The following is a 72,089-nucleotide window of genomic DNA, read 5'->3' as shown; positions in this document are numbered from 1 at the left end:
GAAAGTGTCTGTCTTTCCTTCTGCAGTTCCCCACTGAGATATATCCTCGTGGGTGACGGTTTCTTCCGTTTCCTCCCAACACATATATTGGGATGGATGTTCCTATTGAGTTATATCCTCATTAGGACGTGTCTTGATTCAGTCTGTCTTTTCGGTTTGATCTTGAATTGGCTATTTGTCAGCTGTTTCTTGTGCTTCCCTGTGGAAATAAATGAATGGATTGCCCAGTAACCGACATTAATTCTTTTATCCCCAGTGGAATCTTTTTGGGCCTCTACCCTCATACCGGTAGTTGTAAGTCCTATGTTCCCTCTTCTTGGTGGAATTTGTGGTTATATACCTTTTGTTCCTCAGCAAGGGTTGATTTGGTTTTCTACCCAATATTCGGTAGTTGTAAATCCTAGTTTTCCTGCTCTCCAGCAGTTTGTGGATTGCTATAAACCCTATCTTGTGCCCGTGCGGAATTGTGATTCTTTCATTCCCCACGCGGACGTTGTGGTTTTCTGCCTCGTATTCGGTAGATGTAAACCCTATCTTTTATCCTCATCAGAGTTGTTGGCTACTACCCAGTATTCGGTAGTTGTAAGTCCTATCTCTTTTCCCCTAGCAGAGGTAACCTTTGTGGTTCGTTCTGGTTGATGGTGGATTTTGTGGTCTTCTACCCAGTATTCGGTAGTTGTAAATCCTATGTTGTTGTGGTTTTATTCCCCGTCGGAGTCTGTGCTTTTTGTGGATAGTTGCCGGATGCTAGCAACCCTACCCCCAGCCAGAGTTTTGGTATTCTACCCCGTATTCGGTAGATGTAAACCCTAATTTCTCCCCTTTGCAGAGTTAACCTTGTTGTTCATCCTAACTGATGATGGTTATTCTTTGTGGTTATCTTCATTCAGGATTCGATGTTGATATTCCTCCCTTGCTTCTGGATAATTGCCTTTTGCTAGCAATTGTATCCCTAGCAGTCTTCTGGATCATTGCCGTATGCTTGCAATGTTATCCCTTTGAAGTCGCCAGTAAGTGCCCGGATAATTGTTGTTTATGCAATTCATCCCCGGTGGGTCGTCTTTCATTTACCCGTTTGCTCGGTAATGTTTGTTGCTCCTTTGGATTGGTCATCATTATATACCTAGTTGGTATCCCGATGCCTTTCTTTTCGGTCGATTTATCCTTTATTAACCTAGTAACCGATTGTGGATAATCTTCCATGCGAGTATGTTATCCACGTTCTGACGGTAATGGATAATATATCTCATGCACTCTTCAGTCGAAGCCTGTTGTGTTTCCTCAGTCGAGTAAGATTCGCTATTGGATTGCTACCCATTTGGGCAGATCTTTTCAACTCTTAACTTTTAATTTTGTACATATGATTAGTCTCTTCATCTTCTCCCCATTTATTTAATTTCAAAATCTCTCCCTCCCTTTTCAAAATCTTCTTTGATTGAACCTATTTTATTCCAAACTTTGACCACTTTGTAAAAAGATAGAAACTTTGGCCTTATGGCATTGCATTTTCAAACTCCTTTTCTTAAATCAAACTTGTAAATAAACTTAACTATACTTGACTTAAACTTTCAAAAAAAGCCAAAATAACTAACTCATCCAAACCATTTTCAGGCCTTTGTGCCTTTCAAACTTAATTTTTGTTAAAAGCAATGCATCCATTTTGAAATTTGTATGACAAACTACGAGGTTTTGCTCCCTCATTTTTATGTTGGTACGTAGGCACAAGACCGAAGGTCTTGCCAAACACAAAAAAATACAATTAATGAATTCTTTTCTCATCCCCCCCCCCCCCCATTCTATTTGTTTATAAACATCATTTTGTACCAAATACATATGCACACAAAAAGGGCTCCCTAGGAGTAGCTAAGACACTTTGGGTGCTAACACCTTCCCTCTATGTAACCAACCCCCTTACCTGTAATCTCTGACATTTTATTAGTTTTGATTTGAAAACCTCTTACTCTTTGGGTTTTGTTCGTACTTTTTCTCTTTTCCCTTGGAAACAATAAAAGCGCGGTGACGACTCTTGTTATTTGATGTCTTGCTTATCCATAGCTTGATGATCATGAATTTACCGCTCCAGAATGGTACCTTGCAAGTGGTTGAGAACTTAAGAGATAAGGACGTTCAGTTTTGTTGGGAGCTTAAGGTAGTGGTGAAGTCTAAGGAGAGACTCGAGGACATGACTATCTATTTCAAGTGAAATAGGTATGGACCAAATGGAGGCTAGAAGATAAACCAAGTATATTCTGTCTTAGAAGGGAGATCAGATTCAGGATAGCTTGTCAGAGGTTTAGTGTTAGTGAGAAACTGTTATGGAATGTTGAATTACCAAGGATCAGTTAGAAGAGGTGTGTGTTGAAGAGAGAATAAGCATTATATAACGCCGGAAGCTCTAGTAGGATGGGTTGAAGGAAATTTATGTTGAGGAAAAGAATAAGTAATTGGATTTAAGGAATTCGAGTAGAATGGTTTTGTAATTGGAACTGAGAGAATTACCATATGAAGATAAGTGAACGCAGAGTGTGGAAGTAGTGTGAATGTTGCAGTAGAATTGTTGTAATGGGGTACATTTTAGATAAAGTCACAACAGGATAATTAAGATTCATTAAGGCTAAGTTATGGGCGTGTAGTTGATGATTGTTTGCATCGAAGATTTTTAGAGTATGTAGTGGAGTGGAGGAAGTTATACCTTGGTATTAAGAGAAGTATGTGATAGAGGCATTATGGTCACAAGTATGTGTAATGGATTCCTTGTCTTGAGATGGATGCGAAGTAACACACACTTTATTGAGTAGTGAGTCTTATATTATGAGAAGTTGAGTTGATGATAGACAACGAGAGACAAGTCAAGCTGGAGCATGGGGACTAAGTATAGGATGTAGAATATGTTACGTTGTAAGAGCTTATGGGGAGACAATGAGGATTGTCCGTGGCAAGTCATCTAGACAAGTAACCCCAGTATGATGAAATGTGTAGAAGGTATTGGGTTAGAAGAAAATTCTAGTCATAAGTGTACCGTTGTGGATGTACAAATCGAGGATGGAGTTACAAGTTGCCGCAAGTCAGATTGATATTTTTGAAATTGGATTTTTGAAGGTGTAGTGCGTAGTTGGTCATCTGTAGAGATATCATGGAAGTCAGATGTTTGGGGAACCAACCTGGTGAACCATGCTCAGTTTAAGTAAGTCTTAGAAGTACCACTATTATGACTATGAATAACTATAAGGAACAGAGCTGGAAGAGACCTACTAAGTTGTGATCTGGAAGAGATTAGTTAGTGTAAGACCCTAATTTTGTCCCTAAGATACCTCATCATATCATATCATATCATTGCATTGCCTCAAGGATCATTGTGCACCTTGCTTGCTTTCTTGTGGGTGGGTTATTCTTTTGAGAGTGATTTCTTGATCACCAAGCATGTTTTGCATTTGTATATCATTGATTTTCATTTGTTTACTAACCAAAAGTACAAAAATATGTCATCTAACCTTGTTACTTGCAGATGAAGCAATCTTAGGTCAAAGCAGTCAAAGGCATTCATTGAGCAATAGATGGTGGCCATTCTTGAGAATTTGGGCACCATAATCATTCATAAGAGTTCATATGAGCTATGATGTTATTTTGAATCAAAATCCCAAGTGGTAGAGGCTTGAATCTCATCAAGGCATTCTTCAGTCAACTGAAACCCTAGCCAGTCAACTGCAAGTCAACTGTGATTTTTGGAGGGGGGAAGTGATGGGAAGTACTTCATTCATGTTCAAACAAGTCTCATTTGACATTTCAAACATCAACAATGAAGAATTTGAAGTCAGATGAAAACTTTCCAAAAATAGAAAGTGACCTATAATTCAAAATTGCCAAAAATGGAAAGGTTTTCTCCTCAAGATTACATCATCAAGAATGCTTCAAATGAAATTTTGTTGAACATGAAAGTTGTAGATCTTTCTCTCCCATTTCCAAAAAGTCCAAGATCATCCATTTCGCATTTGTGGTTGAAGAGATATGATCAAAACATGGCCAGGTGTGGATTAAACTTCAAAAGTGCATAACTTTCAAACCAATGCTCCAAATCATGTGGCTCTTTTTGCTAAATTCTTGTCATGACCTATAATTTCATAATCTTGCATTGCATTGCATCATTCCTATTACATGAACATTTGCAAAATTTTGGATTTTTGGAGGGAATTTCTAAAATTTGAAATTGGTGCATAATTCAAACATTTTGCCATTTCCAATAATTTTTAAATTGCATTTTGAGTGAAATTAAGTCATTTTCGTGCACTGTTCATGCACCATTTTCATGCAAAGGTGAAAATCCCAAATTTGCCAAACACCTCCATTCTCCCTAATTTTTCATTAAGCATTTGTTAATTTTGATTAAGCATGACTAATGGAGAGTATATAAAGGTAAACCCTAACAGAAAATGATAACCACAATTCACAAATTTCAGATCCAAAAATTTTCATCAAAATCTCTCTCAAATTTTTCTCTCATTTCTTCAAATCAATTGCATAATCCTCGCTTCATTCTTCATCTAACATCATCACTGAGCAAATTCAAGCTAGATCCAGGTGAATCCGTGCCATTCGAAGCAGCTTGAGCTTGAAGAACATCAATGGTGAATTGCAAAATCCGCGGATTCAAGCTCAATTGAACATCCAAACCTCATCCAATGCACTCCATAAACTTGCTAGAAGAAGATCTAAGCACTACAAGGCCAGGAACTCGTGGATTTGAAAGCTGCTCTCCAAGAGGTGTTGAAATCGATTCTCTCTAATCTCAATTTTGTTATGCTAAGCTTGTAGATCGTGTTTGTGTGAGCATGTTGAGCTTTAAATCGTTTGATTCCATGCATTATCCACTTAGATTCGAGGAATTGAAGTTTTCATGTTGAAATTTGTTTCACTCGATTCATGCTATTTAGGATGTTAGAAGCTTGATTAATGATTGATTCTTGATGTATGATGTGTGTGCTTCACGATTGTATGCTCATTTGTTAATTCTGGAAAAAATGTTCATCACGTGTTCATGTTCATTGCTGTTTTTCTGGAAAATGCGAAGAAGATGATTGCAGGTGCTATGGCAACGGTTTTCATGTTGTTTTTTACCACGCTTTTCTGTTTCCCATAGCTTCGCTAAAACCGTTGCCTTTGCTTAGGGTTTACGTGCTACTGGATGCATGGGAATCCCATGCTGGATTCTGATTGGCCAGGCCAATCCTTAGTGAAACGCCGCGTTTAGTGGAGGGCGCCAAATCCAAATTCAAATTAATTCCATATTATTTCAATTAATTCATTTTCCTTTTCAATTTTTATTTCATTTTTATTTTGCATCTTCAAAAAATCATAATAAATCAAATAATGATCCAAAAAATATGGGGATTTTTGCTATGGTTTTCTTTTTCTCTCTAGTTTTTTATCAACATGAAAATCAAAGTTGTGCCTGGCTGATTTAACTTTTGCCCTAGGTTTCTTCTATGTGTGTGCATTTTGAACATTGCTTGCCTCTTCCTTTGTGAAATAATGGTTGTTAATCCTATGCTTCTGGAATTTTTCATGATGAAACTAGATTCATTCCTTGACATTTTGGTGTTGAGTTTGCATTTTAATCATTTGTGGTTTCTGGTTTGTGAATTTTCTAAGTAGGTGTGACAATTTGTGTCACACCTTTGCATGTTCATCTTCTGCCATGTGTTTACCCTATCAAATGATGCTCAATTGTTCTGATTTTTTGCATGCTGATCATATGATATGTCTTGAACATGTATGAATTTCTCCAGATTTTTGTGAATCATTTCTGATTTAATTGAGATTTTTCATTCTGTTTGATCACATTTGGACTTTAAAATTGCCTTGAACTTCAATTGATCATGAAATGGATTTGGTAAATGATATTGATGTGAGACTTTCTGCTATGTGTCAATAATTGTTTGAAGTTTCATCATGTCAAATTTGAGTTTCTGTTTTAAATTTTTTCTCCATATTTGACCCTAGGCTTTGACCTAGTGGTTTGCCTCTCATGTTTGAAGCTTTGTTTCAGGTTACACATTCAAGTTACACAATTGATGATGCCTCATCTTGAGAGCATTTGATATTTGCTTTTGATTACTAATGTGTGTTTTGTAGGTTGATGTTGACTCATTTGAGCTTGACTTGTGGCTTATGCCTTAATTGGTTATCTGTTGCATTAACTGTTGGTTGTTTTGTCTGTATAGTTGTACTGATTTGTTTGATGTTTCCACAGGTACATTAGTTGCTTAAGTTCACTTTGAACTTGCTTTTGCTTAGTTGCTTAACCACTTTAGGTATAACCTCTCTTCTTCATGTAGTCTGGAAGACCTGGCCTGTTATGTGGCCAGGCACCTGTCTGAAGTCCTCCTTAAGAGGCAATGCTTGTGATTGTTTATCTTTTGTGCCAAGCAGGAAAAACCCTCTTATGAGGCAATTGGTAGATAAAAGAGATGTGTAGTCCATCTCCTACTATTCAGTGTGTCATCCCTTTGCTCACATTACATGTTGATGCATTGTGGATATTAACCCAAGATCTATAGAGTCATTCACTTGTGGAGAGAGTTCCAACTTTCTGAACTCCCACACCTTCTATTATTCAATGCTCTCCCTGACCAGGGATAAGAGCTATGAGGCACACCCCTCATCTCCATTTCATCTGCTTCACCTTAACTCTCAATGTTAAGGTTAAGAGCACAACTTACCCCATTCCAGTTGACTTTAAAGTCTAACCTTTTGCTTGAGCCCATTTGCTTGTATATAGCGTGTGCTAATTGACTTGTGTGCTTGCTTACTTGATTCATCTGTGCATATTTGCTTGAGTGTGCCTTAGTGCATTTATCATCATCATTTGTATATCATTTCATAAACTTTCCTTTATAGCATTTTTGCTTTGTCCATGGAGGAGACAAGTATAAGTCCATTACTTGGCAGTTGTTCCAATGATATGGTGTGAGACTAGTATAAGTCCATTGATTGGCATCTGGTATCATTGTTTTGTTTTAGGAGATTGGTGTAAATCCATTGATTGGTATCCGGTATCCGTGTTTGTTTTGAGAGACTAGTATAAGTCCATTGATTGGCATCTGGTATCATTGTTTTGTTTTAGGAGATTGGTGTAAATCCATTGATTGGTATCCGGTATCCACCTTTGTTTGTGAGATTGGTATAAGTCCATTGATTGGCATCCGGTATCACCTTGCTTTGTTCATTTGCTTACTTGCTTTGTTGCCTCATTCCAAAGGACACACTTGAATCATCTTCCATATGATTTCAAGAGGTGAACACCTAAGAAGTTTTGCTTCCTCACCCTTCCATTTTTGTGTGTGTTTTCAAAACTCCCTTTTCACATGTTAATTCAAAAACTTTGACAACTATTGTGCAAACATTTTCATTTGTTTTCAAATTAGAAACCTAGGCCTTAGGCCTTTGATTTTTCAAACTCCATTTCATAATACTTCTTTAAAATGAATTCTAATCATACCTTGACCATCTTTTGTGAATAAATCCTAATTGGTTAATTTCACTCATTCAATTGTTTTGTGGCTTTGTCCATTCTTGTTAAGTTTTCATGCATTAGCCATAGGTTTGATTTATCCTAGTTGGGTGATGTTAACCTCACCTTCTTGTCCTTAGTGATTGAATTGTAAGACTTCCTTGCTTATTATAGGGTTAACCCCTCACTAGCAAGTTGAAGCTATTCTCACGTGGTGGACTCGTTGTTTGTATAAGGTTGAGTTTTCTCCCGTGGATAACGAAAGACCTTAGGGTTTTTGTTTTAAAATGAACCCACTCATATTTTGGAAATCTTTTAGCCGAACTACGGCGTTTTGATCCTTACCTTCTATGGAGAGGTACGTAGGCAACGGGTTCATCCGTTCAAACACAAAAATAATAAATCGTATATTCTTTTCTCATCTTCCCAATCATGTTTGCACAATATGTCATAAACAAATAAACTTTTTTATACAACAAGTGTGAAAAGGGCTCCCTAGGAGTACCTAGGACGTTTTGGGTGCCTAACACCTTCCCATTGCGTAATTAACCCCTTACCCAGATTCTCTGATCTTTTTATTAGTTTTCTATGTGTAAAACTTCTTAGGCCTTTGTTCGCTTTTTAGCCAATCCTTTGGGTAAATAAAAGTGCGGTGGCGACTCGATTTCTTTGTATGCTTTGCTTTTGATTTAATCAATAAATCATAAAGTGACGAATACACCGCTACAGTTTGGTATATTGTATATGTTGGTAAGGTGTAAAGTGGTTGGTCATATTATGGCATTGGTTAATTCATTCAGATTCATGGCCTTAGATGTAAACCCTATGAGAGTAGTACTTATTGTATACAATGATACTCTACCCTATTGGAAGGATTCATGAGTTATATTTTTGAGGAGGAACGAGGATTAGATATTCCGGAAGTTAACCATGTAACTCAGGTTGTATATTAGTAAGAGCATGAGCTAAGATTATTGAAGATGGATATGGACGTTAAGAAGAAGGGTTCTAGATAAGAAGTGCAATGTTATTTCTAAAGGTGTGAAGCGTTGTGTGACTTTGAGGCTAGTATGGAAACTCACAGTTATAGTCTAGTTGCTTAAGGTTTCTTGGAAGTGGTGTCTCGTTAATGACTTGAAGTTCCTTAATAGTGTTATTTTATTATTGGTCGAGATCATGTGTCAGCAGAAACCTTGAATGAATCATGACCCTATAAGAGGATTTGATATGGAATATAGTAACAAAAATTGGATACCGTTGAACTAATTTGGATAAGTTCGTTTGAGCACATGATAAATCTGAGTGTCATACACCTTTATGGTTGTAGTCACGTGGCTCCTGTATATATACATCTTATGGAGGATGTTGGCCATATTTTAAACCTTTGTGTGTCATCGAGAAATTTATTCTACTAATGGATATCAGTGAGGTCCTAATACTGTTTTGGGTGGTGGGCACTCTTGAGGATATGCGTGATCTTCTATGTAGACTGTTAGCTAACCAAAGGTGCTTAGGAATCCCAGGTGTTCCACTGTTGGAATCAAAGTATCACAATCGAAGATGATGGAGGAAAGGACTCAATCAAGATTATGGGAATCAAATAGATAGTTACTCATAAGAGAGGGAGTAAGACAAACTCGTGCTAATGGTGCTATATTATTGGAGTAGTACGAGAGAAGTGAAACAGTAGGAGTAGAGGCTTGCAGCATATAGTATCAAATCAAATGAAGTTTATGAGATTATCGATAGATAGACTACAAAGTTTGTCACATTTGTTGAAGGAATAATAAGAGAAGTGAAGCCAATATTGTGTGCGGTCAAGGAATCAATAATGTTTCTTATGAAGATTTAATGAGTGTCGATTATCTGAATCGAGATAAGATGTCATAATTATGTTTTGTGTAACTTAGTGCAAGGAAGGGAAGTCGTGATTTCCGGGAGGAAAGTGACCAACTGATGTAGAGTGGTATATCAGATAAATTAAGTGGGAACAAGGTTAGAAGTTAATCCAATATTAGAATAAGATTATGATGGAAATCAAAAGTTTCAAGAGTTCTTGAAAGAAGGAAGTTTCTCAACAAGGACAAGTAAGAAGAATGAGTATGTCAGAGGTTTAAAATCAAAGAGAAGTCAAGTGTTGGTCTAAGACGTTGATGCAAGAATTGTTTGTTTGTTAAGTGGAGGAAAATCGGGGGCAAAATTCAATTTAAGGGGGGGGGGCGGGAGAATGTAATATCCCATATTCCCTTAAATGCTCAATTAGTTGTCAGTTGAGACCTATTCAGTTCCTATGTACTCTATCTTTTGTCAATTGAAACAATTAGGGCTCCTATGTGCTCGAACTATTATTAGTTGGGACCAATAGAGTAACCAGTGAACTCTAAAGAGATTAATTATTAATAAAAGAGACAGGCCAATATTAATAAGTACAAGAGAGGACATTTTTGATAACATTAATAATTGGTCAATTGGTACTAGAAGATAAAATATCAATTGAGATATTTTATATTACTACTTAATATTATATATTATTTATATATATTATATAGTATATGTGTGGTGGATAAGAAGAAAGAAAAAGAAAGGATAAGAATAAGAAGAGAAATGAGAAGGAAGAGTTATCAGTAAAGAAAGAAAGAGGAGAAGAGAAGGGAGAAAAGGAAAAGGGATGGAAGAAGAAGAAGATATCAATGGAAGTTACCATCATATCATCATCATCATCATCATCAATACCATGATTGCATCTCATCTTCTTCACCAAACTTCATCTTCTTCACCAAACTTCATCTTCTTCTTGTACAAGGTGAGTTCTAGATAGAAATTAGATTCTGGGGGAAAATAATCTATGTTTTGGGAGTTAGGATTTGTGTGAATTTGTGATGAAATTATTGTGTTCATACTTCTCATTTATGATATGTGTTGGTACCATGTTGTTGTTGTTGAAGTTGTTGTCTTTAGGTGCTTGATGTTTATGTGTTTTGTTGTTGAAGTTATGGAGGTTAACCACATGATTCATGATAATATATGTTTTAGAATGGTTGGGTATGATTAAATTTTGAAGGAAGAATTTTTAGAAGAGGTATTTTTAGGGATTATACAGGTGTCAATCGATTGGTTGCAGAAAAGTTGCAGAACCAATCGATTGGTTCATGTTTCTGTGAAGAAAAAACAGAATTTTTGCTGATGTCAATTGATTCACATGGCAGATCAATCGATTGGTCATGTCAATTTTGTGAAAAATATGTTACAGAAACTTCATGAAATCAATTGACTCCTAGTTAAATCGATTGGTCCAACCTTGTTTTGCCTAAAACCACTTGTTCCTTATTTCTAATACCTCTTAGGAGTACATCAACTTATACCATGATATATATATATATATATATATATATATATATATAATATATATATATATATATATATATATATATATATATATGTGTGTGTGTGTGTGTGTGTGTGTGTGTGTGTGTGTGTATGTATTAGATTGACAATAATCAGTCGATCTATGAGCAATTGAGTGGGTTTTGACCTAGAATTCTGATTAGGTTAAAACGATTGTAGTTTTAGTTTCGTAAATCCATTTTGAACGCGGTTGAAAGCGTTAGGAAGCTAAAAAAGTAAACTATAGTATGGAGAGAAGTCCCTATAATCTATTCCATTATAACTTTCCCTTGAGTCCGATTAACCCCACTATATGATGATTGGACGGATACTCACTTGTGGTGTGAAGGTGGAATAAGTTAGAATGAGATGAGAATCGTGCCTCCTATTTTATGGGGTTGAATACATTGGAAGGTGAATTCAATACCTCATCAAGTGATAAGAATAGACCATGGGATGCCATGATCTATAGGTTTTTATCCTTAGTTCACTCCTTTGGGATGGTTCTTACCCAGACTCCATGCTCGTGACTTGCAACAAACCCTTGATTCTTGGTTGATCCAATCAAGTCTTGTCAATATCAATGGAACTTGGGTGTTGATAAGGTGTAAACCATACTCCACCAAAATGGATGATTGATCTTGACAATGACTTGATTTATCCCTTGACCTTTGTTTGCCTTGTGTGTGATCCCTTATTTGTGATTGTTACATTCATGCATTCATGCGCATCATAACATTTGTCACACGAAAATTTCAAGGAACTGAGGTATTATTTGAAAATATTTTCAGACCATGGATTATGGACGAAGGAACACTAAGAAGTACAATTTCAGATGTCCCGACTTGAAAGAGTTAAGGAAGCTAGCATCTTTTGTATTAGATCCCTTGGACTTCAAACAAAGCCATAGGAAGCTATTGTCTATCTTGTCTGCTGATGCGGTTGAAGGACTCTTGAGTGTGTTGGTGCAGTTCTATGATCCTCTCTACCGTTGTTTCACTTTCCCAGATTTTCAGCTTGTGCCTACTTTGGAGGAGTATTCTCATATTTTGGGGATACCTATTTCTAGTAGAGTACCTTTAAGTGGATTGGAGGAGATTCCCCAATCTAGTATTATTAATGAAGCTCTTCACTTGAAGAAGTCTGAGATAGAGGCTCATTGGGTGAAGAAAGGAGGATTGTTTGGGTTACCATCCGATTTCCTCATCAAGGAAGCTACTACTTTTGCTCAAGTTGGTAGTGTGGATGCTTTTGAAGCTATCTTTGTGTTGCTCATTTATGGATTAGCTTTGTTCCCTAACATTGACGGTTTTGTTGATGTTAACGCCATTAGACTTTTCTTGATTGGGAATCCTGTGCCTACTTTGTTGGGTGATATGTATTTCTCTTTGCATTTAAGGAATTCTAAGGGTGGTGGAACTATTGTCTGTTGCATTCCTCTTCTGTACAAGTGGTTTATTTCGCACTTGCCTCAGACATCTGCTTTTATGGAGAACAAGCAATGTCTAAGGTGGTCTCAGAGACTTATGTCTCTCACTAATGATGATATAGTTTGGTATGATCCGTCTTTGAGCAGTTTGGAGATTATTGATAGCTGTGGAGAATTCTCTAATGTTCCTCTCATTGGTGCACAAGGATGAATTAACTACAACCTTGCTTTGGCTCGTCGTCAACTTGGGTTCCCCCTGAGAGACAAACCTAATAACACTTTGTTAGAAGATCTTTTCTATCAAGAGGGTAAAGATCCCCAACATTTGAAGCAGAAGATTATGCATGCTTGGCATAATGTGCATAGGAAAGGAAGATCCGAGCTTGGTCCGTGCAATTGTGTAGCTTTGGAAGCTTACACTCTTTGGGTGAAGAAGAGAGCTTTGGAGTTGAGGATGCCTTATCCTTGTGAAAGACCTGTGTCTATGGTTGTGGTTGAGCCATTAACTCTCCCTAACCAAGATGTAGAGGAGTTGGAATACGCGTTTGCCAAGATGAAGCAAGAGAAGGACATGTGGGAAGAGCGTTTCCGTGCTTTGAGCAAGAAGCATGAAGAGTTGCAGTTGGAGTCTAAGGACAAAGGTGCACTTATTGAGCTACTTGAAGACCGAGTGACGAAGAGATAGAGAGATCCAGAGGTTTCACCTTCTAGCATGCCTCATCCTTCCGTTGCTTGGAAGAAGATTGTTGATCAGCTTGTCCTCGAGAAGACTCAGATGAAGGCTTCTTTTGAGACCGAGATTCGACGCATTTGAAGGAAGTACGCGCCTTTAGCTAGGGCTTCTGACATTGTTGTTAGGGATCCTTAGGATGACTAGTCTCCTTTTCTCTTGTATTTTTTCATTTGGTTTCTGGAATTATACTCAGTGTAATCCTTCCAATTACATAAATGAAAAGAGATTTTTGGTCATATAAAAATTGCAATTGTTGATATATATATATATATATATATATATATATATATATATATATATATATATATATATATATATATATATATATATATATATATATATATATGTGTGTGTGTGTGTGTGTGTGTGTGTGTGTGTGTGTTTGCAAATGATATAGTAAGTTCCTTAAAAACAAAAATAAATAAACATTGCACTTCATGCATCATTTGCATAAGCAGGTTTCTCTTTTGCCAGATGTCTCATTGGTGTTTCTTCTGTACTTTAGCCAAGCTGACTCATCGGTACAACACCCGCTCTAATCATCTCAGAATTATGGAGCATCTAGAGCAAGAGAACAGAGAGATGAAGGACGAGATCGCCCGCCTGACTACCATGATGGAGTCAGTTCTTGCTGCTTAGAGTCAATCTTCTCCAACACCTATAATCCTCCTGCGAGGACGGTTATTTCAGAGGTGACTACCTCTACCATGCCTGTTGCTGCCGCTCACTTTGCGCCTATTATGTCTACCAGATTCCCGTGGGGAATGCAATCCAATTTTATGCCTGAAGGCTTTGCTCCTACCTTTGCTTCCATGCCGGCGTCTAGCCCGGTCATGTCCGTGCCACCTCCCGTTGTGCACACGTTACCCCGTGTAGAGGACACCATTTATCAATCCGAGCCGTATGAGGGTCCGAATGTCTATGAGAAAATGGATGAAGTTCCTCTGTGAAGTGCTGTTGAGTTGTGTTTAGTGCCCAACGTCAAGATTTCGGTGAAGTTCAAAGTGCCTGACTTTGAAAAGTATAAAGGGAACACTTGTCCGCTCAGTCATCTGGTGATGTATGCTCACAAGATCTCCACTCAGACCAATAATGATCAACTGTTGATTCATTATTTCCAGGATAGTCTAACCGATGTTGCACTCCGTTGGTATATGGGGTTGGATAGCGCAAGCATTTGCACTTTCAATGACCTGGGAGAGGCTTTTGTCAAACAGTATAAGTACAACATGGACATGGCGCCTGATAGAGACCAACTAAGGTCTATGTCTCAGAAAGATAAGGAGACATTTAAGGAGTATGCACGGAGATGGAGGGAATTGGCTGCCTAGATCACTCATCCTTTGGAGGAAAAAGAGATGACAAAGATCTTTCTGAAAACCCTGAGTTCATTTTATTATGAACGAATAATTTTTAGTGCCCCCAGTGACTTTACCGAAATGGTAAACATGGGGATGGGGCTTGAGGAAGGAGTCCGAGAAGGACATTTGTTGAAAGATGAGGCATCGACGAGTAAGAGGTATGGCAGTAGTTTCAGCAAGAAGAAGGACAGTGAAGCGAATGCAATACGTAGTGGGAGGCAGAGGAGGCCTCAGATAAGAAGGAATCCAACATCCCGTCAACATCATCATCATCAAGTATCTTCCATTATCCCGGTATTTTCTAATCAACAATTAACACCAGTTCAGCAGCAACAACAACAACGTCAACAACAACAACCCCAACAACGAACAAACACCTACAACAACAATACCAACAACAATCATCATCAACAAAACTTTGAGAGGAAGAAGGTCTCTTTCAACCCAATTCCCGTGTCTTATGCAGAATTATATCCATCCTTGGTTCTCAAGAACCCAATTTAACCAAGAAACCCGCCACATATTCCAGAGCCACTTCCTTGGTGGTACAAGCCTGAGCTCCATTGTGCTTTTCATCAAGGAGCACCTGGACATGATATCGAGAACTGTTATATACTCAAGTATGAGATTCAGAAGCTCATGAAGAGTGGAATGGTGTCCTTCGAGGACCGTGCGCCGAATGTGAAAGCAAATCCTTTGCCCACTCATGGGAATTCTTCTGTGAATATGGTGGATGGTTGTCTTGGAGAGTTTAAAGTTTTTGATGTGCGTTTTATCAGGAGGTCCTTAGTGCAGATGCATAAGGATGTTTGTTTGGTAAGTGATTCTGAGCACGACCATGATGGTTGTTTTGTTTGTAGTGTTAACTCGAGGGGTTGTGAAGTTGTGAAAAGGGACATCCAGCGACTGATGGATGAAGGCATGATTCAGATTGTTCAATCCCGTCACGTGGATGACGATGTAAATGTCATAGTGCCCGTTTTCAAGCAGCCAGAGACGTTGGTAATTCAGTACAGCAGCAATAGCAGTAGCAGTGTCAGCAATAGATTAGTATCGTCGTTGGTAATACGGTTAGCGGACCCAGTCCCGTATTCATCTGATAAAGCTGTACTGTATCAGTATAATGCTACAATGATAGAAGGTGGTTAAGAGGTCCCGTTGCCTACGACTAGTTCAGTGGTGAGCATTGCTGATGTTACCAAGGTGACCCGCAATGGTCGAGTGTTTGGGTCGGTGTTCCCAAAAGATAAGGTAGAATCATTCGTGAGTAAGAAGGCAGAAGTGCCTGTTGTAGATCCAGTTGGTGTTTCAAAGGGTAAGTCTGGTGAATCCAGCAATTTGAAAGCTAATGATGATGATGAGGTACTTCGGTTAATCAAAAGAAGTGAGTTTAATGTGGTGGAGCAGCTGCTCCAAACCCCCTCAAAGATCTCAGTGTTGTCTCTGCTCATGAATTCAGAAGCGCACAGAGAAGCACTGCAGAGAGTTCTGGAATAAGCTTTTGTAGAACATGATGTTACAGTGGACCAATTCTATCATATCATGGCTAACATCACTTCTTGCAATAATCTTAGCTTTTGCAATGAAGAACTCCCTGAGGAGGGAAGAAATCATAATCTGGCTTTGCATATTTCTATGAATTGCAAAGAAGATGCTTTGTCAAATGTGCTTATTGACACCGGGTCATCACTGAATATGCTTCCGAAGTCAACTTTGTCAAAGCTATCTTACCAAGGAGCGCCTATGAGATATAGCAGTGTAATCGTCAAAGCTTTTGATGGTTCACGCAAGACAGTTATTGGTGAAGTGGACCTTCCAGTTAAGATAGGTCCGAGTGATTTTTAAATTAATTTTCAAGTAATGGATATCCACCCGACCTACAGTTGTTTATTGGGAAGGCCATGGATCCATGAGGCAAGAGTTGTTACCTCCACTTTGCACCAGAAGCTCAAATTTGTGAAGAATGGAAAGCTAGTGATTGTCGGTGGAGAGAAGGCGATATTGGTTATCCATTTGTCATCTTTCTCTTACGTTGAAGCTAAGGATGAGGTTGGGACTCTGTTCCAAGCCTTACCTATTGCTGCTGAAAAAAGAGTTGGGGCACCTATGTCCTCATTAAAAGATGCTAAGAAGATTGTAGAAGAAGGTAATGTTAATCAGTGGGGTCGCATGGTAGAGGTCTCCGACAACAAAGGCAGAACCGGTTTGGGGTTCCAGAAAGGTTCATCAACTGCAAGGTCTGAAGATATGCAACTTAGCTTCCATAGCGGAGGGTTCATTCATGGCAATGAACAACACTTAACTGCTGTACTAGAGGATGACGAAGAGGAAGACTGCACCAATTTTGTGACGCATGGAAAGGCAATTGGACTGCTGTTGATATTCCTGTTATTTTGCATCGATCTAAGTAATTGCCTTTATATGTTTTTAAAATCCATCTCCTATGCCTAAGGGAGAAGTGAATATTGTTTGGGCATTTTCAAATTGATCATCAATAAAATTAATTCTATTCATCCACATCTATGATGTTTATTTTACTTTCTGCTTTATTCTGAAAATGGTAATCACAAAAAACATAAATAAACAATATAATTGTCCATCTGTATAATATTTGGTCACAAATTCACTTCTCTAAAATCAAAATATCAAATCATTATGCAGGTTGGTTCATAACCCCATTGAATACAATTATCCTTCTCCTTCTCCAAATTTTGAATTCCTTGTGTTTGAGGCCGAGGAGGAAAGTGATGTAGAAGTGAGTGATGAATTATATCGTCTTCTTGAGCAAGACGAAAAGACCATTCAGTCGTTCGAAGAGCAGGTCGAGTTAGTCAACTTGGGTTCCGAGGATGATGTGAAGGAAGTCAAGATTGGGTCTCTTCTGTATCCAGATGTTAAGAAGGGGTTGATTGATCTTCTTCGAGAGTATTCAGATGTGTTTGCTTGGTCCTATCAAGACATGCCTGGGTTGGATTCTGAGATTGTGGAGCATAAATTTCCGTTGAAGCCAGAATGCCCGCCAGTCAAGCAGAAGTTGAGAAGAACGCATCCTAATATGGCTATGAAGATCAAAGAGGAAGTGCAGAAGCAGATTGATGTCGGTTTCCTTGTGACCGCTGAGTATCCGCAATGGGTGGCCAATATTGTGCCTGTGCCGAAGAAAGATGGAAAAGTACGCATGTGTGTTGACTATAGAGATTTGAATAAACCCAGTCCGAAAGATGATTTCCCTCTGCCACACATTGATATGTTGGTAGACAATACTGCTAAATTCAAATTCTTTTTGTTTATGGATGGATTTTCCGGATATAATCAGATCAAAATGGCACCCGAAGATATGGAGAAGACCACATTCATTACACCTTGGGGAACATTTTGTTATAGAGTGATGCCTTTCGGTCTAAAGAATGCTGGTGCAACTTACTAGAGAGCAATGACTACTCTTTTTCATGATATGATGCACAAAGAGATTGAAGTATATGTCGATGACATGATTGCTAAATCAATTGATGAAGAGGAACATGTTGAGCATTTGTTGAAGCTATTCCAGCATTTGAGGAAATATAAACTCCGCTTGAATCCCAATAAGTGTACTTTTGGTGTTCGGTCTGGTAAGCTGTTGGGCTTTATTGTCAGTGAAAAGGGTATTGAAGTTGATCCTGCCAAGGTCAAAGCAATACAAGAGATGCCTGCGCCTAAAACTGAGAAGCAAGTCATAGGTTTTCTCGGTCACTTGAATTATATTTCCAGATTCATTTCCCACATGACTGCCACATGTGCGCCTATATTCAAGCTTCTTCAAAAAGATCAGTCTTGTGATTGGACCGAAGACTGCCAGAAAGCTTTTGACAGTATCAAAGAATATTTGCTTGAACCTCCAATTTTGTCTCCACCTGTTGAGGGAAGACCGTTGATCATGTATTTGACTGTGCTCAAGGATAGTATGGGTTGTGTCCTTGGTCAGCAAGATGAGACTGGAAAGAAAGAATTTGTGATTTATTACCTCAGTAAGAAGTTCACCGACTATGAGACTCGATATTCTATGCTTGAGAAGACTTGTTGCAGATTGGCTTGGGCTGCTAAGCGTCTACGTCAGTATATGTTGAATCATACCACTTGGTTGATATCCAAAATGGATCGAATCAAGTATATATTTGAGAAGCCTGCTTTAACTGGGAGGATTGCCCTTTGGCAGATGTTGTTATCAGACTATGATATCGAATACCGATCTCAGAAAGTGATCAAAGGTAGTATCTTGGCTGACCATTTGGCTCACCAACCAATTGAAGATTATCAGTCAGTGCAATATGATTTTCCTGATGAAGAGATTTTGTACTTGAAGATGAAAGACTGTAATGAACCATTGCTTGAAGAAAGGCCATAACCTGGTTCCCGTTGGGACATGGTATTTGATGGAGCTGTTAATCAGTATGGTAATGGCATTGGGGTAGTGATCATTACTCATCAAGGCACGCATCTACCATTTACAGCTAAATTGACTTTCAAGTGTACAAACAACATGGCAGAATATGAAGCTTGCATTATGGGGCTTGAAGAGGCCATGAATCTCAGAATCAAGTATTTGGATGTCTTTGGAGATTCAGCTTTGGTTGTGAATCAAATCAAAGGTGAATGGGAGACAAATCAACCCGGTTTAATACCATATAGATATTATGCAAGGAGGATTTCAACTTTCTTTACAAAAGTTGAGTTTTATCATATCCCTCAAGATGAAAACCGTATGGCAGATGCTTTTGCAACGTTGGCATCAATGATTATAATGAAGTATTGGAATGAAGTTCCCAATTTGTCTGTGATGCGTCTTGATATGCCAGCTCATGTGTTTGCTGTTGAAGAAGTCAAAGATGAGAAGCCGTGGTATTATGACATCAAGTGTTTCCTCCAAAGTCAGATCTACCCGCCTGGGGAATCTTTGAAAGATAAGAAGACTTTGAGAAGATTAGCCGAAAATTTCTACTTGAATGGTGATATACTGTACAAGAGAAACTTCGACATGGTTCTGCTCAGATGCATGGATAGACACGAAGTAGACTTATTGATGACTAAAGTGCATGAAGGTTCCTTTGGTACTCATTCCAATGGACATGCAATGGCAAAGAAGATGTTGCGAGCAGGTTACTATTGGCTGACAACGCAATCTGATTGTTGCAAATTTGTGAAAAAGTGCCACAAGTGTCAAATTTATGCTGATAAGATTCATGTTCCTCCGACACTATTGAATGTTATCTCTTCTCCATGGCCTTTCTCCATGTGGGGAATTGATATGATTGGGATGATGGAGCCCAAAGCTTCGAATGGACATCGTTTCATTTTGGTGGCAATTGAATACTTCACAAAATAGGTTGAAGCGGCATCGTATGCAAATGTAACCAAGCAAGTTGTTGTGAGGTTTATCAAGAATCAGATCATATGTCGTTATGGTGTGCCAAGTAAGATCATTACTGATAATGGATCGAACTTGAATAACAACATGGTGGAAGCTCTTTGTAAAGACTTCAAGATTGCACATCATAATTCTTCTCCCTACAGACCCAAGATGAATGGGGCTGTTGAAGCTGCAAATAAGAACATTAAGAAGATTATTCATAAGATGGTCGTCACATATAAGGATTGGCATGAGATGCTCCCGTTTGCTTTGCATGGGTATCGTACATTCGTCCGCACTTCAACATGGGCAACCCCTTTCTCTCTTGTATATGGTATGGAAGTAATGCTCCCTGTAGAGGTTGAGATTCCTTCATTACGCGTGCTCATGGAAGCCAAGTTGACTGAGGCTGAATGGTGTCAGACTAGGTTTGACCAACTGAATTTGATCGAAGAGAAGATCTTGACTGCCATGTGTCATGGTCAGTTATATCAGCAGAGAATGAAGAAAGATTTTGATAAGAAGGTCAGACCTCGTGTGTTCAGAGAAGGTGACCTTGTGCTCAAAAAGATCATGTCGTTCAAACCAGATTCTAGGGGAAAATGGACTCCTAATTATGAAGGCCCATATGTTGTTAAGAAAGCATTTTCAGGCGGTGCTTTGGTTGTTACAACTATGGATGGTGAAGAGTTCACTCGTCCTGTGAACGCAGATGCAGTCAAGAAATACTTCGCCTAAAAAAAAGAACAGCTCCCTAAGTTGAAAACCCGAAAGGGCAGCTTAAGCAAAAATTAGGGATTATGGCAAGTAACTGCATTCTGCTGATCTCCAAATTTTGGAGAACTTTGAGCACAAGGGTTGACGTTAATTCATCATCCCAGCAGCGGTCAAGAGCACAGTGGATATTAAGAGTTGGCAGGAGAATTAAGGATCATTTGTATTCAATGTAACCCTTTTCCATGTAAATGACCATTTTCAACTTTGTAAAAAAATCTATGGAGTCTTGTCATTTACACACTACTATCCCATTAAAGAAAGTTAAGCTTTTATCCAATTGTTTCTACTCTTATTTACTTCAGCCAATAGTTTAAATTTTATTATGATCATTTTGGAAATTTAAGACTTTTAATGAAAATCTATTTTTCTTAAAACACATATAAAAGCAAGAATTTTTCAAAGAAATTAAAAGGAAGTATCAACAACACTTTAAGAGCAGTAAGTCCTTAAGTGTGAAACATCAGAGGTTCCCCAAGCAGTTAACCCTTCGGGTGTCCCTGGTTGTTTGTGTATTTCCGGTTCCCCTGCGAAGTGTTTACCCCCTAGCAGAACGCCGATTTCCTTTCCCCAGCTGAGTTGGTTGATTCAGTACCTTGCGGCGTGCTATTTTCTCGGCAGTGTTTCTGTATTCCCCAGTAGGGTGGATCTTCAGCAGAGTAAGATCTTTTCCCCAGTAGATCACATTGGTTTCCCCACTAGTCGCCATCCGACTCGCTCCCAGTCAGAGTTCCCTCCTGGTTTCTGAGCATCTATTTGTGTTTATCTCCTGTATGATTGTCTCCCATTTGATATGGTGTTGACCTAAAATTCCTTGCAGACTCGATAACTTTTCCTCTCCTCAACAGATCTCCTTCCTCGGGCTAGGTTTTGAGCCTTTGGTTTGTGATTTCTCTGTTCTCCAGCAGTTGTCTCCCTCCTTTTTGTGGATTGACCAAGGATTATACCGATGATTCAATTTCTTTGCGACACCTTTGTATCCTTTGTGATCATTTTGTCAGCATAATCATATATATATATATATATATATATATATATATATATATATATATATATATATATATATATATATATATGTATATATATATATATATATATATATACATATATACATATACATTCATAATTGCATATTGGCATCATCATATTTGTTTGATTTGTCAATTTGTGATTCTCATTCTCTGTATGGCGGTACTTTATCCCCATACAAATTTAGGTGTCTGTCCTCCCTCAATTGTAGAGCGTCAGCCCCTTAGGAAGAAATATTTTAAGCTTTCTCCTCTTCTCCATTGAGTTGTTTCCTCGTGGATGATTATTACTTCAGTTTCCTCCCTAGTTGTTTATTTGGATGGAACCACTCCCCTTGAGTTATGTCCTCATTGGGTTGAGTCTGGATTGATTGTTTCTTTCTAGATCATGTCTAGATAGATGCTTTGAATCTCCTAAGAGTCTATTGCCCAGTAACCGGTAATATTCTTCTTAGTTTGCAGTTTGTTACTTCTTGCCCAATACCCGACAAAAGTATCCCAGTTTTCCCAGCAGTAGAGTCCCTAGTGGATCTGATTCCCCAGGAAGTATATCCTTGATATGTTCACCCTAACCGGTGACAGATATCTTTCTCTCCTCTACTTGACTTTATCCTTGATATGTTCATCCTAACCGAGGACGGATATTCTCACCTTTGGTATTCTACCCAGTAAAAAGGTAGTTGTAATCCCTATTTTGTTCCCTAGAGAGTTAATCCTTGATATGTTCATCCTAACCGATGACGGGTTTCCTTCTCTTTGCGGTCTTCTACCCAGTAACCGGTAGTTGTAAATCCTTCTTTTGTTCCCTCCGTAGAGTTTATCCTTGATATGTTCACTTTAACCAATGACGGATTCTCTCTCATGGTATTCTATCCAGTAACTGATAGATGTAATTCCTATTTTCTCCCCTCTCAGAGTCTATCCTTGATATGTTCATCTTAACCGATGACGAATTTTCTCTTTGACGGTCTTCTATCCAGCATCCGATTAATGTAATTCCTACTTTTTGTTCAGTTGGTTTATCCTTGATATGTTCATCTTAACCGATGATGGATATCCTCCTTGACATTCCCAGGCAATTTTATCCTTGATATGTTCATCCTAACTGATGACGGCTACTCTTACCCTTGGTCTTCTGCCCAGTAATTGGTAGTTGTAAATCCTATTTTCTGCAGTTCTCCCCAGCAAGGCTATTCTTACCCAATAACCGGTAATAAATACTCCCTCCTGGCTTTTCCCAGCGAGTCATCCTTAATATGTCATCCTAACCGATGAAGGATGTTCTCTCTATCAGATCTTTATTATCTCCTCACCCAGTAACAGGTAGTAGATAATAGATTTCTGCTCCTCCTGTGTTGAAGTTTATTTCTTCCCCAATTGACTTGAGTGCGCATTTCCTTAGTGAAATTGCTTTTCCTGCATGATTCAAATACTTCAGCTTTATCCTGACTTACTCGTATCCTCTGCAGATGTTGTTGTTTCCCCGGTTGAGTCTTTTCCATGTTTGTATGGAAATCCTCGAGTTCCCCAGTAGTTTTAAGCCGTAGCCTGGCCTGCGCATAACTCCTTTATCCCCTAGAGTCTCTGTCTCCCCAGTGAGTTTTCCTTACGGAATGCATTATACTCCTGCGGACCTTCGGTCTCTCTGATTTCTTTTCCTTTGTGGCAATATTTCCCCACAAAGCATTCACTTTTGCATTCATCCCATTTGCATCATGAGGTCTCTTAGGGACCAAAATTTGTTTCTGTGTTGTTATTTAAGCCCATTCTACTGAGTCGACATGAAGATTTTAACCTTCGCCTCCTCAGTTAGAATGTCCTTAAGTAGGAGCAGCTGTAAGACCCCAATTTTGACCCTAAGATCCCTCATGCAATTTCATCATAAGCATTAGCATTGGGATCATACCTTGTCATCCTCCTTACCCCTCCTTTATTGGGTTTGTTTTGGGAGAGATCACCAAGCACTTTGTGATTGTATCATACTTGTATATTATCATTTTACTAACCAAAATACAAAAATATGTCTTTGCATTTGCCTAACTCTTTTGTAGGTAGGGCATGATCTCCATTGATCTATCAAGTTCATATATAGGGTTTGAGACCCTCATGACAAAGATCACAACCATGAATTGATCCAAGAGTGGATATGAGCATCATATATAAGTTCCATTGATTCCTACATGTCATATTGATCAAGTTTTCTTCAAGAGTTTGAGGGTGATTTGCCTTGGAAACCCTAGTTTGACTGGGTATCTTGAGTAACTTCTCCAACAAGCTATATCACCAATTGATCAAATTTCTCAAGAGACACTTCAAAATTCGTCATATTATTCATATATGATCTACCATGAGCCAAGAAAGTCCAAAGAATCGAAGGTTAGCAAGTTGGTTGATGGTGGTTGGCCAGATGAATTCATCTAATCAAAATTGGGCCTCCCTAGACCCTATCTCCTACAATTTTCACCATATGAAAATTATTCCAACATAAACATTACTCTAAATTAATTTACAAACAACTTTCATGTTGAGACCTAGATCTAGTTTTGCTTGTAAAATCATTCTCTATGTTGAAACATTATAGGTCATTTTGTCTAAAACCTAATTTGAAAGTCAACTTCCTAAGGCCATAACTTGATCAATTTTTACGATATGAAAGATTTCCAAGTTGTAAAATCAAATTCAATATGTCTACTTCAACTTTGATGTTCGGAGTGAGAGCTAATTCAACTTTTATGAGCATGTGATATGAGGTTACATTATAGGTCACTTTTGACCTATACCATTGAACAAGTGATTTTTCCAAACTTCAAAAATGTATAACTCTACCATTATAAATCCAAATGATATTAAATTGGTGACCATTTTTAGGGTCTTTGAAAGAGATACAACTTTGATGAAGACACTTTTCTCATTTGAAGCTTACATAAAAAGTTAAGCAAGGTGGAATATTGAGATATATGGCTTGACACTTAGAAAACTTTTCAATATGTTGAAATTTCCAAACTTCCACTTCAAAATTCATCATGATACAAGCTTTAAATGAAAAAGTGTTGAACATGAAAGTTTCTCCTCTTGATCTAACCTTTCCAAAAGTCCAATTTCATCCATTTTGGATAAGAATTGCTAGGGCTGCACATGGCATGAACATTGCTTTATCATTTGGCAAATATCAAACTTCAAGCAGCTGTGTACAATTGCCTTGCATTCCAAGTTGATTTCAGACTCTTTTACACTCAATGATGGATCAAATGGAATAATCTCATGGGCCTATACACACCCATGCACCCATGCATCACTCATTGCCAATTTTGGAAAGTCATTTGGAAGGTGCAAATATCACATGATCCAGCTATAAATAGAGCTCCATATGCTCGGAATTCAACACATATTCGCGCCAACTTTGATCCTAAACTCCTAACCCTTCCATTTGAGAGGATAATCCTGAGAATTTCCATTGGAAATTGAGTTGAATTCTCACTGTTTTGAGATTCAAAACACCAGGGATCCAAGACCTTTTGTGCATTCTAATCCACTTCTGCAAGCATCCTGAGCAAGATCAAGCACAAGCCAAAACAAGAACAGTTGAATCCAGACCTATATTGAAGGTATTTTCCAAAAAATTTCATATTTTCGATTCTCTCTTAATTCCACTCAATTCTCTTGGATCTTTGGTTGTCTGAAGTCCTACCAATGTAGGCAAGAAGATTGAGTTTCTTAGAGGTCAAATCGAAGCAACTCAGTTGACATGCCTCAAAATTCAACTCCTCATATCTTTTTATATGTGGAGTTAGTTAAAATTGAGGTCAGATTCGTGCTTTACGCCATTTTTTCTTTCAGATCATGTCCTCCTTTTTCATTTTTTTGATGGTGATGAGTGAACCGGTCCGACCAGGGTCACCAGAGAAGATGACCGGCCTTTGGACGCCGGTGATGTGTTGGCATGGTTCAGAGCCATTGATCCTTTTCAAATTGTTTTAATCTCGCGCGTTGTTTTTAAATACCAAGCCTATGCCGCGTTGACTCAAGTGCACCATGGAACGCGCGTTGGTGGCCACTTGATCTGCCACCTTAATTAATGTGGGAGATCAAGTGGTCCACGTTTTTTCTGATTATTTGAATTTCATTTTAATTGCTTTATTTTCATTAATTCATATTAATTTTAATATTGATCCAAAAAATATGAGAGTTTCACCAAAAAATTTCAAATAATTTCCTCTTTCATATTTTGAATTAAAATTATTTTTTGGATCATTATTAATATTTTTCATGATTTAATTGATTTTGCATTTGTTTTTAATTGTTTAAAAATACTTTTAAGTCTTCAAAAATTCTGAAATTTTTTCTCCAAGGTCTTTTGACCTTGTTTGACTTATGATAAATCTCATGGCCATTTATTTGGTGTTTTGATGAGGTTTTAGGAATTTGACAAACCATATTTAATTTAAATGTACTATTTTAGTATTTTTAATTTGAATAAATGCCAAATAATTTTGTTGACCAATTGTGATTACTTGTTTGTGTTTGACTCTTGTTGTTGGGCCTTGGTCAAGGTTGATTTGAATTTGTCAAGTTTATATCATTGGATTTAGGGGATTGATGGAATGTGCATTCCATCTCCCAAAACGAATGGATGATATTAATCTGGTAAAAGTCCTCCTTTGATCAATTTGAGTTTTCATCTACCCCCCCCCCCCCTCTTCATCTCATTCCCCTTCTTTATGCATTCATCTCATTTGGCCTATGATATCTCAAAGTCCTAAAGCTAGTTGATTGAAAAATTAACATGAGTATGGATGAGATTAGGCCACACCTTTTGCATATTCTTCTTGTATGTCGTATGTTTCATGAGCATAGTCCATAATACTATGTCTCTAAAATGCATTAACACCAAAATTCTATTGCCCGACCTCAAATAGTTGTGACTTCTACATTACTCCAATTACGATTGCTTAACATAGCGCTAAATTTGTGACATAAAGGCATAGCATTCTAGTTAGTGAGATTGTAAGTCTCCCCTCTTTCATGGTATTGTGTGGAAACTTGGCCTTTTTTCCTTCCTTTGGGAAGATGTCTTGGTTCAAGGATCCATGCTTGTGATAAGTGGGTTGAGTGTTCTCCAAAGAATGTCTTAAAATGAAAAGCAAAAGAAAACAATACTAACTTCTAACCCATTAGCAACTAACTTTTAATTTCAAGCCATTTACTTTAATGCCATTTAATTCTTGTCTTTATTCATTTGCCATTGTTCATATCATTCTAATTTTTTATGTTAATGCAATTTTCACTTTGTCCACTTGGACCATATTGTGTGATATTTCTTGTTTGTATGTACTTTGCTTGTTTGGGAGGTCTTTGACCATTAATGTACATAATAACAACAAAAACCCTAAAAAACTTTTGTGTGGATTGTTGGCTTGATCTTGGACAAATGGACTTAGAACTTAGGCAACATTCCTATGCCAATGGACTTGGCCAATGCCAACTTATTGAGAAACCAAGTGCTTGCAATTCGAGACTTCATCTGATACATCATTCAAGGTCCCTCATTTTTATGTTGGTACGTAGGCACAAGACCTAAGGTCTTGTCAAACAAAAAAAATATAATTAATGAAATCTTTTCTCATCCCCCCATTCTATTTGTTTATAAACATCATTTTGTACCAAATACACATGCACACAAAAAGGGCTCCCTAGGAGTACCTATGACACTTTCGGTGCTAACACCTTCCCTCTGTGTAACCAACCCCCTTACCTGTAATCTCTGACATTTTATTAGTTTTGATTTGAAAACTTCTTACTCTTTGGGTTTTGTTCATACTTTTTCCCTTTTCCCTTGGAAATAATAAAAGCGCGGTGGTGACTCTTGTTATTTGATATGTTGTTTATCCATAGCTTGATGATCATGAATTTATCGCTCCAGAATGGTACCTTGCAAGTGGTTGAGAACTTGAGAGATAAGGACGTTCAGCTTTGTTGGGAGCCTAAGGTAGTGGTGAAGTCTAAGGAGAGACTCGAGGACATGACTATCTATTTCAAGTGAAACAGGTATGGACCAAATGGAGGCTAGAAGATAAACCAAGTATATTCTGTCTTAGAAGGGAGATCAGATTCAGGATAGCTCGTCAGAGGTTTAGTGTTAGTGAGAAACTGTTATGGAATGTTGAATTACCAAGGATCAGTTAGAAGAGGTGTGCGTTGAAGAGAGAATAAGCATTATATAACGTTAGAAGCTCTAGTAGGATGGGTTGAAGGAAATTTGTGTTGAGGAAAAGAATAAGTAATTGGATTTAAGGAACTCTAGTAGAATGGTTTTGTAATTGGAACTGAGAGAATTACCATAGGAAGATAAGTGAACACATAGTGCGGAAGTAGTGTGAATGTTGCAATAGAATTGTTGTAATGGGGTACATTTTAGATAAAGGCATAATGGGATCGTCAAGATTCATTAAGGCTAAGTTATGGGCGTGTAGTTGATGATTGTTTGCATCGAAGATTTCTAGAGTATGTAGTGGAGTGAAGGAAGTTATACCTTGGTATTAAGAGAAGTATGTGATAGAGGCATTAGGGTTATAAGTATGTGTAATGGATTCCTTGTCTTGAGATGGATGCGAAGTAACACACACTTTGTTGAGTAGTGAGTCTTATATTCTAAGAAGTTGAGTTGATGATAGACAACGAGAGACAAGTCAAGCTGGAGCATGGGGACTAGGTGTAGGATGTGGAATATGTTACGTTGTAAGAGCTTATGGGGCGACAATGAGGATTGTCTGTGGCAAGTCATCTAGATAAGTAACCCCAGTATGATGAAATGTGTAGAAAGTATTGGGTTAGAAGAAAATTCTAGTCATAAGTGTACCGTTGTGGATGTACAAATCGAGGATGGAGTTACAAGTTATCGCAAGTCAGATTAATATTTTTGAAATTGGATTTTTGAAGGTGTTGTGCGTAGTTGGTCATCTGTAGAGATATCATGGAAGTCAGATGTTTGGGGAACCAACCTGGTGAACCATGCTCAGTTTAAGTAAGTCTTAGAAATACCACTATTATGACTATGAATATATAAGGAACAGAGCTAGAAGAGGCCTACTAAGTGGTGATCTGGAAGAGATTAGTTAGGTATATTGTATATGTTGGTAAGGTGTAAAGTGGTTGGTCATAGTATGGCATTGGTTAATTCATTCAGATTCATGGCCTTAGATGTAAACCCCATGAGAGTAGTACTTATTGTATACAATGATAATCTACCCTACTAGAAGGATTCATGAGTTATATTTCCGAGGAGGAATGAGGATTAGAAATTCCTGATGTTAACCATGTAACTCAGGTTGTATATTAGTAAGAGCATAAGCTAAGATTATTGAAGATGGATATCGACATTGAGAAGAAGGGTTCTAGATAAGAAGTGCAATGTTATTTCTAAAGGTGTGAAGTGTTGTGTGACTTTGAGGCTAGTATGGAAACTCACAGTTATAGTCTAGTTGCTTAAGGTTTCTTGGAAGTGGTGTCTCGTTAATGACTTGAAGTTCCTTAATAGTGTTATTTTATTATTGGTCGAGATCATGTGTCAGCAGAAACCTTGAATGAATCATGACCCTATAAGAGGATTTGATATGGAATATAGTAACAAAAATTGGATACCGTCGAACTAATTTGGATAAGTTCGTTTGAGCACATGATAAATCTGAGTGTCATACACCTTTATGGTTGTAGTCGCGTGGCTCCTGTATATATGCATCTTATGGAGGATGTTGGTCATGTATTAAAACTTTGTGTGTCAGCGAGAAATTTATTCTACTAATGGATATCAATGAGGTCCTAATACTGTTTTGGGTGGTGGGCACTCTAGAGGATATGTGTGATCTTCTATGTAGACGGTTAGCTAACCAATGGTGCTTAGGAATCCCAAGTGTTCCACTATTGGAATCAGAGTATCACAATCGAAGGTGATGAAGGAAAAGACTCAACCAAGATTATGGGAATCAGAGAGATAGTTACTCATAAGAGAGGGAGTAAGACAATCTCATGCTAATGGTGCTATCTTATTGGAGTAGTACGAGAAAAGTGAAACACTAGGAGTAGAGGCTTGCAGGATATAGTATCAAATCAAATGAAGTTTATGAGATTATTGATAGATGGATTACAAAGTTTGTCACATTTGTTGAAGGAATAATAAGAGAAGTGTAGTCAATATTGTGTGCGATCAAGGAATCAATAAGGTTTCTTATGAAGATTTAATGAGTATCGATTATCCGAATCGAGATAAGATGTCGTAATTATGTTTTGTGTAACTTAGTGCAAGGAAGGGAAGTCGTGATTTCCGGGAGGAAAGTGACCAGCTGATGTAGAGCGGTATATCAGATAAATTAAGTGGGAACAAGGTTAGAAGTTAATCCAATATCAAAATAAGATTATGATGGAAATCAAGAAGTTTCAAGAGTTCATGAAAGAAGGAAATTTCTCAGCAAGGACATGTAAGAAGAATGAGTATGTCAGAGGTTTAAAATCAAAGAGAAGTCAAGTGTTGGCCTAAGACGTTGATGCAAGAATTGTTTGTTTGTTAAGTGGAGGAAATTCGGGGGCAAATTTCAATTTAAGGGGGGGAGAATGTAATATCGCATATTCCCTTAAATGCTCAATTAGTTGTCAGTTGAGACCTATTGAGTTCCTATATACTCTATCTTTTGTCAATTGAAACAATTAGGGCTCCTATGTGCTCGAACTATTATTAGTTGGGACCAATAGAGTAACCAGTGAACTCTAAAGAGATTAATTATTAATAAAAGAGACAAACCAATATTAATAAGTACAAGAGAGGATTTTTTTTATAACATTAATAATTGGTCAATTGGAACTAGAAGATAAAATATCAATTGAGATATTTTATATTACTACTTAATATTATATATTATTTATATATATTATATAGTATATGTGTGGTGGATAAGAAGAAAGAAAAAGAAAGGATAAGAATAAGAAGAGAAATGAGAAGGAAGAGTTATCAGTAAAGAAAGAAAGAGGAGAAGAGAAGGGAGAAAAGGAAAAGGGATGGAAGAAGAAGAAGATAGCAATGGAAGTTACCATCATATCATCATCATCATCATCATCATCAATACCATGATTGCATCTCATCTTCTTCACCAAACTTCATCTTCTTCACCAAACTTCATCTTCTTCTTCTACAAGGTGAGTTCTAGATAGAAATTATGCTATATGTTGGTACCATGTTGTTGTTGTTGAAGTTGTTGTCTTTGGGTGCTTGATGTTTATGTGTTTTGTTGTTGAAGTTATGGAGGTTAACCACATGATTCATGATAATATATATTTTAGAATGGTTGGGTATGATTAACTTTGGAAGGAAGAATTTTTAGAAGAGGTATTTTAGGGATTATGCAGGTGACAATCGATTGGTTGCAGAAAAGTTGCAGACCCATTCGATTGGTTCATGTTTTTGTGAAGAAAAAACAAAATTTTTGTTGATGTCAATTGATTCACATGGCAGATCACTCGATTGGTCATGTCAATTTTGTGAAAAATATGTTACAGAAACTTCATGCAATCAATTGACTCCTAGTTAAATCGATTGGTCCAACCTTATTTTGCCTAAAACCACTTGTTCCTTATTTCTAATACCTCTTAGGAGTCCATCAACTTATACCATGATATATATATATATATATATATATATATATATATATATATATATATATATATATATATATATATATATATATATATATATATATATATATATATATATATATATATATATATATATATATATATATATATATATATATATATATATATATATATATATATATATATGTGTGTGTGTGTGTGTGTGTGTATGTGTGTGTGTGTTGTGTGTATGTATTAGATTGACAATAATCAGTCGATATATGCGCAATGGAGTGGGTTTTGACCTAGAATTGTGATTAGGTTAAAACAATTGTAGTTTTAGTTTCGTAAATCCATTTGTGACGCGGTCGAAAGCGTTAGGAAGTAAAAAAAGTAAACTATAGTATGGAGAGAAGTCCTTATAATCTATTCCACTATAACTTTCCCTTGAGTCCGATTAACCCCACTATATGATGATTGGACGAATACTCACTTGTGGTGTGAAAGTGGAATAAGTTAGAATGAGATGAGAATCGTGCCTCCTATTTTATGGGGTTGAATACATTGGAAGGTGAATACAATACCTCATCAAGTGATAAGAATAAACCATGGGATGCCAGGGGTATTGTGTGTATTGGTTATAAAAGGTTATAAATTGTTGTTTTGTTTCTTATGTGATACATTCTATAACCTTTGCATGAATTGTTATTATGGTGATTATGATATGATTGTATTGGTTGGATAATAATATGACTAAAACTTATGAGTGAGGTGAACCTAGGAGAATAACTTGACTAATAACTTAGAAAGATAATCTAGGTTATGGAATTGAGTATACTGTGATGCTTAGATGCAACGATATCTAGGTGTGTATCGTGGAAAAGTATTCACCTGATAAACGAATCAATGTGCCTTGTATGAAACATGTGTGATTTATGTATGAGAATGGATCATGTTATGATGCCATGAGAATTGATATGATATCATGAGAATTTGTTTAATATTTTTGGTGAGGAACTTTTATTCCAAAAGTCCTATTTTGGTGAGGAACGTTGCTCCAAAAGTCCTATTTGTTTTTGTGAATTAATCACGTATTCGGAATTAGTTTTGGTGGTGCACATACCACTTCAAAGGCTTAGGTAAAGCAGTAAGTAGGGATTTGGCACCAATGATTCGTGCCTCAATTGGGTTTGAGCCCTAACCACGCCGAACGTGGGGGAAAGGAGGACACCTAAATGGGTTAGAGTCTCATACGGTGAAAGATACCCTAAGCGGGTTGAGTCCCATACGGGTGACTGTCGCTTGAAATGAGTTTGAAACTCATAGAGGACCCGATATCTATCGCGAAAGTCGAATCATACGAGTATCCATGAACCAAGCCTGGATTAGACGTAAGTCCGCTCGGGGATTGATGTTTCGTGAATCTAAATAGTGATTTGTTGAGTGGATGCACTCAAGTGACATGTTTCATACATTGCGAATATCCCTTAGATACTTGAGTCTTAGCTATCTTGTGTGCATGATATATAAGTAACGAGATATGAAGACTCGAGTTAGGATTTGATTAGAAAACCATGTAGAACCAAGGATAGGAGAACTCACTGAGATTATTATCTCATCCCATCATTGTTGTTATTTTTCAGGTATTCCTTGCAGGTTGAATCCAAGAGAAGCTGTCTATGGATGTTTCAAGGGATGCAGTTGTTCTGATCATCCGCTGTGGAGTTATGTGCAATAAAGATGTTGCACATAGTTCTTAGATTTTTATTTTTATGCATCACTGTATAACATGTCCCATTGATGTTTTTAGTTTGGACATGTATTTATATTGATTGCATTAGGCACTTATGTTGGATCAATACCAATTAATAATACTTGTATGATATTATTCTAGATATATATTATACAGGTTATTACAAGACATGAAGAGAGTTCATTGGTCAATGATAGATTGGGAAGGAATATGGATGAAGATGAAGAGGGAAGGAGAAATAGAAATCCAAATTGATCATAGGAGGAATTTAATCTGATCAATACTATCCATTAATTTTGGGAGATGAAATGTACATTTCATCAATCCTCTAAATTCAATAGTATTGGTCAAACAAAAGTCAAATCAACCATGATCAAGGCCGAACAGAAAGTCAAACATCACAAGATCAATTAAATAGCTCAACATAATTTTTAAACAATTATTTAATTAAAAATTAAATTTAAAATGAATTAAAATGCACTTTTAAATAGACAAAACCTCAAATCCCTTCAAAACACCAAATAAATAGCCAAGAGATTTATCCTAGGTCAAACAAGGTCAAAGGACCTTAGACAAAAAATTTCACAATTTATGGAAAGTCGTAAGTATTTTAAAATATTTAAAAACAAGTTCAAAATCATTTAATTCACAAAAAATATCAAAATTAATCCAAAAAAATTATTTTAATTGAAAATATGGAATAGGAAAATATTTAAAGATTTTTGGTGAAAGTCCCATATTCTTTGGATTAAAAATGAGATTTCTATGAATTAAATAAAATAAGAGGATTAAACAAAAAAATCAGAAAATAAAACAAAATTCAGAAAAATAAGGGCCATCAGATCTCCCTCATTAATTGAGGTGAAAGATCGGATGGTCACACGCATAGGGAACATGGTACACCAAGGTCAATGCACTGCAAACAGAGTCAAACAAATCAAAGGCCTTGATTAAAACGTTTGAACAAGATCCAAAGGTTGAGAAAGTGCCAACGCACTGCCGAAGCCCTAGCTCCGGTCTTTTTCTCCGGTGGACCTCACCCGACTTATCCACCACCAACCTCCAAAAAAATGAAAAGTGAATACACTAATCAAAAGGAAAAATGCTCAGGAGCTCGAATCTGACCTTAATTTCTCCCAATTCCAAGTATATCAAAAGATACGTGGATTTGAAATTTGAGGTGCATGATTTTTGTTGCTTCAATTTGGCCTCAAAGAAACTCAATCTTGTTGCCTACATTGGTAGGTCTTCAGACAACCTGTAGGTGTTTAATTGGCTGCATTATATGGTAAAACACTAGATGGGTACTAATGTCTTGACTGATGTCATGACATGTATGTGTGACTACATTGTAGTTACTGCAGGACTAGCTAACACAGGATTTATTGAATGTCAAACTGGATGCTGTGACATTCATACCTGTCAACAGATACTAAGGACTAGAACAGCAGGTGCTCTGTTAGAACTTAGTATTTATTTCCAGTCTGGTTATCAAGGAAAGACCAGACCTGGCATAAGGCCTACTGACTGAATGTCAAACTGGATGTTATGACATTCATCATTGACAGCAGCTGCTGAAGATTAGACAGAGTGGTGTTCTGCTATACTTCAGCATGTAACTTAGTTTGTTCTTCAAGAGAATAACAGAACTAACTTAAGGCCAAATGTGTAAATGTTAAGTTGGACACTTTGACATTTATTAATGTAAGCTGTTACTGTAGTATGGTCATTTTGATCATGTACAGGTCAGCAAAATTGTACAGTCTGTTTTCTGGAAAAACAGACTCAGCATATGGACCTTGATGTCAAGCTGAATGTCGTGACATTCATGCCTGGCAGCATATGCTATATTGTAGGTTGTTCAGTTTTCTGTTTCAGCTTTTTCTCAGGCTATTCTTCAGGGATTCAACAACTGAGAGAAAATCCAGGAAATCAACAACCAAGCTACATTCAATGAACCTAACAAATAGCCTATTTGTTAGTAACCTAAATATTGAATTTATGGGAACTCGCGTGACCTTAAATTCAGGAGAATACAGGTGCAAAAGCCCAGGATGCTGCAATATAAAAGGAAGGCGTTCCTTCATTCAGTTTCAGGGATTTTGAGGCGTGAAGATTTTGTGTGTCCATCATACTTCACTGCTGTATTTTTGTGAGTCTTGTATTAGACGTATCTTGTAAGCCAAGTCATTATCAAGTAGATGATAGCTTTGGCATAGGGTGTTCATTGAGTTGTAAGTGTTGTGTCACTCAAAGCTTTTAAGCATGAGTGCTGTGTATCTTGATTAAAGCTGTGAAGCACAATCAAGAGTTGTTTGAAGTGTGACTTCAACTTGTCTTTAATATTGTTTAAAGATAGTAATCACTGAGGTGATTGAGGGGGAGTGAGTAGGAACTCTGATCTTAGGTTAAGATTGAAATTGCATTGGGTAGGGATTAAGTGATAAGTTGTAAACGGGTGAGTTTAGCTTTGAATTGATACTACTAATAGTGGATTTCCTCCCTGGCTTGGTAGCCCTCAGATGTAGGTCATGTTGGACTGAACTGGGTGAACAATTACTTGTGTTATTTACTGCACTTACTGTTAAGTTCTGCATAATCCCTGTCTGGGCAGAATTGGATGTCATAACAACCAGTGTGACATCCAAAGTCTGATAACTAGAATTTCAATTGGCATCAGAGCAGGCACCCTGCCTGTGAATTTCTGGGTGAGATCTAGGGAAGTTACTTTCTAGTACCATGGACAAGGATATAAGACACTCAAACAGACCACCCATGTTGGATGGCTCTAATTATGATGACTGGAAGCCTCGTATGATAGCCTTCTTAAGGTCTCTAGACAGCAAAGTCTGGAGAGCTGTCAACAAAGGATGGGAACATCCAATGAGGACAGGTGAAGATGGAGTCAGTGTGCAGATTCCTGAAGAAGAGTGGGACAAGGAGCAAGAGGCATTAGCTCTTGGAAATTCCAAGGCCTTGAATGCATTGTTCAATGGAATCAGCAAGAACATCTTCAGGCTGGTACACCACTGTGAACTAGCTAAGGAAGTTTGGGATACCCTCAAGGTAACTCATGAAGGTACTTCCAAGGTGAAGATGTCCAAACTTCAGATGCTGACCACCAAGTTTGAAAATCTGAGGATGAAAGAGGATGAGACTATTCATGACTTTCACATGAATATTCTTGAAATTGCAAACACCTCTGGTGGACTAGGTGAGAAAATGGCTGAAGAGAAACTTGTAAGAAAGATTCTCAGGTCCTTGCCTAAGAGATTTGCAATGAAGGTCACAGCCATAGAGGAGGCGCAGGACATCTGCAACATGAAGGTGGATGAGCTCATTGGTTCCCTCCAAACCTTTGAAATGGGCTTGGGTGAGTATGCTGAGAAGAAGAACAAAATCATAGCTTTTGTATCTAATGCTGAAGAGGAGTCAGAAGCAGGATGTACTGGAGGTGATGAAAGTATATCAGAAGCCTTAGCCATGCTTGGGAGACAGTTCAACAAGCTCATAAAGAAATTTGATCAACAGGGTAGACCTAATGTCAAGAACGTCCCGTCTGACATAAAGAAAAGATCAACTTATTAAGAAAAGGCCAACCAAGGCAAGGGAATCCATGCCATGGATGTGAAGGATATGGTCATATTAAAGCTGACTGCCCTACCCTTCTCATGAGGCAAAGGAAAGGGCTATCTGTCACCTGGTCAGAAGAAGACACTGAGAGTGAATCTGAAGGAGAATCGGCCAAACATGTCACTGCTCTGACCAGTGTTTGTGCCTCAGAGGATAACTCAAGTGGAGATGAACTCACCTTGGATGAGCTTGCTGTCTCATATAAAGAATTATGTGTTAAAAGTGTAGAAGTTTGCATCCAAGGAGAAAAGCATAAGAAACTCATCAAAGAGCTAGAAGCTGAGAAACTAGAGCAGCTGAAAGTCATAGAGGGTCTGAAGGGTGAGATTTCTTTGCTGATCTCTAAGCTAGACCAAATGACCAAATCCATCAAAATGTTGAATAAGGTATCTGACACCTTGGAAGAAATCCTGAAGACAGGACAGAAGTCTGGAACCACATCTGGTTTAGGCTTTGGGAAAAGATCCTCAGCTGAACGCAAACGCCCAAAGGCTAAAGTTCAGAAATCCAAAGGGAAGTCACATCCAAAGTCACAACATCGAGGAACCAGAATGAACAATCATCAGAAGAAGAAATTCAAGAGATGGAAATGTCATTACTGTGGTAGATTCGGTCACATAAAACCATTCTGCTATAGGCTGCATGGATACCCAAACCAGACCCCTCAAGGTAGGCCTAAGAAAAAGGTGTCTACGCATAATATCCCCATTAAGAAACAAACATGGGCGGCTAAGCAGACACCTCAGGTCAATCCTAAGCAGCTGGCATCTAAGATTCACTTCTCGCCTGAGAATCAACAGTGTGTTGCTAACCTTGCTCACACTTCTTCAAGGGGACATATCAGACGAGATTGGTACCTTGATAGTGGCTGCTCAAGGCATATGACTGGGATGAACAACCTAGTGGTGAATCTACATCCTTCTAACACCAAGTTTGTGACATTAGGTGATGGAACTAAAAGAGAAGTCATGGGTGTTGGGAAGCTGGACTGTCCAGAAACTCCAAAATTGAGTGATGTATTGTTAGTAAAAGGACTAACTGTGAACCTCATAAGCATAAGCCAGCTGTGTGACCAAGGATACAAGGTGGAATTTACCAAGGGAGGATGTGTGGTGTTGAATGGGTGCAATCAAGAAGTGATGAGAGGAGATAGATCCAAAGATAATTGCTATCTATGGAAATCTAAAGACTCTATCAACCTTCCCAAGTGTCCTTTGGCCAAGGGAGATCAGGAAGGGAAGCTGGGACATGGAAGACTTGATCCCCCTCAGGTAAAAGGAGTGAAGAAGAGCATTTCCAAGGGAGCTATGAGAAGAGTCTCATATCTGTCTTTAGATAAAAGGACAGACTATGGAAAGTGTCTGATCAAAAGTAATGAGCCCTTGGTTCCCATTGGTCATCATACAACTGAAATGACAGCAAGGGATAGACAGAGGTGTGTGTTATTGACGTCTGCAGAAACTCAGTACCTAGCTTGTGGTGGCAAGTGGTCTTCTCTAGTATGGAGGAACCTGATGCAGACAGAGTACAATGTCACCCGGAATGTCATGACATTGTATATTACTAAGTGTGAAACTAGTAAGGGCAAAAAGGGAATGCGTGCGTCTGAAAAGTTATAGCAACTAATGAAGTTAGTTAGCTACTGTTTAATAAGTCAAATTATTAAACAAATAGTGAGCGCTGAGTGGTCAAAATCTAATAGACCTTACTCTTGCATAAAGCGTTTCACATTCAGTCGCTTCATTCTCCACTCGTGCAAACCCTCGTCCAAAGAAACGGTTCATCTTCCCTCTCAGATTTTCAGCATGGCTCGTCAATCTGATACCTCCTCGTACACCACCATGTCTGATTCTCTCAGCACCGAGTCTTACCACCCTACCCGGGAGGATCCAGTTGTTGACGCAGCAACTTCGTCCCATGCAAGAAGACCTAAGGAAACGGTCACCGGGTTTTCATCAGAAATCGCTCTTGATGAACACACAAGGGAAGGGTCAAGGTATGTACATAACTCCATTGCAACTATCGTCACTCAGATACTATCTGGTAATCGAAATGTTCCTGGGATTTCTGTTCCCTTGAACACAATCATTCCTGATATTGCTGCATGTCAAGATAAAGCTGTAGTGTTGAGAAAAAATGTCATTGACAATGTTGAGCAACCAGATGCTCATGAGGGATCAAAGATTGAAAAACCCTCAGGCAAAGTGAGAGGTGAGAAGGCCAATGTTACTCAAGGTGTTGAGGACAACCCTAGGGCTGAAACGATTAACGTGGAAGAGCTCTCGGACAATGAACTTCTGGCTACAGTTGTCCCTAGGATAGCCAAGAGAGTTAGGTCTAGAAGGGAGAAAAAGGCTGTGGAGCAGAAGTCCCCCTCCAAGGAAGTTGGTGAAACAAATCCTCACAAGCAACCAGAGTCAGAGAGTGCACACAAGAGGAAAGGTTATGGACCTACAAAAGCTTGGAGCAAAGAGGTGCCCAAGAAGTTGAAGACCAAGGCTGTGGTGGTTGAGTCTGAATCTGATGTCCCATGTGATGTCACAACATCCATGTCCAGGAAGAAGCCTTCTTCCAGCAGGCTGGCAACCAGTGTCCCAGAAGTGCCCATTGACAATGTGTCCTTCCACTTTGCCTCCAGTGTTAACAGGTGGAAGTATGTATGCCACAAGAGGCTGGCATTGGAGAGAGAACTGGCTCAGAATGCATTGGAGTGCAAGGAAATTGTGGATCTCATCAAAGAAGCAGAACTGATGAGAACTGTGAGTAAACTCCCTAAATGCTATGAGACCTTAGTGAAGGAGTTCATTGTTAATCTGTCTGAGGAGTGTGCTGATGGGAAATCCAGAGAATTTAGAAAGGTCTATGTGCGTGGCAAGTGCGTGACTTTTTCCCCTTCAGTGATAAATCTGTATTTGGGAAGAGCAGATGAAGTGCAACCAGAACTTGAAGTGACTGACAACACTATCTGTCAAGTCATCACAGCAAAGCAAGTCCAGAAATGGCCTCTCAAAGGGAAGCTGGTGGCCAGTCAATTAAGTGTAAAGTATGCAATGTTACACAAAGTTGGAGCAGCCAACTGGGTACCCACTAATCACAAGTCAACTGTGTCTGTGGCGTTAGGGAAGTTCATCTATGCAGTGGGAACCAAGACAAAGGTGGACTATGGTAATTACATCTTTGATCAGACAATGAAACATGCTGGGAGTTTTAGTGTGAAGGGACCCATTGCCTTTCCATCTCTCATATGTGGAATTGTGCTGAATCAATTTCCACATATCCTGACAGATAATGACTTTGTGAGAAGAAGAGAGAGTCCATTGGCCTTCAGCTACAAACTGTTCCTGGGCAAGCATGTCCCTGACATTGTCTTGACATCAGGAGAAACATCCAAAGCTGGCCACCAACCAGACAAAGCTGATGTTATTGCAGTTCTCAAAGAGACTTGCAAAGAACTGGAGGCTAGAAAGCATGCTCTGGAAAAGCTCATCTTGCAATTGGAGACTTCTGCTGAGGACATGGATGGAGCTGATAAGCAAAGCTCTGAGGAGGAGGAGGAGGCCAACTCTGAAGAGGAGGCTGATGATAAGGCTGAGGATTAAATTCTTGTCTTTCTGTGTTTTCTGTCATTACTATTTGTGGATCTGTAACTTAAAGTGTTGCTTTGGCAACATTTTTGACAAAAAGGGGGAGTGACAAGTGATACCCCAAGACAACAAAAGTTTACTTTGTTAAATTTGTTAAAATAGGTTCTCATTCTGACAGATTGAAGTTTTCCTCTACTGCAGCTTATGTGTGATGAAGTGTGTATTTAGCTTCTGTTTGTATGCTGCTATGTGTGTGAAGTTTTTATTTAACTTCTCTCCCCTGCAGTTATTGTGTGTGAAGTTTTTATTTAACTTCTGTATGTGTGTGCTGCTGTGTGCTGCTCTGTGAAGTTTTTATTTAACTTCTGTATGTGTGTGAGTGTGCTGCCACTCTGAGTGTATTAGCTAGTATTAATTCCTGCTAGGTGTGTATTTCCGCTGCTATGAACTCTGTTATGGGGATCAAAGTGTTTTATCCAAAAATTTGCCAAAGGGGGAGTTTGTAGGTGTTTAATTGGCTGCATTATATGGTAAAACACTAGATGGGTACTAATGTCTTGACTGATGTCATGACATGTATGTGTGACTACATTGTAGTTACTGCAGGACTAGCTAACACAGGATTTATTGAATGTCAAACTGGATGCTGTGACATTCATACCTGTCAACAGATACTAAGGACTAGAACAGCAGGTGCTCTGTTAGAACTTAGTATTTATTTCCAGTCTGGTTATCAAGGAAAGACCAGACCTGGCATAAGGCCTACTGACTGAATGTCAAACTGGATGTTATGACATTCATCATTGACAGCAGCTGCTGAAGATTAGACAGAGTGGTGTTCTGCTATACTTCAGCATGTAACTTAGTTTATTCTTCAAGAGAATAACAGAACTAACTTAAGGCCAAATGTGTAAATGTTAAGTTGGACACTTTGACATTTATTAATGTAAGCTGTTACTGTAGTATGGTCATTTTGATCATGTACAGGTCAGCAAAATTGTACAGTCTGTTTTCTGGAAAAACAGACTCAGCATATGGACCTTGATGTCAAGCTGAATGTCGTGACATTCATGCCTGACAGCATATGCTATATTGTAGGTTGTTCAGTTTTCTGTTTCAGCTTTTTCTCAGGCTATTCTTCAGGGATTCAACAACTGAGAGAAAATCCAGGAAATCAACAACCAAGCTACATTCAATGAACCTAACAAATAGCCTATTTGTTAGTAACCTAAATGTTGAATTTATGGGAACTCGTGTGACCTTAAATTCAGGAGAATACAGGTGCAAAAGCCCAGGATGCTGCAATATAAAAGGAAGGCGTTCCTTCATTCAGTTTCAGGGATTTTGAGGCGTGAAGATTTTGTGTGTCCATCATACTTCACTGTTGTATTTTTGTGAGTCTTGTATTAGACGTATCTTGTAAGCTAAGTCATTATCAAGTAGATGATAGCTTTGGCATAGGGTGTTCATTGAGTTGTAAGTGTTGTGTCACTCAAAGCTTTTAAGCGTGAGTGTTGTGTATCTTGATTAAAGCTGTGAAGCACAATCAAGAGTTGTTTGAAGTGTGACTTCAACTTGTCTTTAATATTGTTTAAAGATAGTAATCACTGAGGTGATTGAGGGGGAGTGAGTAGGAACTCTGATCTTAGGTTAAGATTGAAATTGCATTGGGTAGGGATTAAGTGATAAGTTGTAAACGGTGAGTTTAGCTTTGAATTGATACTACTAATAGTGGATTTCCTCCCTGGCTTGGTAGCCCCCAGATGTAGGTCATGTTGGACTGAACTGGGTGAACAATTACTTGTGTTATTTACTGCACTTACTGTTAAGTTCTGCATAATCCCTGTCTGTGCAGAATTGGATGTCATAACAACCAGTGTGACATCCAAAGTCTGATAACTAGAATTTCACAACCAATAGACAAGCAAAATACTTGAGAAATGAGGGAGAATTGAAGAAGAGAAAAATCTAAAAGTTCACCTTTGGTTTGCTTTAATTGAGCTTGATCTTGCTTCCAATTTGCTTTGGCTCAACTCTAACAACTTGCAGGAAGTGGAATGGATGATTGAAAGGCTTGGACTCTTGGAGTTTCAATTCCAAAACAGAATGAGAATTGAAACTCGATTTCAAGTGAAATCTTCAAGTTTATCCTTTAATGGAGGTTAGGGAAGCAATGGTGAAAATCATGGGCAAGAGGGATCCCTTTTCTGATCAACAAGGACATGTATTTATAGCATGAGGATTGCTTTCCACACCTTTTGAAAACTTGGGCAGATTTAGTCACTTGTGTGCATGGATGCATGGGCATGCATTTAGGCCCAAATGATGATTGCATTGAGTCCAAATTCGTGCACAAAACATGCTGAGATCATACCATGTAGCCACGCAAAGGTATTTGAAAATTGAGTTCAAAAGTTGCCGAAACAGGCCATGCAAAGTAACCATGCGCAAGTCACTCAAATATGATCCAAATGTCATGATCTCAGATGTTTTAGAAAGGTGACATGAAGGGGAACAAATTTAATGTTGAATACTTTTCCATTAGTAACTTGTATCATGATGAATTTTGAGGTGGAATTTGGAGAAATCAAACATGATTGAAAATTTTCTAAGTATAAAGCAAATGACCACTTCTTCCACCTTGAATAACTTTTGCTATGAGCTTCAAATCAAAATGGTTCCTTCACCCAAGTTGTAGCTCTTTAATTCCTATTAAATTTGGTCACACATTTGACACAATTTGAATCTTGCATGAGGGAGTTATGGATTTTATAAGTTGCGGAAAATTGCTTGTTCAATGGTAATAGCCCAAAATGACCTATAATGTTCCCTCTTGGAACATGCCCTTTCAAGTAGAATTTTATATTTATCAAAGAATAAAAATTGTAGAAGACACCTTAAAATTATCATGAAACTTAGATGGCCTTCATATCATAAAACTTGAGCAAGTTATGGTTCTTGGAAGTTGACCTTTCACTTAGGGCACAAACAAAATGATCTATAATCCTTCACCATAAAAAATGTCTGTCTAAGAAAAATTAGCTCTTAATGCCAACATGAAAGTTTTTTGTAATGTCATAAAGAGTAACTTTTATCTTGGAATAATTTTCATATGATGAAATTGTAGGAGATAGGATCTAGGGAACCCTAGATTTGACCAGTTGAGTTTCTCTTGTCAACTTCTTTGGACCAACTTGCAAACTTGAAGTTCCTTTGATCTTTGGGGCTCATGGAGCATCATATATGAATAAGTCTAAGTATAATGAAGTATCACTTGATATCATTGATCAATTGGTGAAGAAATTTGCTGAGGAAGTCACACAAGATACCCATATGAATTAGGGCTTCCAAGGCAAATAAGCTTCAAACTCTTGATGAATTCTTGATCAAATTGACAAATAAAGAACATGAGGATCCATATATGATTCTTAGAAAAATTTATGAACCTTTTATTGCTTGATCTCTTGCATTTATGGTCTCAAACCCTAGACGTGAGCTTTATAAGGCACAAATGGACACACACACACACACACACACACACACACACACACACACACACCTACACACCTACAAAAGAAACAAAGCTAAACATAGGCATATTTTTGGTATTTTGGTTAGTAAACAAAAGAAAATAAAGTATAATACAATCAAAAGTGCTTGGTGATCTCTCCCAATGGAAACTCAATGAATGAGGGGTGAAGAGCATATCAAGGTGTGATCCCAAAGCCAATGCAAATGATAAGATAGCATGAGGGATCTTAGGGTAAAAATTGGGGTCTTACTTATTTATTTATAGATTATATTCACCATCTTCATCAATAGAGACATTTGAGATTCTTCTTTGTTCCATTAGAATGCTTGAGCATTCAGCTTGAATATGACCAAAGTCTTTACAATTAAGACATTGGATCCCTTTCCACCTGTAGGAATACTTGAGATTTTACCTTTCACCATTCTTCTATTTATATTGAAAGTTCTTGACATTGGTGGGGATATTCTTCCATATATCTTGTCAAGTTGTCTTATGACTTTGCTAAACATCTTAGCAAGCCCGCATTTAGAATTACATTCAGCTTAAGAATCACAATCTTCATAACTGTCAAAAATATTTAGAGGATTCTTAGAATCATGACAAATCTTTGGTTGATAAACAGCTTCCCCTTCTTTGAAGTTTTGCATTTTGAATAAACAAAATCTCATTAGAGCTCACCCAAATAGAACATGGTGTTTACTCTAATTCCAATTGAAAATTTTGTCCTAAGGGACAAATGTTGGACCAGATTCTTGGGACACCAAGAACTACTGGTTTATAATAGATTACACCTTCTAGGGACAGATGTCATCCACGATGTCTAGAACATTTTAAACCAGAACCAGAAAACCATATTGCAAGCAAGATATGACAAATTAACTTTTACAAGATGATGAACCGGAAAAGCAGTAAAGAACACAAGAGATTGGTAATCCATTTAGGTGAAACCACACCTATGTATGGGGGAACTCTACCCAAGAAAGGAAATTCACTACTTCTAATTAGTACACTTAGTCTTACAAGAACCAACAAACCCTGTGTTTTTCAATGCCTCTTCCTAACAATACTCAATGACTTTCTATTTAGGAATTTTCCAAAATATGAGATCCCCTCTCAATTTCTCTCAATCACACAACTCGTGATTAATGTTTACGAACCTCTAAACAATTATGAATACTACAACTAAACTAAGACAAATATTTTATGCCAAGTTAATGAAACATATAGGTGTATAACAAAGATTCAACCTTAATCCGATTATGGCATTAGCGTAGAATACAATAAACACAATTTTCACAAGCTTATAGACTTAACATCTTGGAACAAGGTTTACAACTCAATAAGACCGAACTCCATGCCTTATGATATGAGAGGAGGCGCTAGAGTGGTGCACATACAAAGACTCAAAAGATAAACTCTAACACTAGGTATCTTCAGAACTTGAATGCCTTGCACACCTCAAAAGTAAGGTATGAGTCTTCTTAAATAGTAATGAAATTATGGGCTTTTCTTCTTTGATTTCTAATTTAATTTCATCCAAAATAATAGCAGAATATTGTTGGACTTGACTTGCTCCATAAAGTTCTCCAACAAAAGATATGATTTATTATTAATTCAAATTTAAATTCAAATTTTAATCTCCATTTAAATTGATTTGATCTTTAACAGTTGTCAAACAAATCACACAAATGCATTACATTTAAATAGCAACAAATTTGATTAAATCTTAACCGGATTCTCTCTGCAATAACGCAACAATATTGGCCTACTTAACCAGGATCAGATGTTTCAATGCATATGTTGGAACATCATGTTCGACATGTTGCAATAGTACATCAAAAAATACCCCTCTCTGTAACCTGTAGATCTTCTAAGATAGAGAGTGAATCTTGAATAGAGAACAAACTGCAATATCATTTGTCTGTTGTAAGAGACCAGATATTGAAAATAATAATAACATATGTCTTGCTGATGGAGACCAGGTGTCATACCATACATGTTGGAACACTGTGTTCAACATGTTACAACAGAACATCCAAAAAGAATTTTCTTCATATAAGTATTATTTGTAGAGTAGTTATTGGACTAAATCTTCCTTCAAGGCACATCCAATCAAATCTTCTCTGACTCAATCAAATCCAAACATCTTTCAACTTGATATCAGATTACAAAACATGCTTCTTCACAAAAGCAAAGCTCTGCATCTTGGAGAAGTCAACACCTTACCACTTCTGACGGACATCAGAACCCAAACCTTAAGCATAAGCATATTGCTTAACTAGTTCTATCAAGCACTTTCGTCTTAACTAGTTATGTCAAGCACTTTAACTAAACAACTCTTCAAAATTTTGCTTAGCAACAAACTCAGATGTTGGAACACATGCTGGAACATCTTGTTCCAAAAGTTTCCTAAAATACATCTTGTATATATGTTGTTTTTCCTAATGCAGCATGTAACATTTCAAAATTTGATTAATCTATTTAATCAAATTATTCATTTTTTTAATTACTTAGTATATGACACGCTTTTAATTAAATATATTATGAGTAGTATGTGTATATGGTATATGGTGGGGTGTAGTAAGATTATTGGTGGGTTGGTAGAATGATTAGAATAATTATAAACAATTAGAATTAATAGTTGTGTTTAATTAATTAAAATAAATAGAAATAGAGGTGTTGTGTGAAAAAATAGAAACTAAGACAAAATAAGGGAAGTGGTGAGAATTATAAGAGGAGTTGGGCCAAAGTGTAATTAGTAAAAGGTTAAATTAGGTTTTTAGAGATAAAAAAGGAATTAGTTGAGTTTTTATGAGAGAGTATGTAGAGTTAGAGTTTTTGGATAAAAGGAGGCTAGGGCTTGAAAAGGGAAGGACTCAAATCACCAACCTTAATCAAATTCAAAATTTGTTGCTAGGAATCTGAGGTAGGGGGTCTTCTTTATATATTGGTGTAATTAATGAAGGATAGTGAGGACTCATTAATCCTCCTTTAGGTTTTCTTCTAATTTTCCATTGTTGATTATGTGTTAATTATTGATTATGAATACATGTATATTATGTTATGATTGATGTTGTTGTGTGAAATTCGTGTACTGATTTCATGTGAAAACTATATGATTAAAACTATATGTTAATTTATCCCTAATTGAGTGTTTTAAAATTGTATTAACATGTATGACTGATTTTCATGCATTTGGGATCCATTGGGGTAGTAATCAGAGTTGTGATAGGGCTTCATTGGTGGAAATCATGTTTTTAGAGTTTTTGGTCTGAGTGATCTCGCCTAGTAAGGACAAACTTCGCCCAGCGAGCAATGTCTCGCCCAACGAGATATGCAGAGTGAGAACTTTTGGGTTCTGAGGTATGCGCTCAGCAAGGGAAGAGCTTGCCTAGAGAGGCCTCGCCCAACGACCTGTAGATTTCCTAGCAAGGGTGACAATGTAGAATGGAATTGTTTCGAGTTAATTTATGTGACAGTGTGATGTTTTGCCGATTAATGGATGTTGTCATGTACTGTTTGGGATTATGTGAAGTGTTATGATTAATTTCATAATTATGAGTGATGAATAATGATTATGTTTATGAGTTGTTGTGTTGTGGATACAACTATGTATTGTGAATGTAATTGTATGTGTTATGTTGTGATGCATAGTTTGGAGTGAGAATTATTATTGATGTGGTTAAATGCATGATTTTTTAAAGTCAAATATGGGGTTGTAATAATTGGTGTGTTATTATTGCATTATTTTATGTCATGCATTATATGTTGTTGTTGTTGTGAAAGAGGTGAGTCACGAGTTCAGATGTTGGGACTAGTGATTTGTTTTGAGCTCAGACGAGGGGGCTCGGGATCCTGATGTTAGGACCCGATTCAATGAAGAACCATCGTTGATTGGTACCACATGCATAATATCGATGTTCTGAGTCACATTGCATGTTTTATATATATATATATATATATATATATATATATATATATATATATATATATATATATATTATGATGATGGAAAAGGTGTGAGATTTCAATGACGTTGTTTGTGTATTCAATGCTTGTTGTGTTGTGTGTTTATATACCATTGCATTCTTTACGCCGTTTTATATTGAAGTTTATTCTCTCCCCTTTTGCTTTATGTTATCCATCATGGACATCTTGAAGATAATCAGAAGTAATGTTTTGTTGCTGTGAGTGGAAGATAGCTTCTTGGAGCTTACATTTTGTTTTTTATCATTCTATTATAGTTTAGTGGTTTAGCTCTATAATCTTGTAACATCAATGACTGGATGTTTTTTTATGTTTTGAGTTGATGTCGAATTGTGATGTTGAAGTTTAATATTTTATTTGAGAAGTTTAATTTGAAGTTGTTATTATGTTGATTTCTGATGCATGTTGTTAAATGTTTTTGGAAGTTTTATATGTTGGTTGTTGAGGTGACGCCTTAAATTATCGATTAATTCTTTTTATATAAGTTTTGGGGTTTATGGTATTACAATAGTGGTATTAGAGCCTGGTTGGTCCCTCTGACTAGGTTTTTGTCATGTTGTTGTTCCCCAGTATGCGACATGTGTATGAACATTGTCGATGCATGTTTCTTCTAATAGTTGTTTAATGGCATGCAAAAGTATGACTGGAGGAAGAAGTGATCAAGCTATTGTTGGTGCTTTGGAAACGATGGCTCTGGCGCTGTAGGGTCAGCAAAATCAGGTTGTAGATGAATTTCGTGGATTGGGGAAGTTTCAGAGAATAATCCTCCTACCTTCAAGGGCATATATGATCCAGAAGGTGCTCAGACATGGCTTAGAAGGATTGAGAAGATTTTTCGACTGATGGCTTTCACTAATGATCAGAAAGTGTTGTTTGATACTCATATGTTGTTGGAGGAGGCCGATCACTGGTGGGATAATGCGCGTCAAAGAATGAAATGTGAAGGTTGTCATACCCCAAACTTTGACCACTCTATTTTATCCATCTCAATCATTTAAAACCACAATCTGCATTAGGGCATGTCTGATGTTTAAGTACCTTGGGTCAAGCTCAATCCACCTGAGCTAGTGTATAAGACATTGTTCTATCAGAGTCCACTATATGCATGTCATATGGCTAACTGCAATGACCTTAAAAGTTAAAAGAATATCATTTTGACTTTTATTCTCTTTTAAGGGTTTATTTTAATTTTTGTGGCTAATGTTACTATTTTTGGTCATTTTAGTCTTAGTATAACTAATTATTATTAAATTATTATTTATTTATTATTAGAGTAAATATTAGTAGCATTATTAGACAATTATTTAATATTATTATAAGATTAAATATTAATAGGTTATTATTTAGACATTTTTATTTATTATTTAGATCATTACTTATTAACATTATTAGATAATTATTAATTATTATTATCATCATATTATTATAATTGATTATTATTAAGTGTTATTATTTAGGGTATTTCTATTAAGTATTATAAGTATTATATTTATCATTATTAAATATTATTAGTATTATTTAGGGTTTTATTTTTTTTAGTTATTTTTTAAGAATGAACCTGATCAAGCCCTATGGCTAGGTCAACCAAAGTCCAAAAGTCCAAAATCAGAAGAAACACCAAAGCACGTGAGCCAAGTTGCAGAAATGGATCAAACGGATTATTAATAAAAAAATCAAATCGTTTTCATTATGTAATTTCATTTACAATTCTAACGTGCTCAAAGTGACGCAAATCAGATCCAATCACATATAAAACTTTCCTAATCTAAAAAATCAAATTAAAATGTAAACCTAATTCTTTCACTATAAAGAGACCATAATTTTATAAAGAAAAGAAAGAAGGAGAGTTAAAGTAGAGACCTTTTACCTTCATTCACCGGAGAAATCCTTCTCTCCATAGATTGGTTTACCCTTCTGCAATCCTTGATTGATCTGTCTTGCTTAATTAGTTTTCTTTGTTAATTGCGTGGTGTTTGCATGTTTGAGGTTTCATTATGTTTGTTTTGGTGTGATTTGGATTTGGTTTAGGTTCGGTTAAAGTTAAACAGGAGATTTTTAGGGAGATTAGGGTTAGAAAATGTTTGACTGGATTTGCTTATTTTGAGGTTTGCTTGTTGTTCAGATTGTGGTGATCCACTACTACAAATAACGCTTTTAACATTACACACGAAAGAGATATAACATCGGCTACCGAAGTGACGTAACGAATGGCAACATAAAAGATGCCACTTAACACCTCGGTTAATGAAAAACTGAGGGATAATGTTATTTCATCACGGGTTTGAACCCCAAAATCTTCATTTTTATTATTTACAAAGTTGGATGGCACACCCAATATAAAATCTCGGTTTTGTTTAAACAATGAGGTAATAGCTCTATATTATTACGTCGGTTTTATTTAAAAACTGATGGGTGATTTTTTTTTATATTTTCGTTTGTACCTGAATTACATAACCATATTTTGCAGATTTTTGAAACAAAAATATTGTACCTGCATTACAGAACCATATCACAGAAGAACAATAGTTTACACCAAATGCAAAGCCAAAATATGACAAACCCTATAATTTTACAATAAAACTAATACAAATGATTAACTAACAAAAGCAATTATCAAAATGGAAATTCTTGTAGGTTGTCCAAAAGTTATATGCTTAGATTTGTCATCGATCGTTAAACACCTATAATTTAAACAACAATTTAAACCAATTAGGATAATCAACAATAACATTAAATCTATAGTAAAAGGAATAATAAAGAGTAAAATGAATATTTTTAAATTACTCAGTGAAATAAAACATTTACTTGCTAGTTATCCCATATTCCATCTAAATGATCACGACGAATAACATGCACATCATCCGAATCATTTTCTTCAGATGATTGATGTACATGTGTTACAAAACGAGGGGTATCGTAGTTAAAATCTTGATTTTCATTAGGAAGATATTTTTCTTGAAGTGCAATTGACCATCTAGTGTTAGAATGTTCAGTGACATAAAATACTTGTTTTGCTTGGGTTGCCATGATGAATGGTTCGTTCTTATAGGTTTCCTTTCAAAGATCAACCTGTGTGAATCCTTATTCATCGATTTCTACACCAGTGTTAATGTCAATCCACTTGAACTTAAATAAAGGAACTTTAAAAAAAAACATAATCTATCTCCATAATCTTCTCAATGAATCCAAAGTACACTCTAGATGCTAGTACAAGATTGTTATCTTTGTCATTAGAGAAGTACATGGATTCGGCTTCAACCATAACACCACTATTTTGCATGGTACTACGATCATCCTTTGATTTTGTATAGAATGAATATCTAGTAAGGTCGTATGCACTCCAAGTAATTACATTAAACTGAGGAATATGTGACAACCATTTAATTATCTTCTATGCACAAGTACTCTCTTTAGAAATACTTTCATTAAACCAAGTTATGAAAGTTTTATTATGCTCTCTGTCAACAACCATTTTTCATTCATCTGGGGATATTTTTTCTTTATAATACTTTTGTGAGGGTCAAGTAAGGTTGAACTTCAGCCAGGTTATTTATATATATATATATATATATATATATATATATATATATATATATATATATATATATATATATATATATATATATATATATATATATATATGCTTGAAGAACTACATCTCAGCTAAAAGTTTTAACATTTAAACCTTTATTACCTCTACCATCATATTTTTCCTCATGATGAGACTCGAGAATTCCTATAGAGTTAGCTTCTGAAAAATACATTGTACAAAACTCAATAGCTTCTTCTATGATGTACCTTTCAACAATCGAAGCTTCTAGACGATGATGATACTTTGTATACCCTTTGAAGATCTTCCTGTATCGCTCTGCGGGATACATCCATCGTAAATAAACTAGACCATAAATTCTAATCTCCCTTACTAGATGAACAACTAAGTGAAACATAATGTCAAATAATGATGGAGGGAAAAACATCTCTAATTGACACAAGATAATTTCAACCTCATATTCCAACTCGTCTGAATTTTTAGGATCAATGACTTTACTACATATAACATTGAAGAATAAGGACAACCTGATTATAGTTACCCTTATATTCTATGGTAAAATGTCACGGATAACCATTGGTAGAAGTTGTTGCATCAAGATATGACAATCATGAAATTTTAAGCCAACTAATTTGTGATTGTTCTCTGACATAAGTTTCTTCACATTTGGTGAGTACCCTTGGGGAGCTTTGATACCCTACAATCAATCAAAAAAACTATATTATATTTCATATTTCTTTTAGGGATAACTCTTGTCGTATACCCATCACCACCAGTTCTTCACGATATTTCTTAGTATCTTTTTTCTCCCCATGCATCACATCAAGACAATGTCTTACATCAAAACCATATCAATATGGAAGATCAAACAACATCGACCTATTTTTCTAACTATTTTTCTTCACGGGCCCTTTTTGTTTACCTTTTAGTTTCTTTCCAAAGACAACCTTAATGTGTTGTTGTCTTTTATAAACTTCCTTCCCGGTTAAGGGCTTTGGAGAAAAATAAACTTCTGCTCTCCATTAAAATCCTTATACAAGATAAACAATATTAGGTCTTAAAATTTTTTTGATGCCCAAAATAAATAATATTTTTTCAATTTTTTAATCTGTGGTGGCATGTATTAAATTCGCATATAGGGAATGCTTTATGTCTCTTGACGTTGTACCCAGACAAATTATCGTATGTAGGAAAGTCATTGATTATGCAAAAAAACATAGCATGCAGCTTAAAGTTATCACCTATATATGCATCATCAACATCAATGCCTTCCTCCCATTAAAGTCTTAAATATTCAATCAATGGAGTTAAATAAACATCTATGTCGCTCCCTGGTTGTTTTGGATCCGAAATCATCATTGATAACATTATATATTTGCGCTTCATGCACAACCATGGAGATAGGTTATAAATTATAAGAAGATAAAGCCATGATGTATGGTTAGTACTCAAATTACCAAAAGGGTTGATTTCGTCGGTGGCAAGTCCAAGCCTAAGGTTCCTCAGTTCTAGTGCAAAATCTGGAAACAAGGAATCAATTTTCTTCCTTTATAATGAATCATCTACATGGAGAATTTTTCCATCAAACACTCTTTCATCTTTACTCTATCTAGTATTTTTTGCATCATTTGCATTAACAAACAATCTCTCAAACCTTTGAATTATCGGTATGTACCATATCACCTTGGAAGGAACACCCTTTTCTAGATACACTATCATCGTCTTCAACACCATTGATCTTCTTCTTGTAGCTCGACTCCCTACATCTCTGGCATTCCTTCAAGTTTTCATATTATTTCCTATATAATATGAAATCATTACGACATGCATGTATTTTGAAATAATCCAAAACCATTGGACATAATATCTTCTTGGTCTCATAAATACGGTTCGGCAACGTGTTACCTTCTGGAAGAATTTCTTGCAACAATTCAAGCAATTCAGTGAAACTTTTATCCGTCCACCCACCCATTGCCTTAAGATCAAATAGTCTTAATTTATTTGACAATCTTGTAAAACTTTTGCATCACGGATACAACGACTCTTCCACGTATTTTTGTAAAGTATCTACCATATTAGTATTCTTGAAAGCATCTACCCCAATATCATGAATCATGTCTTCTAGAGTATCATTCATAAATTCATCATCATCTTCAACTGTATATGACATAGGTCTTTTTTTGTCACTTCACCATGCCATGTCCATTTCATGAAATTTTGAATAATTCCATCACATCCTAAATGGTTGAATATTTCATCCCTTAGATAATTGTGCATATTTCAGCAAATTTTATAAGGCCACCAAACAAATCCCCTTCTCCTTAGGAAGGTTTTTTCCCCGCAAAATCAAGAAATTGAATCACTCTATTCTGATACTCTTTACTTAATCTATTGGCTTTCATCCAACTATGATCCATAATCACATACCGCTTCTGAAAATAAAATAAAAATAGTACATAACCAATAATAACTACCAGAACAATAACAAATACCATAACAACATTATAGTAAACAGTATAAGTCTCAAAAACCATAATAACAACAACAATCACATACGATAACAACATCAATTACAGAACAACAACAACAACAATAACAATGACGACGACCTACGACTACAACATCAATAACATAAATAACAACAATAATAGTGGAGATTTTGTACATACCAGAAATATGATGAGAGACTCAAGGAAGAAGAATTCGAGCTTACTTCCTCCTCGGAGAGGAAGGGTGGTGGTTCTGAGTCTTAGGAAACTCCTTCCTTTGCTGGACAAGAATGGGTTCCTTTTGTTTGCTAAGGCGCAAAAACTGAATGAGACAAAACATTATAATTCTGAAGGAATAAAAATTGTTTTTAGAGTTTTTATCTCAGTTTTATTCAACAATCGAAGGATAATATCCGACGTAAAATGTATAAAAATTAAAGGTTCCTTTTTAGTTGTAAATAAAACATAAAACTGCAGGAGATGGCAATCGAAGCTAAAACACTGAACAACATTTTATGTCGATTTTCCTATAAAATCGAGGTGAAAGATAAATTTTCTTTAAAAAAATAATATATAGCGCGTTCTAGGTCATTTGACCTCAATTTTTCAATAACTGAGGTGAAACTTTCGTTATGAAATGTAGTATTTTAGTACTGATCCATGGTTTGGGGGAGATTAAGTTGAGTTTGGATTAGGTTAGGTGAGGTTCTAGGTAAACCTAGCGTTTTGGACTAAGGTTGAAGATGAATGTTCATCCGGATGATGAACATTCAATGTTGTTTTTGGGTTAGGTGTGTTGAATTAGGGTTAGGATTCTTCACATTTGATTAGGGTTCTTAAGGTTCTTAGGATTCATGGGGGTTACCTCTAGGGTTCATGGTAGATGAATTTTTCTGGGTTTGGGTTGAAGGAAGGTTAGAGTTCTTACTTAGGGTTCCAATTAATTTGGGTTGAAGGTATGAAGGTTTTGATGAATCTTTGTCAAAAGCCTGGGTTTGTAAGGTGGTTTGGGGGTCATGTGTGGTGGTCGGAGGTGAGAAGGTTGGCCAAGGGGAAGAGAGAGAGAGAGAGAGAGAGAGAGAGAGAGAGAGAGATTAGAGAGGGAAAGAAATGAGAGTTTATACTCCCTCATAGAAGCCCCTAATCAATGACATATGGGGCTCCCTTGTCCCTCTAATGGCCATACTTTGATCTATTTCAATTCACGCGTGCCCACCATTGCTAGCTTATACCCTCAATCTAAACCTCTTGATCTATTGACCCTCTGATGGTCAACTGGTCCAACAACCTTGAATGGCTCTTCGTTCCTTTGGGTAAGCACATCCAATGGCTCTAGATTTTTCATGTTTTTCCTTTATTTCAATTTTGTTTACTTAGATTTTATTTTTTCCATTTTCCTTTTTGCTTTGGGCTGATGGACCTTGGGCTTAGCCCTTTACTATTAACACTCCTCTACTTTGGCCATCCAACTGAATTGGTACCCCCACCTTATTATCTTTTAGTTTATTATTTTCTCTTTTTTTATTTGTACTTTTCCATTTGTTTTCAAATTATTTATTTAGTTTTTTTATCAAGTTTAGTCATTGATTAAATTAGTTACTTGATCATTAGTCTCAATTGTCATTTTTCTTTATTAAAATTATCCATCTAATTTTAAATTAATTTAGTTAGTTGGTTAATAATAAATAATAACTCTTTTTGTAAATTAATTTCTTATTTCCATTTAAATCAAATAAAATAAAAAATGTGTACTTCTCCTCATATTCAAAGTAGGATTAGTAAATACAAAAACAATATTTTTTCTCAATTGGTAAATAATTCATATTTGTACATCTCATCAAATTATTTTCATAAATTAACTTAAGCCAACATTTTTGCAAATGGGAGGTGGATACACATCCACCATATCCCTAGGTAGTTAATTAACCAGTGCTCATTGCATCGACGGATAACTTTATGTCAAATCAATTTAAAAATAATACAACTCATCAAATATTTTTTGTACCCTTCTGCACCAGTCAAAATCTTCTTCATAAAATGATAGTTCAATTTACGTTCAACGCGAAACAAAAACAAGCGCTTAGGTCTCTATCGTGCGAGCAATACAAGCCAAGTTTAAACGCAAGAGAAACTTAAACCCTATCCTATAAAAGCAACCAACACACAATTTTTTTAACCCAACTACGATGCTTTGATTTTCTAATTGCACCCGAGAATACGTAGGCACGAAGGTTTGAATCCTTGGCGAGCTCAATAATTAAAAATATTTGTTTTCCTCTTTCCTTTTAAAAATAATTTCTCTTTTTAAAATATTTTAATAAAAATAAATTTATAAATAAGAATAGAATAAAACAAATCTTCCCTTAACAAATAATCAACACTTAGAACTTGTTAAGGGAAAAATTGTGTTGATTAATAGTATAATTTAATAGCTCTTATTAGCTTAATTAATTGGATTTGTATACCGATCCTTCAACTTTTGTATAAATTTAGCTCTTTAGTTTCATCATATAAATATTATGAAGATTAATTATTTTTGCATCTAATTATGTAGTTTTGTTGCATTGGAGGAGCTTTGAATACTAAAAGGCAAGACAAGGGCTTCCACATATACTTTTGGATCAAAGGCATGTCATGAGATGGGGCTTAGCACAGTTATAGCTCCATCCAATTTTTTTGGGCAGGAGCTTTTGTGCTTAGCACGGTCTGGTGTTGCTTAGCGCGACTTATGACGGTTGGATGGGTTTTGTCATCTAGCCACGCTTAGCGTTGTCTGTGGGGATTAGCACGGTCTTCTTTTTCTAGTTTTTATAAACACCCTCTTATTTCATTTGGAGAGGGTTAGACATCAACTTTGGGCACCAAATACACCAAAAACTCAGAGAACTTCAGAAATTGGAAAATCGGGCCTAGATACGCATCAATACTAGGGAAATCACTGTTGATGCTCATTCATCTCTTCTCTTTTATTATAAATCAAGCTATCATGATGATGTGTAGCTAAATACTTTGTGTCCGGATTAGATGTAATTATCTAAAATTGTATGTATTTCTTTTGGTCGTTGTTTTGTGAACATATTATGAATCAATATTGATGTTATCTTTATTTACATATTAAATCTATGAGTTTGAATGAATATTGAGAAATATCTTCCAAGTCTTGTCCTAAGATTTTCATCTATCAAAAATCAAAGTCTAGAGATGGATTTGGGATTTGATATTCACATGTATCAGATCTTAAACATCATTTTATTGTTTAATAGGTAGAGAGATTATCGATTAAACAATACAGTGAGATTTCACGTCATTGTTTAGACATAAACAATGTCGATGAGTGATATGTGATAATAATGATTGATAATGGTGTTCACATACTAGATCAATATAATACATATGAATATTGTTAGTGAAATCTAATCCTGACATGTTTCTTTAAACATTTATTTCCGAATGACTTACCATTGTTACACTTTTTAGTGAAGGTTTCTTAACACAATCAAAAACCATTTTAAACCCTTCCTGAAAACATTATTAACTGTGGAATGGTAGTGATATCGCACTAATCCCTATAGATAAGATAAAACAAATACTTTCCCTAGCAAGAGTATCTCAACAAAATGGCGTCGTTGTCAGGGATTGGCGTTTAGATATTGCAAGCATATCAACAATTTGTATTATTTTAAGTCATTTTGTACTGTTATAAAATATTCTATTTATTATCCCTAATGTTTGTTAATTTGTGTGGTTAGTGTTTCATAATTCTATTTATGCAAGGAAAGTTACTGAAAGATCAACTTCTTTTTTATCCTGAGATTGAAAGAACAACTCGAAAACTCAACAGCAACTAGAAAGAGAAAAAACCTAGCCAAACAAAGAAACCAACGTTAAAGAACTTCAACTTCTACTTGTTCAACAACTCCTTAGTGAAGAATCTATGGTGGAACAAGTAGTCATAATAGGACATTATGTCAACAACCCAAGAAGAAATGCTCATATTGTCAGACCCGCACAAAATGCGAGAAATCTAAAAATGAAGACCGAATTGCTACAAATCTTGTATGCAAATCCTTTTACCGGGCTTGACCATGAAGATCCATATACTCACCTTACCAAGTTCTATGAGATTGATGGTACACTTGGAGCTCCATAAGCAGAAGAAGAACAAGTGTTCATGAGATTGTTTCCTCATTCATTGATTGGGAAAGCAAAAGAGTGGTATCTTGATCAACCAAATCAAACGATGACAAATTGGAATATGCTTGGGGAAAAATTTCTTGACAGGTTCTTTCCACACAACAAATTTATGAAGGCCAAAACCACAATTATTGTATTTTCTCAAGGTTCACGTAAATCCCTTTGTGAAGCATGGGAGCGATACAAGTCAATATTGAGAAGATGTCTTAACCATGGCTTTGATGATCTAACTCAAACTCATATCTTCCACAATGGACTTCAATCGACACCAAAACTTATTTTGGATGCAACTCATGTGGTTCTTTAATGTCAAGGAGTGCAGAAGACGCAGTAGCTATTATTGATCGAATAACACTCAATGATCACCAGGTTCAACACAATAAATGGCCTTTATAAAAGAAAGCTGGAATCATGGAATTGGGAACACATGATGAAATCTTGTCACAAAATAAATTATTGTCTCAACAAGTGGAGGAATTACAAAGAAAATGTTAAAGCTTTCATAATAAATCAAGGAGATGCATGAAATCCTGAACAAACATCAACAGGTATCATACTGTGAACTTTACAATAGAGATCGTCACATGGGCTATTGTCCTCTGGAACATGAAAAGGTGAAATATATGGGAAATAAAAATCAAAGTCAATATCAATATAGGCAAGCACCATATCAAAATAATGTCGGTTATTAACAAGGAGGAAAAAATCCACAGTATGGCCAAGGTTGGAGACAAGAATTTCCAATAGATAAAATCCTTATCATAATTATAATCATAATCCTCAACCACAAGGTAGCAACTCAAAGATGGAGGATATTGTGAACCAATTTATGCAAATGTCCATGGCAAATTAAAAGAGCACTGATGCAGCCATCAAAAATCTTGAAACTCAAGTTGGTCAAAATAGCTAAGCAATTAGCTGATCAACAAAAAGGAACATTTTATGTAAATATTCAAGATAATATGAAAGAGCATTGCAAGTCCATTCTAACTCGTAGTGGTAGAGAAATTAGCAAAGGCATTGGTGATGATACTATGGAAGAGGAAGTTGTGATAGAAAAATATGAGGTTGAAGTAGAAAAAAACAAAGAGGGAGAATTAGCTGAAAATGAAGATTTTTGAAAAAGATGAGTTAGAAAAGAAAAAGAGGGAGGAAAAGAAAAGAAGAGCTCAAAAATCTCAAGAGGGGAAGGGGAAAATGAAGATTTTTCCATTACAACACCTACCTTATCCACATGCTCCTTCCAAGAAAGACAATGCAAGGCATTATGCAAGGTTTATGGATATATTTAGTCGTTTGTATATAAATGTTCCATTTTCAGAAGCTCTTTAACAAATGTCAACTTATGCTAAGTTTATGAAGGATATTCTCACAAAGAAAATGAGGTATAGGGATCAAGAAACCACCAATCTTGATGTTAGTTATAGTGCCATCATCCAAAGAACTCTCTCACGGAAAGAAATCGATCATGGGAGGGTTACGTTACTTGTCACCATAGGAAATGTATAAATTGGCAAAGCATTTGTTGATTTGGGTTCTAGCATAAACTTGATTCCATTGTCCATGGTCCAAAGGTTAGGAAACATTGAAGTGAAACCTACTAAGATAACATTACAATCGGCTGACAAATCTACCACTCGTCCACATGGGGTAGCGGAAAATGTTCTAGTTAAGGTGGACAAGTTGTTGTTTCCAATTGATTTTGATGTAATATACATAGAATAAGATGATGACGCACATTTGATTTTAGGTCGACCTTTCATGAAAACCACAAGAATGATGATAGATAATTATGATGGCTTAATGAAAGTTCGAAGTTAAGATAAAGAACTGTGTGTCAACCTCTTTGAAGCCATGAAACACTTAAAATATAAAGGAGATAGTTTTCGGATGGATACCACTGATAAAGCCATCATGGATGTGAGAAGACAAGTTCACTTATCTACTCCTCTAGAGAGAACTCTAACGGGTGCACTCAAAGTTCTTAATAAAGATGAATAAAAAAAGATTGAAGAATGCTTGAGAGAACTTGATTCATTAGAAGAAATTCCTCATCTTGAAGCTAAAGTTTAAGAATTGAAAGATGAACAAAAGAAAGATGACTCCAAATTTGAACTGAAGATGCTACCCTCATATTTGAAGTATGTGTTTCTTGAAAAGGGTGGTGACAAACTTGTCATTATTAGAAATATATTGTCCATCAAGGAAGCACAAAAAATGATTCAAGTTTCTAAGGAAAGTCAAAAGGCAATGGGTTGGGAACTTTATGATTTGAAAAGAATTAGTCCCACCTATTGTATGCATAAAAATTATGATGGAACAGGATTACAAGTCGGTAGCTCAACCACAACATCGTATGAATCATACTATGAAAGAGGTAGTGAGGAAGGAGGTAGTGATGTTATTGGAGCCCTAAATGATTTATCCTATTTCAGATAGTGGTTCGATGAGTCCAGTGCAAGTGGTACCCAAGAAAGGAGGGATGACAATGATTATGAATGAAAAGAATGAGTTGATTCCAACAAGAAATGTGATGGGATGGAGAATGTGTATCAATTAGTGAAGGCTTAATCAAGCCAGTAGAAAATATAATTTTCCTTTACCCTTTATGAATCAAATAATTGAAAGATTTCCAGGTCAAGAGTTCTATTTTTTCTTAGATGGTTATTCAGGATACAATCAAATTACCGTCAACCCAGAATATCATGAGAAGATGGATTTTACATATCCATTTGGTGTTTTTGCTTATAGAAGGATGCCTTTTGGGTTGTGTAATGCACCAGTAACTTTTCAAAGATACATGCAAGCTATATTTTTGATTTAATTGAGAAATGCATTGAAGTCTTCATGGATGATTTCTCTGTGTTTGGTCCTTCTTTTGAATTATGTTTGAAAATTTTGGACACCGTTCTGAAATGGTGCGTGGAAACTAACTTGGTTCTAAATTTGGAGAAATGAAATGTTATGGTTACGGAAGACACGGTACTGTAGCAGTAAATTCATGACCATCGAGCTATTGGATTAACTCAACGTCAATAAAACCGGAGCCGCCACCGTGCTTTTATTGTTACCAAATGAAAATGGAAAAGTACAAAAAAAAACCAAAGATAAGAATTTTTCAAATCAAAACTAATAAAATGTCAGAGATTACAGGTAAGGGGGTTGGTTACACAGAGGGAAGGTATTAGCACCCAAAGTGTCCTAGGTACTCCTAGGGAGCCCTTTTTGTATGCAAGTGTTTTAGTTGAAAAAGATGTTTGCTAAAAAATAGAATGAGGGAATGAGAAAAGAATTCATTATTTAAAATTTTAGGTTTGACAAGACCTTCGGTCTTATGCCTACGTACCAACATAAAAATGAGGGACTAAAACCTCGTAGTTCGTGGTAAAAATTTCAAAGATGGTTGGATTGATTTTAACATAATCTTAAAGATCTTTTGTTATTAAAAATGGAGAACACTCAACCAAACATCCACCGATAATGAGGGCTTTACAACATTTAAGAGGGAGGGCTCCAACTTGGATTCAATCAACAAGTGTGCCACTAACCCCTAATAAATGGAAAGACTTACAATCAATATAGCATGGAATGGGAGAATTATATCTCAACCAAAGATAACTCAAATCTAAATGCTCTCTTTCGAAAAGTTTAAAAGAAAAGGCACAAAATAGCCAAGAGGACTAAATGAGATTGTTAGTTCTATTTTGTCTTTGGAAATTAAAATCAAGATGATTAAGTTCATTTATAAGTTTGATTTAAGACAATGTTTTGAAAATCAATGGCATAAGGCCAAGGTTTCTACTCAATAAAACAAGTCTAAGTTGAAAACACAAGCAAATAAGTTTTTGAAAGTGAGGGAGATATTTTAAAATTAAAGAAGTAGGAGAAGATGAAGGGACTATCCTAGATAAGATTTAAAAGTTTAGAGTTGAAAAGATCTAACCAATGGGAAGCATCCACAAGACAAGAATGTTAGACAAAAACTCATTTCCTTTGGACTTTCAAGCAAGCAACAAGTATATTCATCCAAGAAATTAATATGAAGACCAATGGTATCAAATAAAGATAACCAAATATCCAAGAAAACACTCCAAAGCAAGCAGTCTTCAATGCCCTTTAGATGTATCAGATGAAATATCCTTTGAAACATACTCAAGAAGAAAGAATCATATAATATCAATAAGATCAAAATAACAATTAGACACAGAGAAAGAGATACAACAGACAAACCAAAGGAGTTTCTCTAGCTTGTATCAGATGAATAACATTGGACAAGATAAGGTATCAGAATAATGGCATTGGACCAGTCTCTAAAGCACAAGGATGTTGCCTACTCTAAGTCCAAAGATCAGATCAAGTCACAGACAGAGGTCCAATAGTCCACCATAACATTTTTTAGGGTTTTTGTTTTTATTAAGTGTTTTAAGGTTCTAAGACCACAAACAAAACAAAATTACAAGCCCAAATATAATACAAGTACATAATATGGATCAAGTGAGCAAAGTGAAAATGAATGAAACATAAACAAATTGCATGAATGTAAATGATAATGAATGTAAATGATAATGAATGATAAAGTGCATAAATTTAAATTGCATTAAGGTAAATGGCATTAAAAATAAAGTCAATACAAAGAAAGGTTAGTCAATGTTAGTGGAAGAGGAAAATTGTTTAAGTCATTCTTTGGAGAGCACTCAACCATCCACTCACAAGCATGAAGATATGAACCTAGACCTCATTCATGATAAGGGCTCCAACTTGGATAAATCAACAAATATGCCACTAGCTCTCACAAATGAAAAAGAGATTAAATCTTCACACAATACCATGAGGAATGGGAGACTTACAATCTCACTTACAAAAATGATATGCCTTTGGGACAAATTTAGCACTATGTTAAGCAATCGTAATTGGACTTATGTAGAAGTCACAACTATCTGAGGTTGGGCAATAATAATATTGGTGTTAATGCATGGTAGAGACAAGGTAAGAAAAACAAGCTTCTAAAGCATACCACACGCAAAAATAAAAGGGGATGAACCTATCTCATCAAGCTCATGTTGATTCATCTGACACAAGGTCATTGATGAATCAACTAGCATTTGATATATTTGAGAAGTCGTTGTCCAATGAAGGATATGAAGATGAAGAGATGAAATGAAAAAAAATCCCAAATTGATCAAAGGATGAAATTCATTTGATCAATACCATCCATTAATTTTGAGGGATAAAGTTCAAACTTCATCAACCCCCTAAATCCAATGATATTGATCAAATTAATGTTCAATTCAACTAAGATCAAGGCCAAACAGGAGTTAAGTCAACACAAAGTCAAAACAAAAAGCTCAACAAAATATTAATGCAATTAAATAATTTAAATTCAATTTTAAAATGAATAAAAATACATTTAAAAAGGGGGAAAACCTCAAATCCCTTCAAATCACCAAAGAAATGGCCAAGGAATTTATCATAGGTCAAACAAGGTCAAAGGACATTTGACTAACTTTTTTGGCATTTTTGAAAAGTTAGAAGTAATTAAAATCAATTAAAAACAAGTAAAAAATCATTAAATTCACTAAAAATATCAAACTCAATCCAAAAAATAATTTTAATTCATAAAGTGGAAGAGGAAATTATTTATGAAATTTTAGTGAAAGTCTCGTATTTTTTGGATTAAAATTAAATTTATAGTGAATTAAATGAGAAAATGGTATTTAAAATAATTAAATCAAAACAACGAGGTGTAAGACCCCAATTTTGACCCTAAGATCCCTCATGGCATCATAACATTGCATTTGCATCTTGCCTCAAGGATCATAGCATTTTAGCTCCTAACCTTTGGGTGGGAACACTTGTGAGTTGGTTTGAGATCACCAAGAATGCTTGAATTGTATATTATTGCTTTTCTTACTTTGTTTACTAACCAAAGGCACAAAAATATGTCACTAACATCTTTTGTTTTGTAGCTTGAGCAATCATAAGATCCAAGGCTTCTAGGAGAACCTATGCTTATTGATATGGCCAGGTGAAGATGAAAGAAAGCATGACAATGATTCCCAAAGCTCTCATTCATCATATATGCCTCCCAAGTATCTCAATTTGTCATTTTGATCAAAGCAAACCAAAGGGCTTGAGGCTTGTTTCCCAAGGAAACCCTAATTCATCTGTTCATCAACTGTGCCTTGCTCATGAAGCAACCCCAACCCATGATCAAATAAAATAATGGGAAGTTCTTCCATTCATCATTTCATGCATATTTGAGCTTATTTGAGTGTCCTCAATCATCAATTCATCAAGATTTGAGGCATGGACTTGAGAAGTTGATCAGTTAATTCATCTAACTATTTTGAAGTACACTGAGACCTGACTTTTAATGTGTTTGTCAAATGGAGGTGACCCCAAGAGAAAAAATGTTCTTAAGAACCATACAAACAACTTTAATGTTCATCAAAAATTTATTTGAAGCTTGGAAGGTCATCATCCATTTCAAAACATTATAGGTCATTTTAACTGAAACCCTAATTTTAGGTCAACTTCCCAAGAACATAACTCATTCATATTTCATGATTTTGAGGTGGGATCAAATTCATTGGGAAGTTTAAGATGTCTACTTAATTTGTTATGTTGAAAATTTTTTCACAATCCTAAAATAAATACATGTGATAATGCAAAACATTATAGGTCACTTTGGACTAAAGGCATTGAAATGTGAAAAAGTCCAACTTCAAGTGCCCATAATGTTCTCGTATAAAATCCAAATGATGCAAAATTTAAGTGCAAATTGATTATCTTGAAAAGATATACAACTTTTATGTTGAAGGTTTTTTCATTTGGAGGTTGAATCAGTGAAATAGAAGGGCTTGAAGTTGGCCCATTTTGGAATTTTTCACATACACATGTTTTGCACCTTGCACTTTATGATCAATTTTCATCAATTTCCCAATTCCAAATGAATTTTTGTTCAAGATAACAATTAATCCTCATGTCAAGAGCTTTCCAACCATTACCCATAAGGCCATGTTTTATTTTTGGAAGTGGCATTTTCGAAGAGGAGAACATTTTGGTGCATTTTTGGAAACTAGTTGAAAACTTATTGCATAGGCGAATTGCATCAATTCTGCACGTCCATTTCAATTCAAGATGATATCAACATTCATTTGCAATAGGATTGGGCCCTCCATACGCCTGTACAGGCCCATGCATGGAGGCCCTCTTCATTCATGCACATGAAACTTTCATGCTTGCCTTGGCTAATTGCTATAAATAAGAGTGCTAGGCTTCATAATTCAGCAACCTGAAGGCGCCTGTTATGCTGTAAAACTCCCTCCATAGCCATACCTAAAGGAATTCACTCTTTCATTTAAAAAATTCAGATCTAAATTTCAACTTCATTGGTTGATTTTCAGACTCATAATTCCTTGACCTTGCTTCATCTTCATCTCTAGATCACACTGCAAGCAATAGCTAAGGAGAGTTGTGCTTTCTAGATCCACTTTTCAGAGGTGGATATTCAAACTTTTCTTCTTCGAAACACCTTGATTATTGTTTGTTTCTTGCATTTGTTGGTTTGGCTGAAGTCCTCTCATCAGAGGCAATTAAACCGTACCTTTAATTTTGAAATTCCATTGAGTTCAAGATGAATATCATTTTCAACCTCTGATTTATCTTCCCATGGAGATCTAGAGTGAAAATAAATGGTACAAGGGTGATGTACATCACCCCAGCTTTCCATTGCTGTATAGATCGCCTCATTTGGTTAGAACTTTTTCTCTGCAACTCTCGCCAGAATCTCTGGTCTCGCCGGAGAAGACGGTGGTGTACACCACCGTTCGTTTACCAGAATGAACCATGACCCTTGGATCTGATCTCCAGATCTAATCTGGTCCTTTCTTTTTTATGACTTTTTTAATGCCACCTGTTTCTCATTAACTTTGGTGTTTTGTGGATGCGCGCTTGTGAATCATTTGATGCGCCAGCTCAATTAATGAGCCTGAATCCAAAGTACCACGTTTTTTCCTATTTTCTATTTCTGATTTAATTTCCATTTTATTTCTTTTATTTTATTTTATTTCAAAAAATCATATCTCTCTCATTTTAATTCCAAAAAATATGGGACCAATTGCATTATTTCTCTTTTTAATTCTAGTTTCTAAAAATTGTTTTTAATATTTTTTATTTTATCATTTGATATTTTTTATGAATTTTCTCTTTTCTGGTTATTTTTATTTCATTTTAAATAGTTTTTGATATTCAAAAAATACAAAAATATTTTCTCAACCTCTTTGAATGATGATGGATCTATGAAAAATACTCTCATCAATTTATTAATTGATTTGAGAGTTATTTGAGATTTTATTTCAATTAGGTTTTTTTTTATGCCTTTTTAATTAATTAAAAATAGTTTCTGGTTTCTAAAAATGCTGAATTTTTTTGTCAATGTATGTTGATTACTTCATTTGAATTTCCATTAATGTTCATTCTTATTCATCTCCTTCTTCATCTTTTTCTTTTTTGATCAATGAGTTAAAGATTGGTTGTTAGCCTTGATGTATGGGAGATTTAACCTTCCTTGATTCAAATCTAATTCATCTTGATCATAGATCAAGTGAATGGCTTTGCATTAAGGATAGGTTGCTTCCTAATCAAGCAAAGAACCTAAATCAATACAAGATCATTTCTCATCTTCTTTTGGCATGGCAAGTTGTAGGAGCTTGATTCACTAATCAACTAACTAGTGTTTGTTGCCTATATTTTATTGACCGGCCTCAGATAGGTGTGACTACTACATTAGTCCACTTACGATTACTTAACATAACACTAAATTGCCTTATGGCACATTAACACTAACAATTGACCATTAACATATGATTCTTGCACTTTACATTAATGCAATTTAATATTCTTGTACATATTATTCATTTGCTTTTGCTCTTTGCTCATTTGAGCACATGTTTATGTTAATGCAATTTGCCTTTTGCTCACTTGAGCACATAATTGTGTATATACTATTGTGCTTGTGTTTTGTTTTGATTGTTGTTAACCAAAATGCAAATGGATAAAAGGACTTAGATTCTAGGACATTCCCTATGCAAAAATGGAGTGAAAAAGGACTTAATGTTGAAGATGAATTGGAAAGACCTAATCTCTAAACTCACTCTTGTCCATTCTTTGTTTGCATTGTAGAACTTTTTGATGTGTGTGTTCTTGTGCTAGGGATTCCCATTTGAGCCAAATTGAAGAACCATTATCATGTGCATCTAAAGTGAGAGATACAAGAGCCATTGGAAGATTCCTAAAAGCTTGCTTGATTGATTGATTGCTTGCGTGTTTGCCTATTTGCTTGCTTATTCCAAAGGATGGGAGCTACTTGGATCATCACTATGATCTCAAGAAGGGAACTCCATTTGTGGTCTTATTTCTTTTCCTTCATCTTTGTATGTTTAGGACTTAGCCATTCTTCTTCTTCCCTCCACTCTAACCCAAGCCAAAACTTTTGTGCAAACATTAAAATTTGTTTTCAAACATTAGAAACCTAAGCATTATGCTTTTGATTTTCAAACTTTCTTTTCATAACACTTATTTTGAATTGAATCCTTAAGTCAACTTTGACCATATTTTGTAAATACTTTCCATTTGTAAATATAACTCATTCAAATGTTTTGTGGTTTCAATGGCCACTTCTTATCAAAAAGTTTTCATAACCTTTAGCTATTAGGTTTGAGTTATCCTTGAGGTAGATATAATACTCACCTATATCCTTAGTGATGGACAATGAGTCTTTCATGCTTATTACAAGGTTAACCCCTCACTAACATGTCGAAGCTATCCTCACATGGTGGATTTGTGGTTTTAGGTTGAGTTTTCTCCCTTGGATAACAAAAGACCTTAAGGCTTTTGGACCAATCAATTCACCAACTTGTTTTGAGATTTTTACCCGAACTACGAGGTTTTGATCCTAATCTTTTTTTAAGATGGTACGTAGGCAGTGGGTTTATCCATTCAAACACAAAACTTATAAATAATTTGTACATTCTTCTCTCATCTCCCCAATCATGTTTGCACAAATAATTTTCACAAATACCAACCTACCTTAGAAAAAATTGTGAAAAGGGCTCCCTAGGAGTACCTAGGATGTTTTGGGTGCTTAAAACCTTCCCATTGCATATCCAACCCCCTTACCCCGATCTCTGACATTTTTATTAGTTTTTGATTCGATATAACTTCTCGGTTTTCGTTCGCTTTCTAACCTTTCCTTTGGATAAATAGAAGTGCGGTGGCAACTCGAATTGTATAATTTACTTTTGATTTAGTCAATAAATCTAAAGGTAACGAATACCCCGCTACACGAGGGCCATCATATCTCTCTCATTAATTGAGGTGGTAGATCTGATGACCAACATATGCTATCCACCATAGTCCTGAGTCAAATTGCATGTACAAAATGGTAATCAAGATGAAAGGCTGAGATTATAACTTGGCCAAGGGATCAAACGGCTTGGACAATGCCAATTCACCACCGGAGCCCTAGCTCCGACCTTCTTCTCCGACCATGTCACCGGACTGGTCAGGATCAAAGTGTCACCAAAATTAATGGATCATGCACTATTTTGAAGAGAAAATCACGAGGATCTCGAATATGACCTCTAATTTCTCCAACTCTCATTCTATAAGAAGATATGTGGAGTTGAAAATTGAGGTTCTATAACTGAGTTGCTTCGATTCAACCTCAAAGCAACTCAATCTCAATGCCTGCATTGGTAGGAATTCAGCCAACCAAAAATTAAGCAGAATTATTAAGAAATCAGTGAGAATCGAAGAAGAAAAGTTTGAGAAAATTCAGCTTCGGGTGGTGACTTTTGAGCTAGATCTCAATGCAATAAAACCTGGCCTTGCTTCCTCTTACTTGCAGGCGATGATTGAGATGAAAAAGGATGTGAACCCTTGGAGTTCTAGTTAACAAATAGAATTTGAACTAGAAGCTCGATTTTAAAGAAATCTTCAAGGTGTTCTTTTAATAGTGGCTAGGGGTTTGCTGGGCAGAGCTTGAGCAAGGTTCTCCTATTCTGAGGTAATGCCAGTGTATTTATAAGCTCATGAATTCATTTCCACACCATTTGAAATTTTGGCCAAATTTAGTTAGTTTATGTGTATGGGTGCATGGGCATATGCTTAGGCCCAAATGATGATTGCAATAAGTCCAAATTCATGCACAAAGCCATGCAAAGGTGTGTGAGATTTGAGTTCAAAAGTTGCCAAAACAAGCCATCCAAAGGAACCATGTGCAAGTCCCTCAAATTTGATCCAAATGAATGATCTTAGACTCCTTGGAAAGATACCATGAAGGGAAATAATTTTGATGTTGGGAATTTTTCCATTTTAAGCTCGGATCATGACGAACTCTGACCTTGAAGTTGGAGGAATCAAACATACTTGAAAATTTTCTAAGTTAAAAGTCAAATGACCATTTTTTCCGCCTTGAATAACTTTTTCTATGAGCTTAAAATTACTTTTATTCCTTCTACAAATTTGTATATCTTTCAATTATATTAAATTTAGTCACCAATTTGACCCTATTTGGATCTTTAATGATGGAGTTATGGATTTTAGAAGTTGAGGAAAAATGCTTGTTCAATGATGAGGACCAAAATGGATCTATAATGTTTCCTCATGGCACATGCCCTTTCAGGTCAAATTTGACCTTTCTCAAAGATTAAACGTTGAATAAGAAATATTGAAAGTGATCATGAAACTTGGATTATCTTCATATCATAAAAATTGAGCAAGTTATGGTTCTTGGAAGTTGACCTTCCATCTAGGGCACAGACAAAATGACCTATAATCTTTCAGCATAAAAAATGATTATCTGAGCAAAATTATCTCTAGATGCAAACTTGAAAGTTGTTTAGAAAGTCATAAAGAGTAACACTTCTCTTGTAATCATTTTCATATGACAAAAATTGTAGGAGATAGGGTCTAGGGAACCCTAGATTTGACTAGTTGACTTTTCTGGTCAACCTCCTTAAACCAACTTGCATACTTGAAGTTCCTTTGCTCTTTGGGCTCGTGGAGGACAATATATGCATATGATTAAGTTAAATGAAGTATCCCATGATATATTTGACCAAATGTTGAAGAAACTTGTTGAGGAAGACACACAAGATACCCAGATGAATTAGGGTTTCCAACAAGATTCAAACTCTGGATGAATTCTTGATCAAAATGACAAATAAAGAACATGGGGGATCCATATATGATGATTAGAACCAATGTGAACAATTTCTTGTTTGATCCCTTGCTTTGAGGGTCTCAAACCCTAGTTGTGAGCTTGGTGAGGCATATGTGGATGCACATACTACATACAAAAGAAACAAAACTACACTAGACATATTTTTGGTATTTTGGTTAGTAAACAAAGAAAATAAAGTATGATACAATCACGAATGTTTGATGATCTCTCCCAACACAAACCCATTGAATGAAAGGTGAGGAGGATACCAAGGTGTGATCCCAATGCCAATGCAATTCCATGAGATGGCATGAGGGATCTTAGGGGTCAAAATTGGGGTCTTACAGCTGCCCCTATTTAAGGTCATTCTATCCGGGGATGTGAAGGTTAAAATCTTCGTATCAACGCGGTAGAGTAGACTTAAATAACAACATTAAGAAAAAAAATTGGTCCCTAATAGACCTCATGATGCATATGATATGAATGCAAAAATAATCTTTGTGGAGAATATATTGCCACAAAGGAAAAGAATCTGGGAGAGACTGAAAGTCCACATGAGTTCAATGCATTCCATAAGGAAAAATTACTAGGGAGACAGAGACTCTGCGGATAAAATCTATGTGTAGGCGAGACTACGACTTAAAAACTGCTAGAGACACGAGGGGATTTCCATGAAAATAAATCAATGGAAAGACTCGGGCTGGGAAAAGGAATCTGCATGTATCGGAATAAAACCAACACAGCAAGAAACAACCATTGGGGAAAGGCGTAAATCATAACTAAGCTGAAATACCTAAACACCCAAAATAAAATTCGATTTCACAAAGAAATATGAATCCAGACTCAACTGAGGAAGAAAAACTTCAACACAGGAGTAAAAGAGATATATTATCTACCACCTGTTACTTGGTAGGAAGATAATACACTCCGGCAGAGGGACATTCATCACCGATTAAGGTAAACATATCAAGGATGGCTCGCTGAGGAATATGCATTACCAGTTACAGGGTAAGAATAGCATACTGGGGAAAATGAAGAAATAGGATTTATGACTATCTATGGTGATAGAAGACCGAAGGAAGAATATTCGTTACCGGTTAGGATAAACATATCAAGGATAGACTTCCAGGGAGAATATACGTTACCGGTTAAGGTAAATATATCAAGGATAGACTCGCTAAGGAATAGGGTTTATATTTACCGGTTACTGGGTAGAAGACCGAAAAGAGAATATCCATCACCGGTTAAGGTGAACATATCAAGGATAGACTCAAAAGAAAGAATATCTTTCACCGGTTAAGATGAACATATCAAGGATAGACTACCAGAAAGGAGGAAAAACCACCAACTACCAAAAGAAGCATATCTGTTACCGGTTAAGGTAAATATATCAAAGATAGACTTGCTGGGAAAGAATAAGATTTATAACTACCGCTTACAGGGAAGAAGACAAAAAAAAGAGAATATTCGTCATCGATTAAGGTGATCATATCAAGGATAGACTCAGAAAGAAGAATATCTGTCACCGGTTAGGATGAACATATCAAGGATAGACTACCAAAATAAATAGGATTTACAACTACCTGTTACTGGGCAGAAGACCAAAGAGAGAATATTTGTCACCAATTAATATGAACATATTAAGGATAAACTCGCTACAAAGAATATCCGTTATCGGTTAAGGTAAATATATCAAGGATAGACTTGTAAAGAAATAGGGTTTACATCTACCGATTACTGGGTAGAAGACCGGATAGAGAATATATGTCACTAATTAAGATGAACATATCAAGGATAAACTCACTACAAAGAATATTCGTTACCGGTTAAGGTAAACATATCAAGGATAGACTTGCTGGGGAAAAGAAAACGAATCCGTTGGAGAAATCAAACAAGTAAACTACCTTTTACCGGTTAGGGT

This window comes from Lathyrus oleraceus, chromosome 2 (assembly GCF_024323335.1).
Source record: "Lathyrus oleraceus cultivar Zhongwan6 chromosome 2, CAAS_Psat_ZW6_1.0, whole genome shotgun sequence".
In the NCBI taxonomy this organism is placed as follows: domain Eukaryota; kingdom Viridiplantae; phylum Streptophyta; class Magnoliopsida; order Fabales; family Fabaceae; genus Lathyrus; species Lathyrus oleraceus.
This window is presented reverse-complemented; position numbering follows the sequence as displayed.